Genomic DNA, 72089 nt, shown 5'->3' with positions numbered 1-72089 from the left:
CCTCTAGAATGTGCAGCAGCCGCCTTATCTGCAGGGGCACATCCCGGACCCCCAGGGGAGCCTGGGACCTGGACAGCACTGGACCCGATATACACTGTTTCCACCTATACATACACCTATGAAACGGTTTAATGCACACATTAGGCACAGTAAGAGATGAACAAGAACTAACTAGTAAAACAGAACAATTCTAAGGACATGCGTAATGTAAGTGAAGCAGATGTGTCCTTCTCCAGAACACTGTCCTCTGCCACACTCACCCGTCCTGTGATGACGTGAGTGACGAAGCACCTATGTGACGAGGTGGAGTGAAGGGCATCATAGAGCCATGGGGACAGACCGTCAGGCCACCACCGACCTTCTGACGGCACATCAGGGGGCGGAGCATCTGCTTCCAGAGGCGATGACCGCAGGTGACTGACACCAGGGAAAGTGGGACCTCAGAGAAGGGGCACAACCAGCTATTCATGGCAGGACCATCCCATCCCCGTTTGCCATACGAGGTAGATGAATCTAGGGAACTAATATTCAAATAACTCAGAGGTAGAGGTCGTGCCCACACTCACGAGGCTGGAAATGCAGGACTGTATGTCCTGTGTCGGAAGCACGGATACTGCCGGAGAATCTGGAGGCCCACACCTTTCTAGGTATGTGCGATTCCAGAAGCTCAGAGTCTGACTTTTAGAGCTCTTCCCCACTGAATGTCATGGGCTTGAATTTTATATACCCAAATTTTCTTTACTTTACAATTTTACAAGTAAAAAATACAGCATTTGCTGCCCTCCACGCCTTGGTTGTTATTTTCATTTAGAGATTCCAGCACTAGGGCTTGTGGGGAAGTGTGGAGATGTTGCATTTTGACTTAGAAACCAATGACCTTGAGCCAAAATGGAGTAGTTTCATTTGAAATAAAGAGAAGAGAAGGAGAGCGGCTATTTAAAAATTTTCCATAAGCCCATTTGCCAACATGAGAAGATATTACTCCTCGGGGTTATAAAATCCTTAAACGATCCTGATTTCTTTTTCTTGCAAAGAGTGTGCATACATTAAGAGTTTATGTGATTATTCTCCATCATTATTATATTTTACTAACCTCTAGGGATGTTCTCACCTTCAGCATTTGACTGTCAGCTTTTTTCGACCTGCTCATGCCTGACGTCTATGCTGATGATGGTCCAGACTAAAGTTAGATCAGCTCTACGTCTGGGAGTTAAGCACACGCGCCCTGCGGCAGTTTGCACGGATCCGAATTCCAACTCTGACTCAGCCATCTCTCTGCGCTTTATTTATGTGAGAGTACAAAATCTCTCTTTTTTGGTGGCTGTGAAAGTTAAATGCATCAGTAGTTGTGTTTGGCTCCGTGTCTGCCACGTTATCAGCATCACGCAAGCACGGACAGTTATTTTAAGCTCGCACTCGGGTCTGCTTCACTTATCTCACTGTGCGCTCCCATCCACGCCACCTCGTTTCACTCTCTACTCCTACTGCTCTGAACACCCTGAAGCAACTCTCTATCATCACTTATCAAGGTTTCTTAGTTACTCCTTGGAAATAAAATTTCACTTTATTCTCTACCCATCTTCCATTTCTAAACTTAATTTTTTCTTGTTTTTCTATCACCAACTCTAACAACCCAAATTTTTTGTGTGTCAAAGAACATCTTTCAAATACTGAACTTCTTATGATTAAAAAAACCCTACAAAATTCTAGGCATTATCTAACAGGAGAAGAGAAAACCCTCTGCCCAATGATACCACCGATTCACTGTCAGTCCACACACCCCAACACCATCCTTACACATCTACTTTTACTGAAATATAATCATATGATTCGTGTTTCTGTGAAGGAGGCCTTTTCATGTAATTCTATGTTTGTGTACTTTTATGTGAACTATGAATCTATATTATCATTTTAATTGTTGAATGCTATTTGGTTGTAAAGCGTACTAAGTTACCCTTTATAAACGATCCTGTATTACTGAGTCACAACTTTTTACACACACGTCTGTGTGCACACATCCACCAGTCGAGACTGACCATAGGGGTGTAATACATGCTCTGTCTTAGGTCCCTCTTCATCTTAGATTATTTCCTAAATATCAGTACCTAGAAGTGAGGTTACTGTGAAGGACATCATTAAGGTTTTCTATGTGTTATTCCATTTTTTCTGAAATAATATACTGGTTCATGATCTAATGACAGTACATATGAGAGGCTGTGTCATCACAGAGCACCAACATTCTACGCCAACCCTGAAAATTGTCACCTGAATTGAGCTGTAGCATTCTTTCCTCTCAAATAGCCTTGTTCATTGTCACCTTGTCTTCCCTCGCTATGCCTACTGAAATCTGAGGAGATGCTGAGGATCACCCCAGTTCATGGCACATGGGAAGTGACAGGCTAAGGAACGTGGTCTTTTACAAAATTGTACATTTCCTTTGAAGAGGTACCAAATGGAGGGGAAAAGAAAAACGTGATCTAACACCATTACTGTGTGTGAAAGAAAAGAATACGTCAAATGTTGCAAAAGATTTTGTTATTATGTATGTCAACATCCCTCTTAAAGTTTTAAGTCTAGAAGACATAAAAGCATTGAAATAAAATGTTTGTGATTTATAGCACTATAAATATCATGTGCTATTATTATCTTTGAGTAAAAATGTTACCAAAAAATTTTGTGTCTGATTTTTTTTTCACATCTCACTCATTAAAAAAAAAAAAATGTAAGTGTTTTTCTTTCATTTTCAAATCTCCTTCCAGGACAGTGGTTTAAAGAAGAATTTCCAAAAATGTAGTAAGATAATATATATTTCAGAGAGGAAGGCTGTGAATTTTAAGTGTCTGCTTCTTTTTGCCTTTCTGCAGATTCTTTTCCAAGATATCCCCCGACCCCCCAGCCCAAGAAACAGATTCTTGGAGTGATGTCAGCAAAATGCAGGCGAGGGAGGCACTAAGCTGTCTTTCTTCGGGTAGAAGCACCGAAAAAAGAAAGCAGGATCCCTGGTGCTGGAGGTCAGGAAACCATCAAGGGTTCTCAGGAAACAAGCAATATCCCAACGGATGGGGAAACAGACAACTTAAAATATTAGGAAAGATTCGTGGGACTCTGACTTGCCATGGAGGCCACACCTCGCCCGCACACCCGCAGCCCATCTGCCTGGTCCATCGCCTGAATCCCAGATGTTGATATTTGTGTGTGGGCCACCCAGCCTGTCTGACTGACACCCGAGGGGACCACGCAGCACCTGCCTGTCTCCACTAACAGACCTCAGGTAGGAGAGCAGCAGGCACCATTCATCTAAGCATAAAACATTCATTACAGACTTTAAATCAAACAAGGTTACAAGAAACAAAGAAAGACATTATATACCAATAAAGATTCAACACATCAGGCAGAAATAACAATGAGAAATATGCACATACCTATTAACAGACCCTGGTGTCATATAAAGCAAAAACTGACAGGATTAAAGAGAGAAATGGACAGTTGTGAATTGAGGGCTGGAGACTTCTGTTCCTCACTCTCAGGGATGGATGGAACTGGACCTGAAGATGAGTAAGGGGAAGAGGACTTGACCAACACAATGGGCCGGCTGTGTCTGAAACACACGCACAGAACTCTCCACCCAACAAGAGCAAAACCCATTCCCGAATGTGCAGAGCGCATTCTCCGGTCAGTATGCTGAGCATGTATTAGGCCACACAATAAGCTTTAATAGAGAGAAAAAGATTGAAATCATCCATACTATCTTGTCTGATCCCAATGGAATGAGATGAGAAATAAGTAGCAGAAGGGAGTCTGGGAAATTCAGTAATATGTACAAGTTCAACAACACACTCTTAACCAATGGGTCCAAGAAGAAATCCCACAGGGAATTAGAAAATAACTGAGACAAATGAAAATGAAAATACAACAGACCAGAACGTATGGGCTCCAGTGAGACAGAGGCACAGGGAAGGCCTGTGGGGATGAGGGGGGAGACCGGAGTTAACTTGCTACAGGGCAACACCCAGAGCCACCTCGGAAGCCGGGTGAGGCCGGAAGGACCCTCCCCTAGAGCCGTGGGGCAGCGGAGCCCCCTCACACCTCGGTTTCAGCCTTCTGGCCTCCAGAATGGTGAGAGAATAAATTTACATTGTTTTAAGCCTCCCGGTTTGTGGTGGTTTGTCCTCTCAGGTGCCACATTAAACCCCTTGAATGACAAGCAGATGGCATGTGTCAAAGATCTGGTGACTTTTGATTCCTCTATTGACTGCAACTTGTACCTTTCTTCTATCAAAATTGTGTCAGTTTAGCCACTCCTGGTTAATGACCCAAACATAAGCTCTGGTTCTGGAAATTTCAACATCATCATTAAGCCTTGGCATAAGATTTTAAGTGAGAATATGTTTTCTCTTGATCATATTTGAGGTCACATACCTCCGTATATGCAGGAAATAATAAAATAGGTACAGGCTTAATGCCATTGTCTTATATGATAAATTCACTGAAATAAAACATCAACAGTAATGATACCAATTCAACCAAATCCTTAATATTTGCATCTATCAGCCTCTTGAAATAGCTTCTTTTTAACATTTACAAAACAGGCATTTCCAGCTCTCTGGGTGGGTTCAAACTTTAGAATAAATAGAGGCTCAATGTTACCTACCACAATAGGTACTGTTAATAGAATATATCTCACTTTTTCTTCCCCAAACTTAAACTCTGGATTACCACTCTCCATTTGTTCTAATGAAATGAACAAAGATACAAAACTGCACATACACCTTGAGGTGGTCAGAGTTCAGCTGTGGAAAACAGATCTCACTCCAGTTACCATAAACAGAATTAGATCCACTACAAAATATTAAATGGTATCCGGAAGTTTGGGATGTACAGAAGGGACAGACGCCATGTTGTTTTCAGAAACAACTTTGAAGTCCGTCCCAGATACATGTCACTCACTGAGTGGCCTCTGCAGCTTCCAGCCCTATAAGCACACTACTGCTCCCTCAATTCATATCACAGCGCAATCCAGCTCTGAATTCAGAACCCCAAAACCACACTCATTCGGCAAAGATTGCACTGAAACAACGTGCAATCATGCCGTCTGCAAATAAATACAGTTTTATATCTTCCTTCCCAATCTGTGTGCCTTCTATTTCCCTTTCTCGCCTTATTGCAATGGCTGAAATTCCCAGCACAGTGTTGAGTTAGAGTGGTGAGAGCAGATGTCCTCCCCTAATTCCATCAGAGGGGGAAGTGTCCAGGCTTTCAAAATTCACATTTCTTTTCAAATTTCAAAATTAAGTATGATGTGTGTAGTGTGTTTTCTTGTGAATGCTCTGTGTCACCTGAGAAAGTTTCCCTCTATTCCTACTTTATCATGCACAGGTGTTGAATTTTGTCAAAGGCTAAAAAAGTGCATTCAAAGAAATTACAGATGAAGCCTTCCCCAATTTGGTGAACAGAAGCCTACAGATTAAAGCAGCTGAGCAAATTCTAACTAAGTTATAAACAAAGAAATCCATACCAAGCCACACACCATAGCCAAACTTTGCAAAACTAAAGGGAATGATTATTTTGCTCTCCAAACTCAATTAGCATATCATCTTCTCTAGAAATGTCCCTAAATCCCTGCTTCCCTCACAAACTAAGGACAAGATTCCTCTAGGCTTCCCTGTGACCTTGACCACGCCTCAATACAACCCTCCCATCCATCAGAAATGAGTCAAGTTCTAAAAGGCAGACTATATGACAGTGACTTGCTGAAACAATAATGGCCTTTTTTGTCCTTATAAAAGCAGAGAAGTACGCTGTTTCAGCATGGATGTGAGTCTCCATAATGCACTGATCTTGGATGTTGCAAGACACGTTCTGTAGTTGTGGTTCTTACATCTCTAGATGGTAATCTCAGACTTCAGGAAGGAAGGGACCAAGAAAGGGGAATTTACTTTCACCAGAGAGCAAAGCACTTTCTGCAGCAGTTTTTAGTCAGGTTTTGGCCGATACTCATGTAGCTCCCAGTGGGCTGTCAAACAAGCATTTATGTTTTTCCTTTGCTTTATTGAGAGGGTGACAGAAGACACCTTGGAGCATGGCTTATGGATGGGCAGCAACGAGTCAACCACAATCCTAATGACGCTGCATCTGTATTTTTATTTAGCCATTTATCTTCTACATCAAACTTTCTTGAAGATACGTAGCACGTACTGAGTATGTGGTTCTTGAATGAATTTACAAAGAGAATCTGAACAATACAATACTTCTACTGTTTGTATAATGATTATGGACCAGATGATATTCGACCTACAGGACTGAAACGCAAGAGTCACTTATCCTTGGGTGGCATGAATGATCATTTTCATTTTCGTGACAGACTGAGTGAAGTTTGTTAACTGGTCCAAGGTAAAACGTACATTCGTGGAGATGACATTCTTTGAACCCAGCTCTGTTTCCAGAGGCATTTTTACTCTATACGGTTCGTTTGTCCCCCAGAGCAGCTCTCAGCCCCTGCAGCAGGTTAAGCCTTTATGGAATGATGACTACACGCCGGCGGGGTAAATGTCAGTCATCCATTTGGGGGAAAGCCCACGTACAGAAGGAATATCAAAGACTGACCCTGACCTCCTCTGGAAGGGAATGAGATCCCACTCACATATTGGTACTTTTAGAATCATTAGATATATCTTCAACAAACAAAAATTATTTTTAATTTAACATTTATATGAAATGTACATGTGCATTTACACGCGCAGCACGGCCATCCTAAGGAAATCATAAAACCTCCTGCAAAACCACCTGTAACCAAAATTACTGAGGCATCATTTTGCCCTCATTACCCAAAAATAAATGTATAACTTCACTGAAAAACATAATTTTCTCTCCCTTGTGACCAGTGATCCTGTTTCGCTCCACCTCACATGTGCGCAGCATTTTCCCAGGACTCTGGGGAGCTGCACAGGCCCACCAGGCCCACGCTGGCATTTCAGTGCCAGTCCTTCCAGGCCCAGCTGCCTGTCCCGACCAAGGCCGAACAACCCCTCCCCCTGGGCCCGTCTCTCCTGACATTTCTTTACTGTTTTCAGTTAGTGCCAGAGCAACCGCATTTTTCTTGCTTATACATTTTCTCTTTGTTGTAATCACGGCTCATTGTTTTATTCACTGGTTAATTTTTAAACCGCTGATGTTCACTGTAGGCAGCGATGTTTCCAGGGAAGGCCTGGCAGAGCTCGCCTGGAGCCCAGCACACCTGCCTGGGGCTCTGCATGCACCTGAAGGCCTCCCGCGGCTCCTCCAGCTGCGGCCGCCCCCAGTGTGCCTCTGAGCAGCCATGCTGTATGGGGCCCTTTCCCCATCCCCCACTTTCTCCCCCTCACTAGTCACACCACCCCTCCAGCTCTGCCCCAGGGGCCACCAGCCTCTGTCATCTGCTCCGGCTCCTTTCCTTCCTGTTACATCTCTCCTTCCCTCTCATTTGTTTTAGACTGAGTGAAGCCAGACGCGGCTTGCTAAATGCTCAAAGGGCCCTAATGATCAATTCTTTAGCAGAGTCAAGATAAAACTACATCAAGTAAAATAATGCACTCCAGAAAACCAGCATTATCCACCTTTTACTTTATAAACCAAAATGTTTAACTAATAAAATAACTCCGGTGTAAGCTGGGCATACTTGACTTTAAATTGCCAACCACTGAATTCAGCAAGAAAAATAAGACCGCACAGTGCAACTGCAGTGTTAGAACTGTGATGACTTTGAAATAAAACCTGGAATATTATCAGCGTTTGACCAAGAAAGAAAGCATTCTGTAATGACACTGGATTCTAACCAGTGAGATCAGGCACTTGTCAGCACCTTGGCGGTGCCACCTTGAAACTGTAAAGCTTTTCTGGGGGCCAAACAAACCATAGAGTACAGATGCCCCTGGAATGTCATATTTCCAAAATGAATTAAATAATTTATTTAACCTCAGGATATTTATTTTAAAAACAGAGGTTCTAAGAGATAACCTCCCCTGTCCTTTTTAAACTATCAGGAATTAAACTTCTTATAATTCGCAGTCCCTCAAAGGAGCATGTCTTTTTAGAGTATGGGTTTTTAAAATATGTGTGTGAGTGTGAGGGTGTGCATGCCTTGGCACGCATGTGTGTCTCCCGCTTCCTCCTGTGTGATGGGCACTCACCTGGCAAAGCCCTTACTCTTGCTCAAGGGTAGCCCCCAGGATGGGGAGATCATGAGGTGTTAATGAGATTAAATACAAGGTGGAGACCCGACCTGACAATTCCCTGTGTAGACAAAATTCATTTAGCTTATTCTGCAAAACAACTGAAATTGAACTTGGGCTGCTTCTTGTAAATGCCTCTGATAATCACAAAAGAGACTCAAGCCATCTCCCTGAGAACAGTGTAAGACAGTCAGTCACTTAAAAGCAATCCTCTAAACCCCCACTGGAATAGCCAGTCATCATCCTATAGGTTAAATGACTGCCCTGTTTTCTCTCCATAATCCATCCCGTGACGTCATGACCCCGGGCTTCATATCAGGTTTTGAATTTGAATACTCCCAGTTCTTGAACCATTCTTACACGCTCAAAACTCTTACTAATACTAAAAAATAGCAACAACATCACTATTTCATTGCAAACATGTATGTGCATACATATGTGTGTGTATATATATACAGATCTATGTCTTCAATAATTTGAGATCATCATTCTAAAATCAGAAAACATTTACGTTTGCATCAACACATTAAAAAGACCATTGAAAGTATGCACTCTAATAAAAACAACTTGACAGAATTAAGATTCATTCCATTCCACTTTGGAACCCTGAAGTGCACACCTCTGTCTAGAAGGCTGCAGCAGCGAGGGAGCCTCCTCTGGGACGGGCACCAGCCTATTCTGTTGGGTCTGAACGGCCCTGACTGCCCATCAGAAGTGCCTTAGCAACTCCAAGTTTGCAGCAGCTCATTTCAACTCTATTGCAAATGACAGATTTCAGACGGAAATATAACAACAGTGTAATAAGGAAAAACTAATCTAACGGAAAGAAGAAAAACATTTATAAGCAAGCAAAGTGTGGCTGATAGTAAGCTGACAATTTATTCACAAAGTCTTGCCTCATATGTTTGCATATTAAACATTCTAAACACCGCCACTGGGAGACATTCATGCCTATTTCCATTAGAGAATCTGTTTTTAATAATACACACAGGAGATGACTGCTTATTGCTTGGTTTATTCACCATAGTTTGCATGGCCATCTGACGGCCTCCTGTGCTACCTGACCCTACCCAGCTTACTGAGAGGATGCTCAAAGCTCAGGAGAGACGCACCTATCCTTACAAGGATGTGTAAGTGTTGTTCACAGAAAGCATTGTTATAATCTAAATCGGAGGGAACATGTTCGATGCATATGCCTCATTTCTCAAATGGTGAACATAATTTATCTTTAAAAACTGTTCATGGATTTTTAAAAGTAGATCACATTATTTTTTCATTTTTAAACCTTCTGATTTTTTTTCTTAACTGAGAGACATTAATCTTTCCATTGCCATACACAAGTCCAACATAAATTACATGACAGGTATATCAGAATTCAATTTGGCTCTGACAAAAATAACTCTTGTGCAAACTATGTATTGCTTAAATTACTTTATAATAGGCCCATGGCTTAAATAATAAATAATTGCACCTTAGCAGAGTAACAATCTATTAATGATGTCATCTGTCTCCTTCAAAAAGTACGTGTGATGAGACCCAGAAGGGGCACCACCTGGAGGATTTGGAAACTGATCTTCAGGCATAAGCACTTTGTCATTCACTGTGATTATGACAGTGACTCAATTTGAATTTTTTTCAATAGAAATTCTGCTTTTGGTTAATTTTCAAGTGTAAAGTACAGTGAAATGGCTAAATGTTCCTCACTGGAAGATGCCCCAGTTGTAAAGCGAAGGAAGACAAACACCAACTTTAAAGTCATATTTCCAAAGTTAAGGTCCCTTCTCCATTGTGCTTTTCAACTAACCTTATAAAATCAGTTTCCTCATCTATTAAAGACTGATAATTTGTATTATTTTAAAGACCAAATTCATCCTTTATGTAGAAGTAATCAACTATGAGGAATGCTGCAGATATGAGAGGTCCGACAGATGAAAAGCTTCATTCATCAGCTTTTTGCAACAGCATCAGGAGCTAATGATTTGCCCGAATTTGGAGAGACAGAGGGGCCGGAACGACGGCACCTTGATGGAGATGCCCTGGGTCAGACGTGGTACTGCCAAGATGAGCTGGTAAGATTATAAGTTAAAGCCAGACCAGAAATGATGCAACAGGGATTCTCAGTATCTTCAAGGACCCCCTACTCATGGATTCCCTGTGTTAGTCACAGATTATTTATTGTACATTTAGGGTCCCCATACAGTGAGAGCAGCAGCCCGAGATCTGGAAGAGCAGAGAGGCTGACGAGGCAGAAACGATCCCCACAGCCCCCGGGGAGACTGAACATCTCAAAACACACACACAACAAATACCGGATTGCTTCTGTCTCTTTTTACTTGTCCTCATTTTTCCTGCACCCAAATGTCATGGGTTTAATTGGCATATTAAAAATACATCCAAGAGAAAAGATGAGAACTTGCTCAGAGCCATGAGAGAAATAACAAACATGTGGGAAGTCTACCAAGCTCACGCTTACTGAGCGGCTTTGTACGCTGTCGACGTGTGTCCAGCAGGGCTTCTCGCCATGTCCCCCCTACAGCCCTGAGACAGAGGGAGGCTCGTCCACGAACCCTGTTTCCCGATGAGGAGAATGGACCTGTGGTCACGCACTCACGGCAGAACTGGACACCAACTGCCCTGACTCTAGGTCGGGGGTCCCTGAAAGGCGCCGAGAAGGATGCGCTCCTGGCGAGCTTGCGTTTACTTGTAAAGTACTCAGTGGTGGGCACCAACCGGGCTGCTTGTGTGGATTTCCTGAGCAGCGTGTTTCCTCTCGCCGGGTCCCTGTTCCTTCACCATGAGCATCCTCACAGACTGCAGTGCTGTCCTCCAAGGTCCACCTGTTCACTCGGGGAAGGGGCATTTATGAGTATTTCAGGATCATAATTCGCTCATAGAGAAGAGAGCCCGCAGAAGGATTACTGGCCTTCTTATCGCTTTAAGTATCAATAGAGTGATACATGGGTTGGAGAAGCATTCAGAATTCTTGTGTGGAATCCCATGACCGTGATTTTAATGCACAGGGAAGAATAGATGAGCGTTCAGGGCTCGAGATGGGTTCTGAAGCTACTTAGGTCTCTTTCTGTCCTTACTTGCTGCCACTCTGATTCTTTCACTCATCAGGTGTTATTTTAATTGTTTAAGAAGCAACTGCTGCTTGGACCTTCAGGCGGTTTAGGAATCCTTCCCTCGCACCAGCTTAGCTGTTCTCTCTCTAACATTTCTATCTCATTGCCTGGTATGTGAAGAAATTCCACGAGGTTAGCGATTCTTAACTCATGCCTGTTTCTTGCATTACGTCTTAATATCTTGTACAAGGTTTGTTCTGGGCAAATCCCAGAATTTCTCTGAGCCTCATTTCATTATTTCTTTAAACTTATTGTTTTGAGATGATTGTAGCTTCCCGTGCCATTGGAAGAAATGATTCAGAGAGATCCTGTGGATCCTTTTCCCCACAAACTTAACATCTCGCAGAACTACAGCACAACACCAACGCCAGAATACGATGTCGGCACCAGCTAGACAGGGCATTTCCATCACAGTATCTGGCAAGCTGCCCTTCGACAGCCTCCCTCCAGGCCTGCCTCTTCTTGAAAACTGCTGGCAACTGCTAGTGTGTTCTCCCTATCTGCAATTTTGTTATTTCTAGAACGTTATGTGTTTGGCTTCTTAGTCCGACAGCATGAAATTCTTTTGGAGATGGACCCACGTATATTATTGCTGGCTTGTATGCCCTGATATCGAAGGACCACAGTGTATTTAACCATTTATTTGTTGAAAGAAATCTGGCTGGTGTCCAGTTATTAGTTATTATAAATAAAGCGGCTATAAACATTAGTCTACAGGCTTTTGTTGTGAGCATACATCCTCCTTTGTCCAGGGAAAAGTACCCAGGATGCAACCGGCGGGGTCATGGTCATTGAATGTACAGTATTTTTAAGAAATGAACAAAGAGCTTTTTAATTATGGATTCAATTTTCTCAGTAGTTACAGGGCCATTCAGATTGTCTGTACTGCCTCAGTTGACTTTGGGTAGTTTGTGTTTTTTTTTTTAGAATTGGTCTGTTTCCCGTGTTAAATTCATGAACACAGGGTTGCTCTGCAAACCCCTCAGGAACTTGCGTTGGCTGCAGGTGTGCACACATCCCTCCTGTTTCATTCCTGGTTTTGCCTTTCTGGAGGCCGGTCAATTTTATTGATTTTACTGACTTTTTAGTACAACCAGCCTTTTTGTTTTAATTATTTTCTGTTTCCAGTTCCATTGAATTCCACTCTTATCTTTTTCACTTCTTCTACTTGTTTTGAGCATTATCTTAACCTTTTTGGTTTATTTACATGTGTCTTGTGTCATCTCCAAGATTTGGGGGATTTCCCCATTATCTCTCTGCTGTGGATTTCTGGTTTGGTTCCCTTGTGACTAGAAAACATTTTCTGAATGATGTAAGTCTTTATGTTTCTGAGCTTAGTTTTGGAGTCATCTCTGCTGTGCTGGTGGGGCTGTCTGCATCTGCAGTTCAGTCACGCCACCCGGCATGGCCATCCGGTCACTCTGCGCCCGAGCCGACTGTGATCAGTTACTAAGATACATGCATTGAAGCCTCAAATCTAAGTGTGGGTCTCCCACTTCCCCTGTGAGCTCTACCACTTTCTGCATGTCTTTTGAATATCTTCCCCCTTGGTGAGGAAGACCTGTTCAGGATCGTTATGTCTTCCTGTGGGTTCATCCTTTGTCATCGCTGTATCTAGTGATTTTCTTTCAAGTCTACTTTATCTCCTATCAACATAACCACTCCTGCTTTTTTTATTGTTTTATGTACTTTTTAACCGTTTTATGTTTAAACTACCTATGCCGCATTTGGAATTAATTTCTTATAACACCGTCTAGTGGGTCTTTTTTTTAACCTACATTATTTATTATTTTTAATGCTTTAATAAAATTATATGTATTTAAGATATATAACATGCTTGGATATATACATATATATTGTGAAATAAGATGACAGTGGAGCTAATTAATGCATCCGCCACCTCACATAGTTACCATTTGTGAGTGAGTGTGTGTCAACACTTAACATCTACTCTCTTACCAAATTTCAAGTATATGCTATGGCATTATTAACTAGAGCCACCAAGCTGTACCTTAGCATGATTTCACGTGTATAGGGTGTATCCAATAGCTGCATTCACAGCAGCAGAGAACAGAATGGTGGTTACGAGGGCTGGGGGCAGGGAAGGAAATGGGGGGACACTGGTCAAACAGTACTGAGTTTCAGTAATGTAGGATGAGGGCATTTTAGAGATCTAAAGGGTCTTTTTTAAAATTTATGCTAAAAATCTCTGTCTTTCACTTGATACATTTAGATCATTTATTCTTATGCTGATTGTTGATATGTTAGAGCTTAAGTACATCATTTTACATTTTATTATATTTTTATTATTATTGCCATGTAGGTGATTATTTTTAGATTATTTTTTCCAATTTTCTAATTTTCAGTTTTTCCCTTTTTTAATTCTTTTGTCCAACTTCTTTCAGTTTATTCAAGTATTTCTGTACCATCTTCAGATGAGCTCTAAGGTCCTTATTATTTACTTATCTTCTGTTTTGACATTAGAAAGCTTTAATTTTCATCTGATTTCATTCTGGCTAAGACCCATCCGTTATGTTTTCTTATATTCCCCCTCCTGTGACACTGGCTGCAGTTTTGAATTCTCCAAGGAAGTGATTTAAGAGTGTTTCCCATGCCCAAGCAGATTTATTTCTGGCCTTGCTAGATTGCATACAGGGAGAGGACCCTATAAAACTCCACAGTTTAAGATATTCTTCGTAGCCATGACTAAATGTTCCATGAAAAGCCGGAACACATTGCCCCTGTTTGGAAATGTGACGATCTCCCTACTGCTGACCAGGCAGGACTGTGGGAGGCACTCATTTTTGTCTCTGGGTCACTGCTGCTCAAAGTATGATCCAAACACCAGGGCCCACATGCGGGCAGTGTGTTTCCAATCCATGATGGGCATGCACAGAATGCACACTTGGCACTGAGAAACGTCCTAGAGCAATCAGATAGAGCAATGTCATTTCCATTTCACCTCATGTTAAAGATTATTTCAATTTTCTAACAATTTTTTTTCTCTACTTAAAAATTGTTAGCCCATGACTGGGGGTAGGGGAGAACAGAAACAACCCCGTTCCCAACACAGGGAAACTGAGAAGCCCTCTCGTATCTCTGATTGTGAAAACGGGATTGTGAAATAATTTAATAACATTGCATACCTCCCAGGTTTCCCTTTTTTGGTTAAATGATAGTTTTTGTTTCTTAGTTTCAAAACACATTTTTCCTATCAAATAGCTATCATGCTCTTTGACACTTTCATTTTTATGAATGCTGTATAACCATCAGAAATTTGCATCTTAATTACTATGTAATCTTTCCCTTTTGTAGTTTTAATCTTAAATTTTACCTTTCCTGAAAATAATGTCTTCCCTATTTCGTCTTATCTGGTATTGATTTTTCCATCCCTTTATTGTAACATTAAAAAGAAAAACACTTACTTCCCATTTTTAAAATATACTCATTGTCCATTAACCAAATTTTTAAAAATCAGAGCAGAAATGTTGCCTATTCTAATGTAATCTGAAATCCATCTCTTAAAAGAATTCACCTCAGAGTATAACAATTACTATATTTGTTTTTATTCTTCCTGTTTTGATTTATGTTAATCATTTATTTTGTTTCCTTTCTCATTTCCCTAATGTTGCTGTTCTTACAGGTGATATTCATTCATTTCTTTTCTCTTTATTTAAAAATTCGATTTCAGTTTTCTACTCTATAAATAGCTGTCTTACCATTTTCTCCATCAAAGAAAAATCTCTCTGCCACTAAATGAAAACACAAAAGCAGCTGTTTCTCTACTAATGTTTTCTGTCTGTCTTACAGCTTGTCCACCTCAGCTTGCACAGGTGAGGGCTCTTGGGCATGTCAGGGTCCTCGCGCCACCATTTATCACCCTCTCATCTTTGAAATGAGTGATGTATTGCCTGCCATGTCCCTCTCCCCATGATGTGCTGTTTTGACACAGTTTAATTTTGATCAAGTTATTTGAATCATAGTTTGCATGTTTAATTGTTTGGAATTACACATAATTGTTTGGAATTTCAAATAATTACTAACTTCTGGTCACTTTATCATTCATTATACATTTACTTGTACAATAAACACAAACAGTATTGAGTATGACTATAGCATAGTGGATGTTGCAAGAACTTCACAAATATGAAGTGAAGTAATATATTAAGCATATAAACAGTGTAAGTACTATTACGTCTAATTTACAGATGGGGAAACTGAGTCATAGACAATGTCACATGCTTTAAGATAAACACAGCTGGCCAGGGGTGCAGCCAGAATTTAAGCTCAGGACATGTGCCTCCAAGGTCTTGTTCTTACTCACTAAGTCACCATGCTGTTCGTCATATTTAAATATCTTCCTGTGTGTATGTGTGTGTCCACACAAGGTTCACTGCATCTTAACAAATTCTTCCAATTATATATTCTTTCTGGATTCCTATGTTCTGCTAACTTCACATTGGTTTACTATCCCTCAGCATAGCTGGGTCGTATAGTCTCTGAATGCTTGCACAGGAACAAAGCGCTGTATGTCACCCTTGGAGGAGACTGTCTTGGCTGAGATGAGATTTTCCGAATGGCTGTGGTCTGGTAGCTTAGAACTCTCTAGTTCCTTCCGTGGTCTTCTGGATTTCAAGGAAGAGAGGGGATGTTCAGTGATGCTGTCATCACTATCCTTATCATTAATACCTGGAGTTATCTTCAAGTTTCTACTTTTCTTCTTCTCAAGGAAGTTCTTTCTATTGCCGGTTTATTGGCCCAATATTTCCTACTGGATTATCCATATTTTAGGTGTTGACTTTCTGGATATAATGCCCCAGGACCTTTAAATCTCCCAACATATTTTGTGTGTCCTTATATTGTATTCTTGGCTACCACTTTACATCACAAATGTGACTGACTTGGCCTCCACTGCATTTATCAATTTCATTAGTTCCAGGGAATCTTCATTGTTTGGTTCTTGAATGTCCTTAAAATTCTTATTGCAAATCTGTTATTATTCAAGTTTTCATCTTTCTTTTCTAGGAGCTCTATGTCAAGAAGAGTATATTCTCAGCAAACAATTTTTCATTGTTCTTGTTATTAACACTGTTTTCCTGTCCAGATGTTAGGTCCTCTTTGTTACTGTTTCAGTTATTTTTGTTACTGCTCTCCTCTTGGTCAGATCTTTGGGGCTCAGGTGCCAATGCTGGGTACCGTAGGGGGGACAGTCCTCACCCCAGAGCCGGCTGGAGGGCGAGCATGCCGCACCTTCTGCCCACCTGCAGCAGCCCCTGGAGATGAGTGACTGAGGAGATGGACATGGTCTTGGTTTGGATGTGAACGTGGGGAACATTAAAGTAACTTTCAGGTCACAATCTTCCCAACATCTCTGAACTGAATCTGCTCTACTTTCATTGAAACACACATTCATTTTTAAAACAGGAATGTCCCTCAGAATTGATATCTATTTTTATCCACATGTTCAGTATCTCTGAGGTGCATGGCCCTCAGACACATGCTGGAGAAACGATTATGAGCCCACGCTGCCTTGTTCACAAGGAACTTCAGGCTAGTGGAAGCTACAGTGGAGAAGCGTGGGGCAAGGGTACAGTATGACCCACGCTATGGCAACGAGCCTAACACAGGAGGACAGAGGGGAGGAAGCCGGGCTCGGCACGGCGGAGTAGGTAGGCATTTCCAAAGGAAATCGTTGCTGAGCTCTGCCTGCAGCACAGGGAACAGCTCAAAGCTCAAAGCCAGAGAGCAGAAGCCATCCAGCGGAAACTAGATCTGTGACTCAACACGAGGATACGTGAATAAAAAACATCAAGAGAGAAAACTGGGCAAACTTAGGCAAAGACATAAAAATGTGAGTGCTCAGAACCCAGGTGACCACAGTGGGCTGAACTGTCCCCCAAGTTCCCGTGGAAGCCCTGACCCCTCAGCACCACGGAATGCGACCGTGTTTGGACAATGGGACTTTAAAGGGGTGACTGAGTTAAAGGGAGGCCATCACAGTGGCCCTACTCAGAAATGATCGGTGTCCTAATAGGAGGACATTTGGACACACTGTCAGACACCAGGGATGCGGTGCAGAGAGGGACAGCCATTCAGGCCACAGTGAGAAGACCACTCGCGGCAGGCCAGGGACAGAGGCCTAGGAAGGTCTGAGCCTGCCGGCACCTCAGTCTAGAACGTCTAGTCTCCAGAACCAGGAGCGGATGGACATCTGCTACGTAGGCCCCTTAGTCTGTGGTACTTGGTTACAGCAGAGCTACCAAATTAACAGAGTGACCATGCCATTTGTTTAGTGAAGTTCAGCACATCTACGAGATGGCACCTGGAGCTAAGTGTCCTGGGCCAGGAGCCTAAAAAGGTGCTGTCCCTGGACCCCGCATGTATAAGGAAGGGTGTGCCTGACACACAGCCCGACCGTCCCTTCCTAGCGGAACCTCACCCCCAGCTGGTGGACCTGCCGGCTGCTGATGTCCCACAATGTGTCCTTCCCCAGAAACAGCTCTCAAGCCAATGGAAGCTGACCTCACAAGGTGATATTTGCTCCCAGGATGCAACAATGACTGGCCCAAGCCAGTGACACAAACACCCAGACCTCTTGCTTTATTCTTGGACAATCCCAGAGGGCCATGTCAGGTCCAGGACACCCTGTGGGACTCACTGGGCACTGTCACAGTGCAGCACAGACAATTCAACTTCCCCCTCCCCCGCAGGGCCGCCTCCCTCCTTCACAGGCACTGTTTCTGAGATTACTCCCTGGGAAATGTGATAACACTGCCGACTGAAGTGACTGAAGTTTGTGACGCAGATTTCAGAGTCTCAGCATGCGTTTCCTAGACAACGCCACCTAAGATCTACAGTCGTTCTGCCAATCACGGGTGGCCTTCAGCCTGGATGAGAAACTTTAGGGTTTTAAGAAGATACTACCAGGATCATGTCTGAACTTTAGAATGGTCACTCTGAACTGATGTGAGGAATTGATCTGGTAAATTCTGAATTTCAGACAAGGAGACTATTGAGGAGGCTATTCAATAAATTAAAGAATAGGGAGTGATCACCCATGTTTGCACAGCGGCCATGCATGTAACTTGTAAGGGACAGATTTGTGAGCAACTGGGATTAGCATCCATAGGACTCAGTGATTCATTATGAGACTGAAATGGAATCTAGATCAACACCTGACTGTATGACGGTGCCACGTACTGGAATAAAAGGGTCTAGATGGTAAAGATGGCGATTCCTTTTGTCCAGGTGTAATTTTAAGTCACTAGGCGTCACACAAGAGATGTCCACAGTGCATCTAGATACATCAATGCGAAGCTCAAAGGAGGGACCCAGACTGGACGTGTCTGCCACATGATGGTCATTAGAGAGCTGAGATGATCTGAGGGGAACCGCAGAGGGAGGGGCAGGGCCCTAAGGCAGAATCACAGGGAGAAGTCATATTTAACTCACAGGCAGGGGAGGGAGAGCTGATGGGCAAAAGTGAGGCGGAAAAGTCAGGGCAAACTGAAATTAAGCAGATTGTGGAATTGAGAAAATCAAGTGAAAATACCGCAAGACAGAGGCACTGAGCTTGAACACGCAGGCAGGTGAAGTGTTTTAGGGTACAGGTTACACTGAATCTCATGGCAGGGACATCAAAGGGGGGTCTGGAGTACAGTGGCAATGGGGCGAGGTAAACGGGACTGAGTGGGGAGGGAGCAGGAGAGCCTCCAGACGGTGCTGCCAGCCGGACAATGTGCAGGGTGATGGCTGGAGCAGCAGCAGCCACTGTGGCCACTGGAGGCCCTGGAGCCCGAGGGCCCCTGAGGATTCCCCACCTCACGGGACTGAGCCTGATGAGGTCCCAGCCACACGTGAGCCCTCACAGCCCTGGAAGCCTTGAAACTGGGTCCAACTGGGTCCATCACAGGTGCAGCCAGTTGGGTTCCCAGTGTGAGCAGCATCCTCACAGCACCCTGCACTGGGATGAAGGCTCTGCAGACGCAGACCAGGGACTGAGCCTACAGAGAGGTGACGTGTGGCAGGGGACACGTGCAGAGCTGGCCTGGGGCAAGATGAGCAAGAGTCTTGCTCTGGCATCATTACTTTTTTGGAGAAGAAGTGTTATACAAACGTTATATTTCATTACTTGCACAAATAATATGCATGAGTTTTGTTGGCATTTAACAGATGGGAGTCTATATGCAAGACAAGGATTTTTTTCTCCTTTGGGCCTAAGACAAATTGCTTTAAAATATAATCTTTATTGAACACTTACTATAGTCCAGACCTTACACTTGATTCAAATGAATTCTATGACTTAAGAGTCAGTTATTTCTTACCTGGAAATAATTAGCTTTGCAATGGCTTTTGAGTATTTTACATAATCACTATAGTCTAAAATAAAATTTGCCTTTACAGGATCAGCTCCACATTTAAAAGAAATGATGTATCTCAGGCCATTTTGTAAGTTAGCATATTGTAAGTTAAGTACAACATGTGGATTTAGATGGGCCAGTTTTTTCAATATGACGGAGCTTTACTTAGGGGGCATGTTCTTTTAGCTACTTTGAGGCTTCAAGGATTTAGGACTAAATGTTTGTAATCTATCAAGGCTGTTGGGTTTAAGGGCGGTTGCTTCAGAATCAATGGTCTGAAAGAATGCATAAAATTTCCTACGATGATTCCATTCTTCTCACGCCATTAAAGTGTAACGTTAGGACCAAACACCGTCACCACGAGGAGGTGCCTTTCGGGTGTTCAACCCACCCAGGTGCACTTCAAGTCTGCTTAATGATTTGAATTCTTTGCCTCACAAAGTAAGTGCTTGTATTTTTAGGCAAATAAAATGTTTGGCCATGATTTCAGATTCTGCTAGTAGGTGAATAGGAAACGACATCAGTATAGACTAGAATTCGTTGAGCATTTTTTAAAAATAAACAAGCAAAAAAGTGAGTGATCCTTACATAAGCTGTGCTGCTTTTCAAAAATCAGCATCTCAAAATTTCTTGATTAGGGAATGTACTTAATTTACAGAAAATTTTGTCATTTTATGTATGAAAATCTTGCCTGCATTAAGAGCATAAAATTCTTCTTTTGATTTCATGAAATTCACGCAGATGGAATATTATAAAATGTCATGTACTTCATGCATTTATGCATCTACATGAGACTATTTTGCAACACAGATTGAAAGTAAATGAAAACTCAACAAAAGCAGTAAGGCCCAAACTCTGCATTTTTGGAGTTTACTATCACTAGTGACTTCGGCTCATTTCAGCTATTTGATAGATATTGTTAATTTTATGAACAGTTGAATGAATTAAGGAAATCTGGAGTTCTTTTTATTATGTGTTAGGATATGAGAAAGCCTGAAGCCTAATTTATTTCACCTACTTGGAGACTACTGAAGGAGAATTTATTGCATATTTTGACTCCAGAAATATTAATGTAAGAGGAAGTGTTCTGGGTCTAAAGATTTTGTAAGCACAGAGCGGACAGGTACGATTTGGTCTAAGACACAAGGGTCCAGGCTCTTCCTTATTATCCACTAGAGCTGAGGACACTGAACTGTGATGTTTGCAGTTCAAGAGGGAGTTGCATACAGGTGTACACTGTACGGTGTGTTCATTATTTGCTAGCAAAATTACCATGATTCTCTTAAATCAGATTATCCTATTGCTCACTCTCATGCAGGGAGGCAATTCAGCCTGAATTTTGTTAGACAAAAATATGACCCACAGTAAACTGTGCTAACCTCTGGGTTTGGTATCAATAGAAACACGCTTGAGGACATGCTACTTACATCACCACAATCTGACATTCAACATACACACATCAAACCCATCACACGCTCGGCTGACCCTACAGCAAAGCTAGCTAGTGACAGTGATAGAATGGAAATTCACTGAGGAACTAACAGTGTCCTTATTATTGCTATTATTAAAAAACCAGACACATTCTAGAGAGGGTTAGGCAGGTTGACTCAGTGCTTAAAAAATATGTATGCATTCTAAACACAGATTACAGGAGATAATCTGATTTGCCAGACTAATGCAGCACTGTGTCACACAGCATACGGGCCACTGTAAACCCGCCGTTAAGAGCAGCAGCTCTTGGATTCCCATGGTCTGCAGCGTGGAGCCTGCATTTTCACTCTGTGTCTGCTGATATTACAGCAGGCCTTAGGCTGTGGTCCAGAGGACATTCTAACGATCTTTCTATGACAAGATGAAAGATGAGAAAAATCAATTTCGATGTCCTGAAGATGTAACTATTAGTCCTGGATTTCACGAGGCCTCAGTAACTTCGTAGGAACTCTAGTAGGAACCCGAAACTATTAAGAGGGCATGGGGTTTACTGTCGAGGTACCCAATATTCTGTATTTTGAAAACTGGAAAAAATAAAATGAAACACACAAAGTGTACATAAAGGGAAGAACTGAAAAGAACTCAAAAAAGAAGAAATATTTTGCTCTACTTTTTGTGCAAGATTTGCGGATCTCCAGTCTAAGTACACTTTCACCCTCTAAAGCAGGTATCCCTGGACTTCTGTCATTACACCTTTGTGCATTTTTTCTGGATTGCTTTTTTAAAAATCTTAAAATTCTCAAGTAGCCATTGAGAATCTACGGACAGTGCTTCATGTTACAAGACAAAGAGGCTAACATTTATTAAAGATTTAAAACATGTCACCTTCTTGGGAAACCTGGCCATATTTAATTTTGTATTTGATTAATACCCCTATGAAAAAGATACTATGATCCCAGACTGAGGATTCTGATTCTCCCCAAGTTCTCAGGCTGGCAGCTGATGGCACTAGACTTTATCCTACAGCTTCTAATGCCAAGTGTAATACTTTATTATGTTTCGTATCTTCTCAGAAACCATATGTAAATGGATCATTTCCTTGTTTTCTTTTTTCTCTCTCTCCTGTTTATTCCCACAGATAAAATCTGATCTAATCCAGTGCCCACTTCAAAGTATGTATACTGAGTGTACATATACTGGAATATATATATATATGCAGAGATGGTCTGGGTCTGTTCTCACCTCACAGCTTCAGAGACATGGATATTACTGCTCCCTGTGCTTGCAAACATTTCTCAAGACCGAGAGGGGTAAGTTATGGAGCGCTGGAGCTTTTAACACTGGGAAAGCACTAATGGGTCATGTAAAATATGCAATATATTGTGATATTTATAGAACTCAAATCCCCTCTAAGTAGACAGAAGCATATATATACCCTGTTCTGACTGTACCAGCCGCTAAAGTGTAAAAGCTCTTATTCCATTTAGCACTTTACACTTTCAAAATCCTTTTTAATCACTTTATTATTTATATCACATCAGGACAAAGCATATTAAGAACTAGCAGTCTAGAGATTTTGTGTTTTAATCCACTACAGCCTATGTCTATAAAAGAGAATGCTGTAGATAGCATTAATGGAAATCAAAAATTAACTCATTTAGCAGCATATACCTGGTCCAAGGGCAAACTTTCCCTTTAACAATTAAGCATGATTCTGCTTGGGGTGCATTTTCCCTCCCTGAGCCCCAGAGAAGTGTCTGTAGGTATGGGTGTGGGATCCGGTGAATTCTACCAGAGACCCGGAATGAGCAGCCGACTGTCCTGGGAAGAGGCTCTGGCCTCGCACACCTGCGTGGATGGAACGAACAATGCAAAAAACCTGCTCTCTTGGGATGTGAATAATTAGGATTTAGAAAAACTCATTGAAAAAGAAAACCCATTCAAAATCACTCAACTGCACAGGCATGATCAATATTTAGCTCTTAGTGAATCCAATGTTGTATAATGTTACAGGAAATTTTCTAGAGTGTTCTTATTCCTGGAGGCTAGTGACTTCTAAGAAGCTTCCAATCATTTTAAGTTAGATTTAGAACCATCTGGATTTCCCCCCACAGAATATCTCATTATTTCGGTGGGGGGAGGGTTCTCTGAACAACAATTAGGGCATAAATTTGGAAAACAGCATCTCTATTTCTACTCTACCCACATTTTCAGGTACATTCTTCTCCATTCTATTCCTATGAGCAGTTGAACAAATAAAGTACTTTTTAATATAGGATCAGGGAGTGCCTATAACAGCCTAAGTACAGAATGCCTGAGGGTGTTTACATAAAAAAAAAGTCAAGAACAAAAAACTGTAAATATTTATAATATTGTTTTCATAATTCAGTGCTGCTGGTCAGTTCATGTCAACATGGCTAGCCTATGGTGCCCAGGTTTTGGGTCAAATACTAGATATTGCTGAGAAGATGTTTTTTTTAGATGTGATTAAAAGATCAGACAGCTTGAAAGAGCATGTTAGCCCCCAAAGTGGGGGGGGGGGGGTTTCCATCCAATCAGCTGGGGGCCATGCGAAATGAGACTGAGATGCCCCATGAGGAAGGACTTCTCCCTCCCGGGTCCTCTGGGCTCAAGACTGAAACAGCAACTGTGCTGGGAACCCCACCCCGCCAGCCGACCTTGCGCATTTCACACAATCACAGAAGACAATCCCTTCAGTTCTCTCTTTCTCTCTCACTGGTTCGACTTGCCTGGAGAGCCCTGACTGGTACACCATATAAATCTTGAAATGAAAATCACATGCTAACTTCATGGCTATGTCCTCACTCACTAATACCCAGGCCACTGAAATGCACACCAGCATCTCAGTTCTTGCAGAGAGTAAATGACTTACCTTTTCACTGTACAGCAGTGACCTCAGATTGTAATGTCTCTGCTTCAGGTTCAATTGAAACAAAGAATACAACAGAAATAACAGAGAATACACTATATCCAAGTCCAAATGTCAGGAGGTACATGTATGTATCTCAAAATTAGGGAAAATTCTTCTAAATATACTGCAGATTGACCCACCTGAAGAAATGCTCTCATATCACACTGAGGGTTGTTTTCCTGAGAACTCATCCCAGGTATGGCCGAAAAGGCGGCAGGTCCCGGCAGATGCCTACTAACATGCTCTACTTTGGAGGAAGGATAATAAGCTACATATACAGGGGAACCGTTTGTTGCTGAAATGGCTTTGCCCCCAGGGATCCAGAGCCTTCATAAGCTCATACCTGTCGGGCTGGGGGCACAGACAGCTGGAAAGTAACCGAGGCTGGGGGTGTTTGGGTCTTACTAGATTCGGTGGCAGCAGTACTGGAAGAAGCCTTGGGGGAGGCGGCGCTGGGGAATGAGGGCAGGGTGGGAGCCAGAGGACCTGGGGACTGGAGCCCATGGGGGTGCAGCTCTGAGCAGAGGCCCCAGGAGGAGAGAAGGCAGCGGCTGGGCTGGACAACTGGGTGGATGACACTGCCCTCACGGACATACATAAAGCAGGAAGAGGGCAGGGAAGACACAAGTGTCGTTTTGTGTTTGCTGAACCCTGGATACATCAGAGAGTAGATAGAAATTAAGCAGTTGGATATAATGTTCTAGATCATAGAGAAAATGAGGGCCTGAGACACCCATCCTGGAGGCATTTATGCCAGGAAGTGATGGGTCTGGGTGATGCTTCTTAGGACGAGCCAACGGACCGAGAAGAACGACCTTGAGCGGAACTCTGAGAGGACGCAGTATTCAGACACGTACGCCGTACACAGCGAGGAGTGACCCGGAAAGGAGAGAAGACGGGAGACCCAGGCCGAACTTGCCAGAAAGAAGAGAAATCAATGTTGCAAAAAGTTGGGAGGGATTCAAGTGGACAGCAATTGTCCATGGTCGCCCTGCCCGGCAGCATTGTCACCACAGAGAATGTCAGCCAGGGCTGTTTGCCTGGAATGCACACACACAGCGCCCAGTCAGGACGGGCCAAGGAAGTGGATGGAACGTGTGTAAAGAGCCCTTCCATGAAATTTCCCTGTCGTTGGTGAGAGATGAAAGAGTGTGTGTGCATATGTGTGTATGTGCATGGAGAAGGGCACAGAAATACGTTTTGGCAGAATGTGGGATGGTTGAATATTAAAATCAATATTGAAGTAGAGCCAAATATTTCTATTATTAAAAGGAAATCCTGGAAGACAAAGATTAATACAAGTAATATAAATATAGTAATTCATTTTTTATGGAGGTTTTTCATTCAAGTGAAAAAATTTTGATAACACCTAACATAGGGATGACCCATCTCAGCACTAAGAACCAGTCAATTGTCCCTGTGGTTGTTAGGCAGCACATGTTCACTTTTTAATATGCATCATGTTAATGTGAATTTTAAGTTAAATATTATGTGTATGTGTATATATGTGTACCTCTAGAAGTGACAGAGACAACAAAATGCAACTCTCATAAAATATAACTCTTGATAGCTTTTTGCGATGTGAACACAACTATACAACATCATAAAGAATGAAACTAAAATACCAGGAGCCCCGCTGTCACTGTATGACACCCCAAGGGTTTGCACACACACCCCCTGTCAGCAGACCATACGTGTCTGTCATTACGTATTCCACACACCATGTACTCTTTTGTATCTAAGCTGCTTTCATTCGACACCATGGTGCTGAGACCAGTTTATGTGGCTGCACGTAACTGTAATTTATTCACTCTCATTGCTATTCAACATCCCACCGGATGAATACACCAAATATTCTTATCCTGTCCTCTGTTTGATGGGTATTTGAGTTATGTGCATAATTCAAACATTCCAAATAGTGCTATGATCATTACTCAACTTTTTGGTTAAATATATGCATGTACATTAAGCAGAGGAGTCTCTGGGACATGGAGTATGTGATAGTCAGTTTTTACAGAGTGTCTATTGTTGCAGAAAAACATGCCTGAACTGGTAGTATCAACTGGTCGGCATCCTCACCACCACAATCTGTTGTCAGTCTTTTGTCCTCAGCTCTTCTGGAGTGCGGGTATCGGCATCCCCATGTGGGGTTCTCATCATTACAGTGAGTAAATAAACATCAACAAAATGGAACACAGACCTAGTGTGTTTAAAATTTAAAAACAAGCAAATAAAGGATTTATGAAGCATTTGAGAGCATTTTTCAAGAAATTTATATTAAAATGAATTTGAGACAATCGGATATTTACTCTCACAAACTGAAAATAGTACACAGGTTATCCAACAATAAAAGAAAAATGAAATGACAAAATAGCAGACTGGGATAACAAGGGACCTGACTTAGAGAAAAGAACAAGCAGATGCCAACAGGGACCGTGCAATGCGGAGGTAGAACGGCACTGGACGCAGCAAATCACACTCAAGCTAGTGAAAGGGGACAAACTGGCAAGTTTTCAAAATTTTACCTCAAACCGACCAAGAGCTAGAATTGAATAAGGAGACATATTATGTCAGGAATGCCATGAATGAAAAGATTCAGTATCCAGAGTGATGAACTGTTTTCCTGAAAGTGAAGGCTGTGGCATATTTCTGAATATTTGGGTCAGATCTTTGTAGCCTTGGACGTAATTAATGCCACAACTAATATGATTACACTGCTCTTCCCATTAAGCAGAAAGCTTCCTAGATCCACAGGACAGCATTAGCCCATGTCCAACATCTTCCTCTCACCCGCCCACGGGCAACGCATAATCAGTGCGGAAAAGAACACTAAGTTGTGGCCACTGCAGTCCAGGAGGTCCCACCGACACTCGGCACTGCAGAGGAATACGAGCAGGAAATCGTGGAGCTTTAATTAACCGCGAGAGCACTGCTACTGAAGGTCACGCACGCGGGTGGGGGCACGGGCTCCACCAACCCGATTCCCATCAGCAACTCTGGGTCAGTCTGGACAATGACTCCAGCCTCCGAAACGCTCCGCGCTTTGCAGAAGCGCCAGGGAGACTCAGTGCAGCCGCGGTTCACAAGGTGGGTGAGCTCCCTGAAGCCACGCCTGTCCCAAGTCGGGGTAATGTCCCTGTGTCTCCCGGACCAGGCAAGGCTGTTCCTGAATGAACATGATCCCTGTGCCGCAGGCTCAGTCTGGCGTGCACGGCTGCCTCTCCAGAGATCCAGGTTGGCCAAAGCAGCAAAAGTAAAACTGCCTTCTTTTGTTAAAGTTTACTCCCTCATTGGAACTAAGTATCTGGAGTAACCTACACGGTGCCCTCGGACACACCCTCCCCTGTAATGTGAGCAAAGGAACAAGTGTCCCCTGACCAGGAAGTAAGAGCAGCAGCTCCGGGCCCCCAACGTGCAAACCTGAGTCACCGAAGCAGGCGCTTTGGGAATCAGAGCATTGTTTCCTGTTGTTTTTTTTCTTAATGGTAATTAAAACAGCATTTCTTCAAAAATAGCTCGAACGTGGTGTCATAAAAAGGATCAAACTGACACCGAGAGAAGCTTTCTAAAAGTGAAAAATATTGCTGGCATACTCAAAAAATAAAAGTCAGTGGGAATATTGGTAACAGTTCTAAGACTTACAACTGAAATAGGGAAGTACAAGACAGAAATAGGAACATACCAGCCAATCAGAAAGTAGAGAATTGAAGGAATGACACATGGAGGTAGACAGAACGAGACATGAGAGAGACACAGATAGGGAGGGAGGGAGGGATAAGAGAGCAGGACCACGTGGGGATGATGCAAGGGTGGAGGTCATGGCAACACCTGGGGAATCTGGCTGAGGTCACACGGAACCTACGTGTACTCTGTACTGCATTTACAAAGTATATACTATATTTGTATGTACTATTTTGACAAGATTTGTACTGTATTTGCAATGTTCTTTTTACTGACTATATTCCCCCCAAAAACATTAAGCAAATGAACATGGAATGAAAGAATCTGGCCACTGTTTGATTTCATGGCATTTCTATATTTACCTGGTTGCCATAAACCCTATGCATTCAAAACTGGTTTTTTTTTCTTAATGTTGGCATAAGCAGTACATTAGAAGAAATTTGTTTCCAGGTATAAAAAGTATATTTCCAAATCTGTATATTATGCTATTTAACCCTGCATTTTATGAAATTGTACCACCAGCTCCCATTTTGTGAATGAAAGTTTCCTGCTATGCACAGACTGTATGAACTAGAAAAGGCAATTTAATGAGGATTATATATGGAACACAGGAAAATATTATGACTCATATCTTTCAGTGTTTTGTGTGCACATTTTTGACACTTTAATACTCTATATTGCATACATTTAAAATCCTCTCTTAAATTTACATCACTATAAATGGCCATGATAGGGAATTGCAGCCTCCTCTATAATTTATTTGGTATGATTAGATGAAATATGATGCAGTTAGGACGGGAATTAGTGCAAACAGCATATACAGAGGGATTTTTAATAAAATCATAGAAACTATTTGATATTAACAATTATGTGCAGCATCAATGATCCTCTAGTTAATTCATAAAGAGAGGATGACTAAAGGATAAAAATGTGCATCTCCACCACCTGATAATGCATTATCCTAATGCACTCAAACATACATTTAGTTCAGATTTCATCAAATAATAATTGTCAGCTCTCAGTTTCAAACACTTGTTCCCTGGAGAAAGAACATCCATTAAAGGAAGATGAAAATGCCTCAAAGTAAAATAGCTCATGGATTCAAGAGCAACACTAGAGATTATCAGGTAATTTCATTTACTTTTTCTAAACCAATAATAGTGCTGAATTTGCCTACCAAAGTATTATTTTTTGAGTATAGCTGATATACAGTATTATATTGGTTTCAATTGTACAACACAGTGATTTGACAGTTACCTACATTAGTAAATCCTCACCCCAACTAGAGTAGTTATTGTCAACACAGAAAGATGCCACGTAACTACTGACTATATTCTCTATGCTGTACTTCCATCCCCATGACTGATTATATTGTGACTGAGATTATGTGCCCCTTTAAATCAATTTTCAAAGCTGATTCAGATAAGATATCTCACTTGAAACATCCATGAAAACGCTCTGAAAGTTCAATAAAATCCTGTGATTTGGGCAGGATTATTATCCCGATATTGATGAGGCAACATATGAGAACAGAGACAAGGGGTATTCTCCAATCAACACAGCGGAGCAAAGGGCAGATACAAGTCCCAAGATAGGAGGAGAAACATCAACCTTGTTCACGGCATCAAGATCTTTAAATGATCTAATGTAAACTAACCATCAGTTAGATAAAATAGTTATGTAGGTACATATAGATGTGGGCACGGATATCGATATGCAGATGTAGATTTGGACATAGATATAGAGCAATGGCAAACTTTATATAGAGGATCAATTTCCCTATGTGTATCCAGGTGTATGAAAAAAATCTTCCTGGTAGAACATAATTCAAAAACCTGCTGAATTTTAAAAATATAGACAATACTGTGAAGTAAGGACAGATGAAAGGAATGGAAGATAACTTTTCTGATGGTGAAATTAAAAGGAAACGACTCCACAGGGATAAGCAAGCTCTGGCTATACCTGGGCTGGCCCTTTTGCTTCTGAGTGAACCCCAAAATGACATGGCTCCTTAGGAATTTATAATCACAAAACCAGATTTACACTGTTGGAAGCCTAGAATCAAAATACCCATGGAATGTAGTAAACGACAAACTGAGAAGAAGCCAGGCAGCATTGACACGGGGCCTGCGTAATCCCTCATCTACAGGGAGCCGGGACCATCCGGGCACTGCAGGAGGGACCCCCCTCCCCAAGGAGTGACAACCCGAAATGTCTCCACACGTTGCCAAATGTCCCTGCAGGGTCGGGGGAGATGCCTCCACGTGGAAACCACCAGAATAAAATAAATGGTAGGACGGTAAATTGGCACAGTATTTTAAAGGGCTTTTTTCTTTCTTTTTTTTTTTTTGTAGTGTTCACCAAAATGTCAACTGGGTATCTATTTTACATGAGGAATTCAACATTTATAACTGAATCAGAAATAGCACTTATACTCATGGAAAAATACACAGGGGCATAAATGTAGAGGCTGATGCCTTTGAATACACTAAAAATTAGAAATCTAAATAGTTATTAATAAAATAATTGTTGGGTTACAGGAAGAACTGTGAACCCGACCTCATACAAATGTTTCTTTCCTATTTCTTTGCCTAGGTTTTTCATGGATTTTTTTCTACTCCAATAGCTTAAGTGACTATTTCTGTGCTTCTGGGTACAGATCTCACTGTGTCATGACACAGCTGAAAATTAAATCTACAGTCCCAACCTTGGTTTACAAATCCCTACACGATGTCTCTCTTTGGGACTCCCCCAGCCCCATTTCTGGCCACTCGTGAGCTTGCTGTCTTTGTGCATGGATACTAAGAGTCATCTTTCAGTTCTGGGAGGCCCCATCCTCTCTGGAACCTGAGGTCCCTTTAACAGGCTGTTCTCCAGCCAAGCCCCTGGAGAGAGACCCAAACCTAATTGCCACTTCAAGTGTCAGTTGAGGCCGTCTTTCCCTGCGGCCTTTGCTGGCCCTTCAGACTTCGCGAGATCCGTTTAGTTCTTACTTTGCTAATACTGCATATTTCTCCTATTGCAACCACGTCAGACTTGCTCAGATTTCCCCTACTGGACCACAGGCCATGCGAACATAGACTAAGACTTTGTAACCTTTCCTGGATCGCCGTCAGACTAAGAAGAAAGCACACACCTATGAAGGAGCCTCAAGGTTATGGAGCTCTAATAATACATTTTAGTTTTTATAAAGAAAGAGCAATTTAAGTCTGAAATTATAAAGTTTTCAGGTCAGGAAATATAAAAGGTTTAATTTAAAATATATTTTAATGACAAGTAAAGGTGTGTTAAAATATGGTAAGATGGGATTATATTAATATCAAATTGAGACAGTGATTACATTAGGCTATTACTAAAGTAATAGTAGTAATTGGAAAGAATGTGGATATATAGATATTTCCTACTTAATTTACTTAAAATATGTTAACTACTGAGAGGTTAATTTTGCATCGATACCTTCTGAAGAATTTAACATTGGAAAAAGGACATTTTTCTTAGTATCCATTTCATTTGAAAAGTATTATTTTCCTGCATATGTAAATAGTTTTCCAATAACTTCATTGCTGAAAAATTCACGTGCATTGATCTATACTCTGAAAAATTTTATCTTAGTTACAAATTGCACCCATACCTATCCTTAAAATAACATTTATCTGATTTTTTCCCCATTAGCTTCACTTCTTGCTGCTTTTAAATTGTGTCCTTTTCAAGAGCACATTAAAAGTTTTTTGCTATGTGCTGTGTTTTTATGGCAGGTTTTAAAAACCAAACCTGGGTTCCCTTGCTTCCTCTCTTCTACATACTTTTATTTTAAAAGTAGACTATTAATTGCTCTGTGTCTAGATAGCTTTGTTAATTTGATTTTATGTCTGGACTATGTCACTTGACTTGAGAGATTTCACACTTCTTTACACTTAAGACTAAGATTTTAGATAAAATTTTAGCCACAGATTCCTCTGATATTAAATAAGAAAGAATCCTTGTTTTATTTTGAGATATAAAATGATGTATTTCATATGAATAAAATATTAACTCATATTAATTACATATGTACTACATAAAGAACATATACTATTTAAACATTCTAGTGTCACTGATGTATTTGAAGTAGGAAAAAACATACTCTTTTTGTGACTTTAAACAAGTATGTTTGTTTTGTTTGATGACATTTGATATGCGAACTAAGAAATATTTAAAAGCAGATGTAAAGTTGTGATAAATTTAAAATGACTTATTTAAATATTTAATGACATATTATGAAAATATAATTTGACTATTAATAAGATTTTAAAATTTGGAAAATGCTTCTGAAATATATGACTTTACCTTAAATCAGAAATACAATTTCATTGTTAATTATGCATATTTTTAAATTATAGCAATTTCAGTTTAAAATATAGAGAGATTTTTAGTGTGCTGAACTGGAGTACCATTTTTCCATATTCAGTGTGTCACTTGATATTATTTTTATAACATTTTACTTAAAACAAGACTTCTGAACAATGCCGTAACTGGTAATTAGAAAAATTATCATGTGGTCTTTTTCTCCCCAGACTGTGCTTTTCTCCCCTTGTCAAGGTCCTTGGGTCCATCCCATCGGCGGGTCAGGTTCTCTGCCATGCGTGATGCCCTCACAGCCATCCTTCCTTCTTCCTGAAGGGCTTTATATGATTGAAGTGGGTAGTTCTATCAGCCTATAAAATTTCTGTGTGTCCAATAGGCTTATTTCATTCTGTCCCCTCTGCCCCCTTCAGTACAAACTGGCCATGTTTCTGCTGAAATAAAACCATCAAGGCCTTGTGGGTCTCCTGTGTATCTCACAGAGAGTTACTCTGCTAGATCAGAGATTCCTTCTTTCCTAGATGCTCACATCTCCATTTTGGCTGCTGCTGAAAATACTGAGGTGTCCCTGAAACAAATGCTGCAGCTATTCAAAAGGTCTTTGTGTGGCTGGATGCTTCAGCCTTCAGATCTTTCTGAAGAATTAGCAGAGTACGGTTCATCCACACTGTCAGCTTTTTCTCTAGAGTGGTTTCCCGGCGTGGAATCCCTTAGTTTTCAATGATGCGGCTATATCGAAAGGACACAGGATCCAAATGGAAAAGCTCCCAGTGAGCAAAGGTGGAATAATTTAAGCAAGAAAATAAATAGAATAGTATTGGTTTATAGCCTGAAGTAAAAAAAAAAATCATGACTCCATTAATATATATATCAGTAACTGAATAAATTAAAAAATGAGGGAGAAAGGACCATGTGCATAGAGTAGATGCCAAACAATTCCTACTCTCTCTCAAAGAGATCAGCATACCTTCTCACTCCTTGAGTGCGGGCTGCACATTGTGACTTTCAAGGAGTGCAGCACAGAAACAGGCAAGAGGATGGAGAAGCCTGACAAACACTATCTTAGCGGGTGATCAAGGTCAACATCCATAGTGATAAGTCATGACAGCATGCACTCAATGTGGCATTATGAAATAACACTTTACTTCTGTGCTCTTTCTCCCAAAAATGCTAACTCCAGTTTAATCATGAGAAAAAAAACCCCAGACCAATCCCAACTGAGTCACCTTCAACAAAACACCTGACCGGATTTCACAACTGTCAAGGTCATCATAAAAAACAAGTTAAGTTTAAGAAACTGTCACAGCCAAGAGGTACCCAAGAAATCAACAGTTAATTAAATGTGGCATTTTGAATGAAATCCTGGAGTAGAAAATGGCATTATATAAAACAAAGGTAATATGAAAAGGCATGTATTTTAATTAAAAACAGTTATCAATACCGTTTCATTAATTGTAACAAATGTGCCACCTTGATGCATTATGCTAATAATAGAGGCAATCGGATGTGGCGTATGTAGAAACTGTATGATCACTGCAATATTTATATAAATCTAATACTGCTCTAAAAAATAACATTTTAGTTATATTTAAATAACAAAAAACAGTGTCTAATGAATGTCTGACACCATAGCCATCATCAGGAGAGCCAGTCCAGAACTCACGTTTGCTTCCAACACTGTTTACAATTTCAGTGAAAGTAGCCTTCACAAGTTTCATGCCAGATAGTAAACTTAAATTAAAAAATACAATTTTGAAGACATGTTTCTATGAAAAGGGTCTCTCCAGTGCTCTATACAATTGAAGGCTATAAGGCTAAGTAGGCAGAATTTTTCTTTAATATAGATAGTTACTATTTTCTTCTCTTATTATCTTTGTCAACTGTAATAAATTGTCTTTGGTTTCTCTTAAAAGAATAGAGTAGAATTTTTACTATTCTTTTAGGAGCATGTAAAAAACAAAATGTCAGACCGAGGATTTAATCTCCTGGGTTGAGAAGGGTGTTCATTCCCTCAAAATGCCAGGAGATCATGATTAGCACATTCCTTGATTTCTTCAAAATTATACACTTTCATGCTATTTAAGTTGTTACAAATCTTAAAAGAATATGATCCTATCTGCAATAAAGTGAAATAAGTGTAACTCGCACAAAAATAAGAGTGATGGGGAAAATGAAGACATTTAAGAATATATCTGACCTATTAGGTACAAAATTCTAGGAAATTAATATTAGATAGAATTCAGTATATTTAATAATGACCTTCATAAATTAAAAAATAGTTCAGGATTTGGAAAGGTATCGGGCTAACTCAAAGAGCTCCTTTACGTTTCTCTCTCCAGTGTTATTTCTAATCTTCCTGGGACCACAGTGTGCTCCAGATTCTTGCTTTTAGTATTTTGATATATAAGACTTCTTGCAGTTTTCCCCACATTTTCCCCTGTTGCAAAATTTCTCCAGATTGGAAGGCCCAGCTCTCCACATCAACCAATAATTGAAATGGAGAAAGGATGAGTCTCAAGACAGCATAAAATACTACAAACAAAAGCAAAAACCATAAAAGCTGCACCTTAGGGGAGAGACCTCTTCAGAGACCTGTACCTGGAACCCACTGTGCTTAGAATCCCTAGGAATCATCACATCCTCTGGAACTGGAGAAGCTCTGAGACACTCAGAAATGATGAGATTTTACATGGTATCCATCAGATTTACTCTAATACTGCAGAATAACATGAATGAAAATAATGTGAGGAAAGACTTTAGGAAAGGGGGAGCCAAAGAGCCCCTGTAGTGTGGATTTCCACAAATGCACTCTGTGGGAGCATCAGTCACCCACCACCGGAAATGCGATACCACTTGCTTAATAAAAATGGAACTTATTTAGAAAAAGTTCCGTTTAGCACTGCAACATACATGTTTGCCCACAAAGCCTCACGGGACGGCGTGTGCAGGATCTAAAGGATAAAAATCTTGCAAAAAGGAAACTACTGATGATCTCATTCAGCTTTTATGGTCAACTGTTATAAAGATATGCACCCCTGTAGAAGCCACAGGGCATAAATCTGCAAAGAAGTAAAAAGCTAACCTTTTCAAACAATATGGCTTCTCTCTCACTTACCATCTTTACATCTCCCTGTATGGCCCCGGAAGATGACTGGTTAGCCAGAGACGGGTAAGACTCCTCAAGGGAGGAACAACCCAAGACAGGCCCAGTCGCAGGGGGGCCATCAGGTGAGAATTTGGGGATCAACAGAGGTGAGGCTCAGAACCTCACCCCCCCTGCTTTGAGAGAAATCTTCTGCATCCGTGGATGTCTTGCTGCCCTTGTCTAGCCTGGATTAATACTTAGTCCATAGGCACACACCTGATCATCTGATCATCTACATTTGCCCTCTTACAGCACTAAACTATGTTTTCTACCTTTATCTTGCATCTACCTACCACTTCAGCATTTTATTAAAAATAAAAATAATAATAATAATAGAGGGAGAAATGTGGGATCAACATATAAATCAAGTACAAAAATCAAATGAATATTCATATTTGACCTGATTGTTTATAGGTCATAATGCGTGATCAAAACCGAAAGTTTCTGTGATGAATGCCCTTGTACTGTTCACCATGTAAGAATTTATTCACTATGTAAGAATTCGTTCACCATGTAAGAACTTGTTCGTTATGCTTCAGAAGATTGGAGACTGATGAGAATTAGGCTTGAGATGGATTAATGATTGTACATTGAGCATTGACCCCCCTTTATTGAATTTTATTGTTGTTAACAACCATTTGATCAATAAATATGAGAGATGCCCTCTTAAAAAAAAAAGATATGCACCCCTGAAAAATACTGAAAACATTCAGAATAGGTAAACTGAAATGGTAAGCAAAATAATATGATCTCAATTCAGTGCGCTGTACTTTTGAAGGCTAAGGAAGGTGAAAACAAATCCAGAGAATATTCACTTTGGTCAAAATGACTTGACTATTGATATATAAAGTCTCAATACATAAAGTTTTAAGAAAAACAATTGTGCCTACAGTTTTATCATTAAATTAGCTTCACAAAATCTTAATCTTAACATGTGAGAAATGGTTTAAGTAGATGTTAGTGTGTAATAATTCATAATATAAACTTTGTGGAAAAAAATCTCTAATGCAGCATAACCTCTGAGAATAAGTAGAATAAATATATATTCTAGGGAACCAGCTGTATGAATTAGTTTTCTTTCAAATTAGTTATAGGGAGTAGCAATGCTGAATTATCATCTACCTGCATATAAAAACTAAATATAATTTTGTAGTATTTACAAACTGGTTGAACCAAATAGGAAATATACTCAAAGATCACTTTAAGTATTTAAAGTTCAACTCCCTGAGGTTTACTACAAGAATTAAAATTCTCTTTTTATCCTTTTTATCTGTAATCTATTAACAGGTATGAAACTGTACATACATAATTAGGAAGCCTTAAAATACAAAGGAATCAGTGTGGTAGACAAAATTAAATGAGGCAACCATGAACATTTTGCTATTTCTAGAATATTAAACTACTTAAACTCCTAGGACATAGATAACTTATCTTGGTCACTAGATCTGATTTTTCCTAATTAATGTTTCAGATTCATCAGGGGATTTTTAATGTAACAAGATATATCTGCTTAAAATGGACAAATCATTTGTGTCTCAAAGTGATGCTCTGTGAAACTCTTTAAAGTATTTTGTAAAATTAAAATACCATTCCACAGACACTCATCAATGCAATGGCGAATCGCACTATTTTATCTTCAATCAGTATCACTATTAAATAATAAACCTAGTTATCTAAACTACTTTCAAGCTTAAAGTTAATAGAGAAAAAAATCATTGTCTTATCTATTGTGTTGTAGTTACTGTACAGCTAGTTTTCAGCTTTTTCTCAGAGGGACTTGTTCTATACACAGATATACATTTGGTGTGTCCTGGTGATGAGATGACTTCCGGATCTTCCCATCCTACTAGTTTAAACTGCACCCTCTCAAGTCTAATCTTCTATGTCCCTCAAATTCCAGGATTATTTTTGCCTATAGCATAAATGAACATATCTGAGCTAATTTTTAAAATCCACTTACTTAGTTTTGACAAGATATAAATAAACTGATAAATAATAAATAAATAACTTACAAGACAACATAGGAAAGAAAAAGGGAATTAAGGTTACGGTTTAGAGAAATCATAACTACCCAAATTCCAATTAAGGCAGTGAGGGTAAGACCCAGGGCAGTCTTGAGAAATCCTTAATAGCTGAGAAAGCCACCCTGTGGACCAGTTTCTGGGGGTGGCATTTTTTCCCCTCTGCTTCTATAGAGGTAGCAGGTCTGGGCAAGCACTTTCTATTGTGAGGACTGTCACACACTGACTCACTTTCCTTCAGGGTCATCTGATCTGACATCTATCAGAGTGAACATAGTAATTTTAAATGCATGTATTCTGCCTTCTGACTTTCACTGTAGCAGAATATAGGCAACAGTGAGGTGTCTGCGAGACAGTTAGGGACAAGAACGGAGAGTAGACAATTTTCCATCAATGCAGATGGAACAGAAAGGAGTTAGAGAGGCTAACACATGTGCTAAAAATAGAACACAGCCACATAATATTTATGAAAGTCATATGAAATGACTCCATGCCAACTTTGTCTGCAGACATCATTTTGCATTTAATTTAATAAACTTGAACTCTTATGTAAGCTCCTTTAAATTATTCCCACGCATGTTTAGACATTAAAATGTCCTAAAATATTTTAAATAATTCTGTAAGTTTTAATTGTTATAACAGGAGTGATGTCAGTTTGATTTGTTATATATTTTTTAAGATTTTCCACAACTATATTTGAATTTGCAGAAGTGCATTTATTAATTTATTAAAAATAAAAGTACCCTCCAATTCTAGACAGTGTTCTAAAGTTAATAAGTTTATATAAAGACAGACCTGTTAGAAATGAAAATATCAAATTGGGCAACATCTTAAAATAGCAAATATATTGTGGCTTATTTTAAAAAACATCAGTTTTTATCAAGTAGAGATGGTCACAGAGAAAAATTTGTTTAAAAATGGACACTCATGACTGGCAAGACATGGAAAACATAAAACCGTGCCAAAGCTAGAAATAATAATAGATGTATTTATTTGAAAATGTCAGTTTTTATCTAGATGAGCTGTTCACGCAAAGAAAATTATAATCTCCTGAGTAGGTTATGCATTAAAAACAATGTAGTGATCTTTTAATCTGTCCCAAGTTAAACAATGAAAAGTTGAGTATCTCCTCTTTAGCACAATTATCCATCACTCCTTAGAGCAGCTAACTAGATCTTTAGATAAACGAAGATTTGATCCCAAACTGTGCAATCTAAAACAAATTAGCAAACAAAGAAAATCCATCAGATTTTCTGGCTACCACTGAATGGTCAAAACACCAATGGAAATAGCCCACGAAATTTTAAAAATCATAGTAGTTATAAAACAACAGTTCGCTTGTTATTTCAAAACTCTGTCTTAAACTTGTGGTACCATGTCTTGATAGTCAAGATTGGTTCTGAAACTGTAAATTTAAATAAGTCCAACTTTTATTTATAGGGAAAACAGAAGACCTTCCCTGCATGGAAGTCAAAAGAAAGCGCCTCTGTGCTCTTAATGTGTGATATCCACCCTTTCTCTGAGACAGTCTATGGTGTAAGAGCACTTTCTGAAATGGAAAATGATAGTTAGTATACTATTTTATTTTTATTTTTTGGTTGAGAGGAAAGGCAACTATGTTATTTGTATTTGTGATCAATTAAAATATTTACCATTTACATCTGACTCATGAAGTCAGAAAATAGAGTGTAGGTGAATGAAATTTCTAACACCATTGTTAAAAGAAATGGTTGTAACACATTTCTAGCAATATAAAAGTAAGAACAGTTAGGAGGCTTAATTCTTGAAATATGAGTTTAATCAACAAATGTGCTTTTAAATAAAGAATTAAGTTTGAAATAAAAATTTTAAAAAATCTCTATGGTTTAAACATGAAAAGGAAACTGGCCATCTGAGTTAGCTAGATCTAACTAGAAAACAGTAATATGTGTGGTAGATATTAATGGAGCTACATCAGTCATCACCATGCATATGAATGGTCTGAATGCCAATTAAAAGACTGATTGTCAGAGTGGATTAAAAATCAAGACCAGGTATATGTGGTCTAGAAGAAAGCCTCTTTAGATATTAAGACACACATATATTTTAAAAATGAATGTTGAAAAATATATGATAATAATGCTCATCAAAAGAAAGCAAAATTAGCTACATTAATTTTAAACAGGGCACACTTCAAAGCAAGGAAAATGAGTGATGGAAGAGGGATTACACAATGATAAAGTGGCCGATCTCAGGAAGGCATAACAATCCTTAATGCGCAGGTGCCTACCAGCAGATCATCAAGTTATGCGAGGCAAAAACTAATAGAATTACAAAGAGAAATAGAAGACTCCATTATCAGAGTTGGAGGCTTCAACACCCATCTATCAGAAATTGACAGATCTGGCAAGCAGAAAATCAGTGAGGGCAGAGATGAACTGAACAAGCCATCAATCAACTGGATATAATTGGTACCTATAGACTAGCTCGTCCAGAACAACAGAATACACATTTTTCTCAAGCTCACATGGAACATTCATTAAGACAAACCACCTTCTGTGTAATAAAATACATCTTAACAAATCTAAAAATATAGATATTATACAATAGCTGCTCTTGGAACACAGTGAAACTTAACTAGAAATCAGTATAAGAAAAATAACTGGAACATTTCAAAATACATGGAGATTAGACAACAAACACCTAAAAAACGCATGGGTTAAAGGAGAAATCTTAAGTAAAATTACACAATATGTTGAAATAAATGAAAATGAAGACACAACTTATCAAAATTGGTAGGCTGCAGCGAGAGCAGTGCTTAGTGAGAAATTGATTGCATTTCAAATGCTTTTCAAAAGTTGGCCTTATGCCACTTCACTTTTACAAGAGGTCTACCCTAGTACCTGTTTTCACCACTTGAAAGTAAGAGGATTTTTTTTTCTTTTACAAAAACAGGGGAAAAGAGAAAATGGCATTCATCATTTCACAGCAAGCTGTTAGAGGAAGAGCGCACCCCAAGCAGCAAGAGTGGCCCCACCGACCTCCTTCCTTCGAACCACCACCAGCATTTCAGCATCAAGACGCCACAGCTTTGAACTGTGTCTGTGAGCATCTGCACACTATTTTGATTTATTTTGTGCATCTGTTAGCAAGATGTGTCCTGAGATATTAGAGAAGTCTATGAAGGGTTGTTTCTGGGGTCTGGGGATAGTAAAAATGTTGTCATACAAATTACTGGGAATCACTTCTTCATTTGATGTCATTGTGGCATACAAAAGGTTTCAGAGGACTGCTCTACTTTTGCATTGCAAGGGAAACCTGTATTAGAAAAAAGATATAACATCAATAATTTAAATTTCCACCTTATGAAACTAGGAAAAGAAAAGCAAGTTAATCCGAAGGAAGAAGAAAATAATAAAAATTAAAGCAGAAATCAATGGCATTGCCAACACAAAATCAACAGAGAAAATCACTGAAATCAAAAGCTGTTTTTTTTAAAGATCAATAAAATTAAATCAATAAAAGCCTCTACCCAGGCTATCTAAGGAAAAAAGAGAGAGAGGGCACAAATCACTAATACCAGAAATGAAATATGGGACACCACTATAGATGCCATGCACATTAAAATGATAACACGTAAAAGAATACTATGAACAACACTTGTGACCACAAATTTGATAACCTAGATGAAATGCACCACTTCCTCAAAAAATACAATCTGCCATAACATACAAAAGATGAAACAGACAATATGAATAGGTCAATGTCAATTTAAAAACTGAATCAGTAATAAATGACCTTTCACAACAGAAAGTACCAGGTCCAGATGGGTTCACTGGTGAATTCTACCAAACATTTAGGGAAGAATTAATGGCAATTCTATACAACCTCTTTCAGGGGATAGAAGCAGAGGGAATACTTCCTAACTCATCCTATGTGACCATCAGCACCCTAATACCAAAAACAGGCAAAGACATTATAAAAAAAGAAAATAAAAGATCAATATCACTTATGAAGATAAATGTAAAATCCTTTAAAAAATGTTTGAAAATTGAGTCTAACAATGTATATAAGGAATTATACACACTATAACCATGTAGAATTTATCTGGGTAGGCAAGGCTGGTTCAATATTAAAAAATCAATTAATGTAATCTATCACATAAATAGGCTATAATAAAAAATAATATGAGCACATCAACAGATGCTAAAAAACCATTTAACAAAATCTAACTTGTTCATGATAAAAATTCTTAATAAAGTAGCATTCAAAGGTAAACTGAGGTACATTAAAATGTTTCAAGAGTTTATTTGAGAGTACATTGATTCAAATTGGACAATGCCAAATCAAAGGCAGGAGTGCTCCAATGACAGGAGCTAGGGACAAGGTTTTTATAGAGAAGACACTAAAACAGAGCAAAAATATTTTTTTGACTTGTTAAATGATTTGATTGCTTACGTGATTGCCTTATTTGGCAAAGCCATTGGCTGTTTGCAATTGATCATTCTTAAATTTCATTTTCTTAGATTTTAGCATGTTGACCCTGGCTTATGTTTTGTCTTGTTCTCCTAGGCTACCAAGACATTAGAGCCAACCAGTCTAATGACTTCCTAGTTAAAATACTTTAACACTCAGAGTAGGGGGGGAATGCTCTCAATTTGATAGTTTATTACAAAATCTGATAGAGCTAACATCATAGTCTATAGGCACAAAGCAAGGATGTCTCCTTACAACATTCCTTTTCAACACTGTTTTGGAAGTACTAGCTAATGTAATAAGACAAGAACAGAAAATGAATATAGAATGGGAAGGAAGAAATAAAACTTTTAATTCATAGATGACATGATCACATATGAAGAAAATCTGAATCAACAAAAAAACTTCTGGAACTAATAAGTTACTACTGCAAGATTACAGGATACAAGGTTAATATAAAAAAACTAATCTTATTCCAATATACTAGAAATGAGTAGGTGGAATTTGATTATTAGAAACTTAATACATTTGCATTAGTATCAAAAATTTGAAACTCTTAGATATAAATGTAACCATACAAGCTCTGAGGAAAGCCACAAAACTTTGATGACAAAATCAGTCAGAAACAATAAATGGGGAGATACTCCATGTTCATGGATAGGAAGATTCAATTCATCAAGATGTCAGTTCTTACCAAATTGGTTTTTGGATTCAACACAATCCAAATCAAAATAATAATAATCTCAACATATTGATGGATTGATAACAATACTGATAAACTGATTCTAAAGATTACATAAAGAGGCAAAAGACCCAGCATAACTTGGCTTGCATTGACTCTGTAAACATGACAGTATAACCAGATGCCCCCAAAACTGCATTTTTGCATTGACCAAAATATCAAAGGATAAAAAGTAGATGATTTCCAGTATATAACTACAAGACTTAATAAAAAATTACAGTAATCAAGACAGTGTGTTATTGAGGAAAGAATAGACAGATAAAAGAAACACTAAAGAGACCCCAGAAATAGACCCCTGTAAAAATAACCAACTGTGATAAAAGAGCAAAGGCAAAGACAGTATTTACAATAAACGGGGCAGGAACAACTGCACATTCACATCCCCCACAAAAAATGTAGGCACAAACCCAAACCCACAGCCTTCACCAAACTTAATTTGAATTTAACCAGAGCCATAATGTAAATACAAAACTATAAAATTCTTACAAGATGACAAGAAAACCAAGACAGAACCTTGCATATAGTGATGACCTTTAGATATAACATCAAAGGCATGATCCATGAAACAAATAATTGATCAGCTAAGCTTCATGACAATTAAAACTTCTGCTCTGAGAAAGTCAATATGAAGAAAATGAGACTAGTCAGAGCCTGGAAGAAAGGATATACAAAAGACACATCTGATAAAAGACTGTTTTCCAAAATATACAAAGAATTTTCAAAACTGAACAATAAGAAATCACCTCAATTTAAAAAGTTGGGCCAGTGACTTTAACAAAAACCTTACCAAGGAAGAGATAAAGAAGGTAAATAAGCACATGAAGAGATATTCCACAACATGTCATCAAGAAAATCTAAATTAAAACAATGAAATACCACTATAAACTTATTATCATGGCCAAAATCTGGAACACTGACAACACCAAATGCGGGCTAGGAATTAGAGCAACAGGAACTCTCATTTATTGCTGGTGGGATGCAAATTGGCACAGACAGTTTGGAAGATAACTTGGCTGTTTTTCTTTAAGAGGTACACCTACTCTCACCATATGATCCATCAATCATGTTTGTTGGTTTTTACTTACAGCAAAACTTCCATCCACACAGAAACCTGCACATGCAGGTTTACAGCAGTTTTAGTCATCATTGCCAAAACTTGCAAGCAACCAACACTTACATCAGTAGGTGAATGTGATGATAAACTGTGGGACTTTATTCAGCACTAAGAAGAAATAGGCTCTGTATCTATGAAAAGACATAGAGGAACCTTAAATGCATGTTATTAAGTGAAAGAAGCCCATCTGAAAAGACTACAAACTGTATGATTCTGACTGTGTAACATTCTGGAACACCAGGTATGATGGGGGGGGGGCTTCCAAAGACAAAGTCTAGGCCTTGAGAAATACAGTGATTCTAGTTAGAGTCCCCACCTGTGGCTGGGACTGTAAATGTTACATAATGGTAAACCCGGAGTAAACTACATACAAAGGAGAAACCAGAAAAATGTTGAACTTGCTGGGTTGTGAAGCAATAACTGTTTTCCCCTGAGAATTTGTGCTCACAGGACTATCTCATACGGGTTTTCAGACAAAACACATACTACCAGAGGAAAAGGAAAACCTGAGGCTATGAATTTAACTGGTCCTCACTGGAGCAAATATAAATCCTCTCGGCAGAATATACCTGCAATCCTGGATTCATAGAATTGCACAAATGAAGCTCATACAAATGTTAGTGCCCAGAGAGAGTGTGTGTGCATCCCCACACACACAGCACCAGAGATAGGAATAAAGGTACACATAGAATATAACTAGATGCCCAAAAAAGTTTTCAAATGATGGGTGATATGCATAATTTATACAACAACTCTCCTAAGGTATATGTCTTAAAAATCAAATAATTGAAAAACATGAACAGGAGAATGTAATTTTGAAAAATTTTGAAATAAAAAAGGTAATGCTGGAGGTGGAGCCAAGATGGTGGCATGAGTAGAACAGCAGAAATCTCCTCCCAAAACCAAATATATCTATGAAAATATAACAAAGACAACTCTTCCTAAAATAGACACCAAGGACACAGGACAACATCCAGACCACATCCACACCTGTGAGAACCCAGCGCCTCATGAAGGGGCAGCCGGAGCCAGGCCACGCCCACAGCAACAGCGGAGATAAACTCCATAGTAGCTGGGCAGGAAGCAGAAGCCCTGTCTGTGCACAGCTGCCCAGCACAAGCCACTAGAGGTCGCTATTCTCCCATGAGAGGAAGGCCACAAACCAACAAGAAGGGAAGCTCTTCCAGCGGTCACTTGTACCAGCTCTGCAAACTATCTCTATCACCATGAAAAGACAAAACTACAGGCAGACAAAGATCACAGAGTCAACACCTTAGAAGGAGACAGACCTAACCAGTCTTCCTGAAAAAGAATTCAAAATAAAAATCATGAACATGCTGATGGAGATGCAGAGAAAAATGCAAGAGCAATGGGATGAGATGCAGAGAAAAATGCAAGAGCAGTGGGATGAGATGCAGAGAAGAATGCAAGAGCAATGGGATGAAGTCCGGAGGGAGATCACAGATGTCAGGAAGGAGATCACAGAAGTGAAACAAACCCTGGAAGGATTTATAAGCAGAATGGATAAGATGCAAGAGGCCATTGAAGGAATAGAAACCAGAGAACAGGAACGTATAGAAGCTGACATAGAGATAAAAGGATATCCAGGAATGAAACAACACTAAGAGAACTATGTGACCAAACCAAAAGGAACAATATCCGTATTATAGGGGTACCAGAAGAAGAAGAGAGAGGAAAAGGGATAGAAAGTATCTTTAAAGAAATAATTACTGAAAATTTCCCAAAACTGGGGGAGGAAATAATCGAACAGACCATGGAATTACACAGAACCCCCAACAGAAAGGATCCAAGGAGGACAACACCAAGACACATAGTAATTAAAATGGCAAGGATCAAGGACAAGGAAAGAGTTTTAAAGGCAGCTAGAGAGAAAAAGGTCACCTATAAAGGAAAACCCATCAGGCTATCATGAGACTTCTCGACAGAAACCCTACAGGCCAGAAGAGAATGGCATGATATATTTAATACAATGAAACAGAAGGGCCTTGAACCAAGGATGCTGTATCCAGCACGACTATCATTTAAATATGATGGCGGGATTACACAATTCCCAGACAAGCAAAAGCTGAGGGAATTTGCTTCCCACAAACCACCTCTACAGGGCATCCTACAGGGACTGCTCTAGATGGGAGCACTCCTAAAAAGAGCACAGAACAAAACACACAACATATGAAGAATGGAGGAGGAGGAATAAGAAGGGAGAGAAGAAAAGAATCTCCAGACAGTGTATATAACAGCTCAATAAGCGAGCTAAGTTAGGCAGTAAGATACTAAAGAAGCTAACCTTGAACCTTTGGTAACCACGAATCTAAAGCCTGCAACGGCAATAAGTACATATCTCTCAATAGTCACCCTAAATGTAAATGGACTTAATGCACCAATCAAAAGACACAGAGTAATAGAATGGATAAAAAAGCAAGACCCATCCATATGCTGCTTACAAGAAACTCACCTCAAACCCAAAGACATGCACAGACTAAAAGTCAAGGGATGGAAAAACATATTTCAGGCAAACAACAGCGAGAAGAAAGCAGGGGTTGCAGTACTAATATCAGACAAAATAGACTTCAAAACAAAGAAAGTAACAAGCGATAAAGAAGGACACTACATAATGATAAAGGGCTCAGTCCAACAAGAGGATATAACCATTCTAAATATATATGCACCCAACACAGGAGCACCAGCATTTGTGAAACAAATACTAACAGAACTAAAGAGGGAAATAGACTGCAATGCATTCATTTTAGGAGACTTCAACACACCACTCACCCCAAAGGATAGATCCACTGGGCAGAAAATAAGTAAGGACACAGAGGCACTGAACAACACACTAGAACAGATGGACCTAATAGACATCTACAGAACTCTACATCCAAAGGCAACAGGATATACATTCTTCTCAAGTGCACATGGAACATTCTCCGGAATAGACCACATACTAGCTCACAAAAAGAACCTCAGTAAATTCCAAAATACTGAAATTCTACCAACCAATTTTTCAGACCACAAAGGTATAAAACTAGAAATACATTCTACAAAGAAAACAAAAAGGCTCACAAACACATGGAGGCTTAATAACATGCTTCTAAATAATCAATGGACCTAGGAACAAATTAAAATAGAGATCAAGGAATATATAGAAACAAATGACAACAACAACACAAAGCCCCAACTTCTGCGGAACGCAGCGAAATCAGTCTTAAGAGGAAAGTATATAGTGATCTAGGCACACTTGAAGAAGAACAATCCCAAATGAATAGTCTAACATCACAATTATCGAAACTGGAAAAAGAAGAACAAATGAGGCCTAAAGTCAGCAGAAGGAGGGACATAATAAAGATCAGAGAAAAAATAAACAAAATTGAGAAGAATAAAACAATAGCAAAAATCAACGAAACCAAGAGCTGGTTCTTTGAGAAAATAAACAAAATAGATAAGCCTCTAGCCCAACTTATTAAGAGAAAAAGAGAATCAACACAAATCAACAGAATCAGAAATGAGAATGGAAAAATCACGACAGACTCCACAGAAATACAAAGAATTATTACAGACTACTATGAAAACCTATATGCCAACAAGCTGGAAAACCTAGAAGAAATGGACAACTTCCTAGAAAAATACAACCTCTCAAGACTGACCAAGGAAGAAACACAAAAGTTAAACAAACCAATTACGAGCAAAGAAATTGAAACGGTAAGCAAAAAACTACCCAAGAACAAAACCCCAGGGCCGGACGGATTTACCTTGGAATTTTATCAGACACACAGAGAAGACATAATACCCATTCTTCTTAAAGTGTTCCAAAAAATAGAAGAGGAGGGAATACTCCCAAACTCATTCTATGAAGCCAACATCACCCTAATACCCAAAACAGGCAAAGACCCCACCAAAAAAGAAAATTACAGACCAATATCCCTGATGAATGTAGATGCAAAAATACTCAATAAAATATTAGCAAACAGAATTCAACAGCATATGAAAAGGATCATACACCATGACCAAGTGGGATTCATCTCAGGGATGCAAGGATGGTACAACATTCGAAAATCCATCAACATCATCCACCACATCAACAAAAAGAAGGACAAAAACCACATGATCATCTCCATAGATGCTGAAAAAGCATTTGACAAAATTCAACATCCATTCATGATAAAAACTCTCAGCAAAATGGGAATAGAGAGCAAGTACCTCAACATAATAAAGGCCATATATCATAAACCCACAGCCAACATTATACTGAACAGCGAGAAGCTGAAAGCACTTCCTCTGAGATCGGGAACTAGACAGGGATGCCCACTCTCCCCACTGTTATTTAACATAGTACTGGAGGCCCTAGCCACGGCAATCAGACAAAACAAAGAAATACAAGGAATCCAGATTGGTAAAGAAGAAGTTAAACTGTCACTATTTGCAGATGATATGATATTGTACATAAAAAACTCTAAAGACTGCACTCCAAAACTACTAGAACTGATATCAGAATACAGCAAAGTTGCAGGATACAAAATTAACACACAGAAATCTGTAGCTTTCCTATACACTAACAATGAACCAATAGAAAGAGAAATCAGGAAAACAATTCCATTCACAATTGCATCAAAAAGAATAAAATACCTAGGAATAAACCTAACCAAAGAAGTGAAAGACCTATACCCTGAAAACTATGTTACTCTTAAGAGAAATTAAAGGGGACACTAACAAATGGAAACTCATCCCATGCTCATGGCTAGGAAGAATTAATATCATCAAAATGGCCATCCTGCCCAAAGCAATATACAGATTTGATGCAATCCCTATCAAATTACCAGCAACATTCTTCAATGAACCAGAACAAATAATTCAAAAATTCATATGGAAACACCAAAGACCCCGAATAGCCACCGCAATCCTGAAAAAGAAGAATAAAGTAGGGGGGATCTCGCTCTCCAACTTCAAGCTCTACTACAAAGCCATAGTAATCAAGACAATTTGGTACTGGCACAAGAACAGAGCCACAGACAAGTGGAACAGAATAGAGACTCCAGCCATTAACCCAAACATATATGGTCAATTAATATTTGATAAAGGAGCCATGGACATACGATGGCAAAATGACAGTCTCTTCAACAGATGGTGCTGGCAAAACTGGACAGCTACATGTAGGAGAATGAAACTGGACCATTGTTTAACCCCATATACAAAGGTAAACTCAAAATGGATCAAAGACCTGAATGTAAGCCATGAAACCATTAAACTCGTGGAAAAAAACATAGGCAAAAACCTCTTAGACACAAACATGAGTGACCTCTTCTTGAACATATCTCCCCGGGCAAGGGAAACAAAGGCAAAAATGAACAAGTGGGACTATATCTAGCTAAAAAGCTTCTGTATGGCAAAGGACACCATCAATAGAACAAAAAGGTATCCTACAGTATGGGAGAATATATTTGTAAATGACAGATCGATAAAGGCTTGACGTCCAGAATATATAAAGAGCTCACATGCCTCAACAAACAAAAAACAAATAATCCAATTAAAAAATGGGCAGAGGAACTGAACAGACAGTTCTCCAAAAAAGAAAGACAGATGGCCAACAGACACATGAAAAGATGCTCCACATCGCTAATTATCAAAGAAATGCAAATTAAAACTACAATGAGGTAGCACCTCACACCAGTAAGGATGGCTGCCATCCAAAAGACAAACAACAACAAATGTTGGCGAGGCTGTGGAGAAAGGGGAACCCTCCTACACTGCTGGTGGGAATGTAAATTAGTTCAACCATTGTGGAAAGCAGTATGGAGGTTCATCAAAATGGCTCAAAACAGACCTACCATTTGACCCAGGAATTCCACTCCTAGGAATTTACCCTAAGAACGCAGAAATCAAGTTTGAGAAAGACAGATGCACCCCTATGTTTATTGCAGCACTATTTACAATAGCCAAGAATTGGAAGCAACCTAAATGTCCATCGGTCGATGAATGGATAAAGAAGATGCGGTACATATACACAATGGAATACTACTCAGCCATAACAAGAGGGCAAATCCTACCATTTGCAGCAACATGGATGGAGCTGGAGGGTATTATGCTCAGTGAAATAAGCCAAGCAGAGAAAGAGAAATACCAAATGATTTCACTCATCTGTTGAGTATAAAAACAAAGGAAAAACTGAAGAAACAAAACAGCAGCGGAATCACAGAACCCAAGAATGGACTAACAGTTACCAAAGGGAAAGGAACTGGGGAGGATGGGTGGGCAGGGAGGGATAAGGGGGGGGGACTAGAAGAGGGGTATTAAAATTAGCATGCATGGGGGGGAAGGAGAAAGGGGAGGGAGGGCTGGACAACACAGAGAGGACAAGTAGTGACTCTACAACATTTTGCTAAGCTGATGGACAGTGACTGTAAAGTGGTTTATAGGGGGGACGTGGTATAGGGGAGAGCCTAGTAAACATAATATTCTCCATGTAAGTGTAGATTAAAGATAACATAAAAAAAAGAAAGAAAGAGAAGGGAGATTCCTCCCTGATAGGATAAAACTAACTGTAAATCAACGACTAATGCATGCTTTAAATATCCTTAATTTTGATCACTAAAAGGGTGTCAGATGATCGGCTATGGAGGTACACTTTTGTGATAATATTCCTTTCTCAAAAAAAATATGGCAATGCTACCTCTGTAAATGAACATATTTCTAGTCTATCATATTAGATACAAAGGGATATATTTTCTCTTCTGCATGCTAATGAGACCCTAACAAACTGGTTCTCCTGCAAATAACCGCTGTTAAGCATTGGGCATAAACAACAACAATAACAAAAACCTAAGGGTGTTAGACGTTGAAAAAGGCAGGCATATTTTAAGAGTCAGAATGTGGAAAATGAAGGCAGCGTGGAGTGAGTGCCTTCTTTCTGATCACTCTTCAAAGACAGGGTAAAGAGGTGACAAATGAGTGGAGAAAAAAACACCTCTCATGTTTACAGCAGAAGAAAGCCCAAAGCAAGAAGAAAAATGTTCCAAAAAAATGGATATAAATAAATCTCTAAACTTACAACACAAAATGAGAGGGTAATTTTAAATATTTTTGCCCATACAAGGACATACACTTCCATGCGATATTTTGCACACACATACACACAACCCTAAAATACTGTAAATATAAATGCACTACATGTTCCAGTTTAAAGCCATTTATACATAGGTTAGAAAAATGGTTGGTTACAGAGACATATCTAAAACCTAAGGACTAGAAAGTTTGAAAAGTCAGGATGGTAAAAAATTTGCCAAATACTCACTAAAGTGCTTTTTGTGTAACTATGGCAATATTGAGAAACAGATATGCTAAAACAAATATTTACCAAAGTATCAGAGGGCATTTGCTGGTGAAAACAGATTGACCCCCATCCTATATTTTGGTGGGAACGGGGGACAGGCAATGAGTACTTTGTGCCAAGCTCTCTCTGTGGCTTGCTCCATTCCCCCCCACCCAGACTTCACTCAATGTCACCTTGTCATAATGCTTTCACTGGCCACACTTGAACCTCACACCACCCTGACGTACTCCATTCCTGGCCTATTTTTCCCATAGTTCTCATTACCAGGTAATATTCTATGCACTTGATTATTTATCCTGTGTCAATTAGTCCTCTTCCCCAAGACTGACAGCTCCAATGCGGGCGGGATTCATTTCTGCTTCCTGCACTCTTACATCTACTACCTGACATTGTACCTGCTACATGGTAGTTTCACAGTAAATAATTTTAAATGGATAAATAAGTAGATTAATTAATCAGGAGGAAAATAATCCTCATTGTGTAGGGTCAGTCAGATTGACAATGATCACACTAGCTAACTCATACCTACCGCTTACCATGCATTCTTAATGTGGTAGCACATACGCTTTCCATTTTGCAGATAAGAAAACTAAGGTGAAATAACTCTCTGAAGCCTGCATGTCTTAGAGAGAGGGGTGGGCTGCAAAGCCATGAAGGATGGCTCTAGTCTATGAACTTCACCAAGCCCCAGGATGTAGTAATAACTCACACTTCTCCATGTGGTCAGTCAATTGTCCAGAAACACTGACCATCCTCTCCACAGTGATTGGAAAGCACGCCTCTGTTTTCGAATATGCACAGATTTATTCTTGGTCTCAGACTCTTTGTCCTCAGCACTGGATCTGAGGGTACCTGAGTTCTAGAATCCGGTACAGTAAGTTTCCCAATTTATTTTTATTCAAAGCTATCTTTGGTATTATTAATCCTTCAGTGTCTAATTGGGATTTTAGGATCAAAATTTGAGATACGAAAGGAAAAAAGTTTACAAATTCCGGTTGAGATTTGTGTTTGCAATAACACCCAACATGCACATCAGGTTGTGTTATCACAGGAATACATGTGCATGTTTATTCCTGTGCACTTGAGCATATCGGTCAGCACTGCAAATGAAACCATCTTAAAATTAATTTCAATTGGCTTCACCGGGACGAAGAATGGCGATTCCCCCACATGCTAAGGTCTGAGTTAATCATACTTCCGAATTCACTGCACGTTACATTTATCCACACCGGGTACCTCTCTTAGGTCATTTCTTTATTTGCCTTTTTCCACACTCTGCAGTGTAATTCCTCTCTCTCCCATCACAGACACTGTATCAGCAGTGTCCAGAGAAACAGAATCAGTAAGATGAGATATATATGCACGTATACGAGGCTTGTTACAAGGAACTGCTCGTGTAATTACAGAGGCTGCCGTCTGAAAGCTGGAGACACCCCGAGAGCTGTCTGTGCAGCCCTGTCCAAGTCCAACGCCTGGGGCCAGGGGCCTCTCCCAGCCCAGCTGCGGGCGGGAAGAGTTCCTCTTTCCTCTGCTTTTCGTCCTGTTCAGGCCCCCAACGGCGCCAATGATGCTCCTTCCTGAGTCCTCGGACTCACTGCTCATCCCACCCGGGAGACCCTCCGACACACCCGGACACGTGTCACCAGGGCGCCTGTGGCCAGGCAGGCTGACAACCTAACCACCACAGCTACCACACTCACGAGAGCAGGGTGTATTCTCCCTCTGCCCAGCGATGGGTCCCGGCCCCCCAGGACCCACCCGTGATTCTGCCATGGGCACTCGGGCAGTGTCTCTCACGGACCCCGTGGGATGGAGATCTCAGGACAGGTCATTCAAGCAGCAGGCGAGCAGGCGCCCTGCCCACTGCCGACAGCCACATGGATGGCTCGGCACCTCTGAATCCTCTCCAGTACTTGACACTCTCCAGCTTTGTGCTTTCTGCCAATTCAGGAGATGCAGTATGATAGTAACTTTATTCCACCTTCATCTCATAACAAATGATTTTGAATTTCATTAACAGGTTTTTTGGGTCACAACTTGTGCCAACTGATTGTTAACAGCCTTTCCCACCGCCCCATATACTTCCCCTTTTTGTTCATGTGCACATCATTTACATATATTATTTTGTACATGTATTAGCCACGTGTCAGTTTTAGCTAATGAAAACACCTCCCATTACTGCAGCGCCATTATTGCGTCATACATCACTGCACGTGGGAGGTCCCCCTAAGCTGTGCTAATACAGTAAGGAAGTCACACATGACACTACATGCCAGATATTCATTGTGTCACTGCATTAAAGTGACATCAAAGGATGAACATTAATTGTATCTGGTTGGATTCCATTCAACTCAAATCAGGACACCAATTTAACTATTTACATTTCTGTTCAGACATGTGAAATGGCTCATTCTCTCACCCAGGTACATATAACTGAGAATTATCTAACACATTTCAAAAAAATGTGTTTTTCTTCCTGGCTTTCAGAAATAATGACCAATTTATCACAGAACACTTGTCAAACATGACAATATCCACGTCTAGCAGTGTGACATTGGGCACTGGCTGATTCTCAGTTCCTTAATCTGCAAAATGAAAATAATCACCTTAAAGGGTTCTGGAGATTGTGAAATCATGTAACAATATATGCGAACTGCCTACTGCTGTGTGGGGCACAAAATTACTCCTTAAAAATGCTGCATCCATTTTCCCCTCCCAAGTACATACTAAGTGAACTATCGCCCCTGAGCCTGGCTTCTGGGTGTCTGAACTTAACTGAAAAGAAAGGGAGTGGTTTCTGTAGGATCCCAAATCTCGCCGTCGAAGCTGAGGGTGTTCACAGCTTTGCGGTCCGATACAAAAAGATGGAGCCACGATCCGTGGAGGTTTCTTACTCGGTTATTTAAACTGCGCGCGGTTTCTTAGAATCTCAGGTTTAGGATCCTGGGAAAAGTTTTTCCACCTGATAACCCCTTCTTTAACATCACATACATCTCAGTGGCAGTGGGAAATTCATCACAAGCAAGGTGCAGAGATTTAACGAGCAAATCTCCAGTGGGACACACACACTCAAAAACCCGTCAGCAGGGTGACGGGCACCAGTGGTGCAGAGTGAATGTATGTAGCCACCATTCCCAGTTATGGCTGGGAAACTGCATATACAAAGCACACATTTCCTTTCATTAGCTGGATCTTGAGCTTGGCATTTCTCAGCAATTAACTGCTCCTTCCTGTGGGGCCCAGCTACAGATAACGGTTGAGGATTTTATCTGGGTCCTGATACTGTCTCTATTTGGACAGCTGTGTGACTTCCGCAAAATCATTTCAGTTCTCCAATAGTTCTGAGAGTTTTGTGAGCCGAGTAAAACCATGCAGCCAGCTTGCAGGGGGGCATTCAAGATGTGGCAGCATAAGTTGGCAGCTTGGACACATGCAGAATACATGTGCAGTACCTAATAGCTTCTAGAACACATACATACCCATGCAGCTCTTTAAGGTGGCTGTTATTTTAGAGAACCATTTTAGAGCTCTGGAATCTGACTCAGAAATGAAATAACAGGTCCCAGGTAATATGAGCAGCTAGAGGGTGATAGGTAGTGGCCCTGGGTTAATATTCAACCCCAGCCCTGCTCTGTTAGCGTCAGTCACTGAGTCACCACTCAGGACAGCCTCATCTCTGTGGATTCCTTCAGCAGTAAAAACCCTCACTACATACACCACAGTCCTCTTTGTGTGACTCCATGTGGCTCAGGACGCCTGGAGAGACCATAAGGGCCTGCCTGGACTTACACCCCCACGCTTCACTTGGAGTCTCTGAATCGCTACCGTCTTCTGTTCCATGTGGGGTCCAGCACAGCGGAGATCATTCTTGCCCCAATCTCTACTCCATGCTTGCTATACCAAGACTCTTTTTAAAAAAGACTATTATTTTATAGAAGTTTAGGTTAACAGCAAAAGTGAGGGGATATTTTTCACATATTACCCGCTGCACACACACACTGCCTCACCCATTATCAATGTCCCCGATCAGATGGGACATTTGTTACAACTTATGAAGCTACATGGACACCTTATCGTCAGCCAGACACCACAGTTTATATTAGGGTCACTCTTAGCGCTGCGTGTTCTATGGGTTTGGACGAATGTGTAATGATGTGTGTCCATCATTATGGCATCACACAGAGCATTTCACCACCTAAAGTCTCTGTTCTCCACCTATTTATCCTTCTTTTCTCCTTAATCTCTGACAACCACTGATCTGTCTCTGCCTTCCTGCCTGTCCCAGAGTGTCACACAGTCACAGTCACACAGCATGCAGCCTTCTCAGAGTGTTTCTCTCGCTGAGTACATGCCACCGGGTTCCTCTCTAACTGCACAGCCTGATGGCTCATGACTTTTCAGGGCTGGGCACTATTTCATTATCTGCATGTAACACGGCTTGTTTACCTGTCCCCTACTGAAGGACATCTTGGAAGAGTCCAGGCTTTGAAAATTATGAATGAAGCTGCACTGAATATCCACATACACAATTCTGTGTGGACACAAATTTCCCCTCCCTCAGATAAAAGCCAAGGACAATGACTGCAGAAGCCTACGGTACAAGTGGGCTCAGTTTTGTAAGAAACCAGCCAACTGCCTTCCAAAGTGGCTGCTCCATCCGCACCCCACCAGCAGTGAGCGAGAGTCCCTGTGGCTCCACCAGGCTGCGGGGTGCCGGTGTCTGGATTTTGGCCATCCTAGCAAGTGTATAGGGTATCTCGTTATTTTACGAAGACCCTTTGAGGCCTTACTGGTGGACTGTGCGTCTTCTGATCTCTCCGGACTGGAGTGGGCACCCATCTCTTGGGCACACACATGCCCCTTCTGCAGGAGACTATGCTGGGCTCTCCCCAGAGCTCTCTAATACTTGCTACCATGGGAATGGTGCCAGGTGGGAAGCGTGGGTGTCATCTGCATGACAAGGCTCCTGAGAAGATCCCAGTCACCACAGCAGATGCCCAACCCCACCGAGGAGTCTCTTTGGCCCTCGAGTTTGTATGGTGGGCGCATCTTTCCAAAGAACAGGGCACACCTCACCAGATGGTTCTCTCTCACCTCTCTGCTACCATCTCCTTACACATCGGGAAGGGACAGGAATGGTGGCTGTTTGGCCACCTCATAGCTATTCCTCAGGGAATGGTTTCGCAGTTTGCAGATTTTTCCTTTAGGAAATGGATATTTTAAATTCTTGTTGCTTTTAGTTTTAGGGTCTTAGAGTCAACACCAGAAAGACAGGAAAACCCATTTAACATACCTACATTTACATAAGCTTATATATATGGGGGATGTGTGTATATATATATATATAGAGAGAGAGAGAGAGAGAGAACGAGAGAGAGATGTGTGTGTATATCTATATATAGATAGAACTTTATAGTTTGTGTGTATGTTTTGTATTAATATAGCAATTCTGTAACAGAAAAAAAAAAAATATATATATATATATATATATCCTAGTCTTCTCTCCAGCTCCTAGCCTAGGGCTAAACAAAGCATGGCCTATTGCACCATTAAATTGCAAAATGTAAACTAGCATATTTTATCTATCCCTTATCTAGCCTATTATATCTGCCATCTCATTCAGTCTTTATATTAACCCTGAGAGAGGAATTATTTCTCCAAAGAATGTGCGTGAAGGAAGTCCAAATTGTTTTCCTCTGAACTGCCTTTTATTCATCACACTTCTCAAGCCCATCAAGTTGCAGAGAATAAAATGAGGTTGCAAGAGATTGAGGAGGCTACTGAGTCAGCACTGCCGCACCCTAATGGGAACTGATTAAGAAAAGAGGAGGACGGGTGTGCGAAGCATCCCTCATGGCTGAAAAACCATCTCTGCTCCCCTTTATTTACTGCTTCAGCTAGCCAGTAATAAACACAGCCGAAAGTGGGTGCAACAGGCACTCCTGCACTGGAGAGGGTGTCTCAGTCTTCTGAACACTGTACCCGGGCTAGCTCATCAAAATTCCACCCACAAAAAGCCGAAGGAAAAAACTGTATGCAAACGGCTGTTTGTGACACCAGGTTCATGGGAGTGATTCTGGAATTCTGCGCATCACAGGGGACCGGTGCAGGCACACTCCATCCTTAAAAGAGAAGTCCTTTCTTTTCTTATCAGAGGCTCTGGTCTCACGTGAGGCATCTACGGTTAAGTCTTTCACTTCTCTGTCTTTGGGCTTTTAAAAATAGTCATCTATGCCAAGACGTGAGTGGCACCTGTACCGGTGGCATCTTGAGGACTGTTTTAACATCAGAAAATAACAAGAAATGAGAAAACGATTCCTGATACAGTAATGGCTGTGCTCAACTGCAATTACAGCAGCTTCTAGCCACGGCCTGTCCCTAGCTGCCCTTCACGGTGAAGGCTTGAAATGCATTTACGTTAAGACATTCCATGTATTTAATTCTCCTTTACTGAGAGCCTTCAGGAAGTCTACACACTTATACATGTGTGCACACAAATACACACGCCACATATAGGTACACACATTTGTGTGTGGAATACATGTATATGACAGTGTGTGTGTGTAGTATGTCATCCCAGGATATTGTTAAATGGAAAAGCAAAGAGAAAGGAAGGAAAAGCTTATCACTCAGGGTCCTATTAGGAAACAGAAGACGTCCCCGATTAGCATTTTAAAGAGTATTTCATGAAGAGGCAGCTTGCAGAGGTGGGCGTGGTAAAGGGAATCAGTACAGGTTGTTGGTTTAGGTTCCCAGGCACCAGCCGCAGTGGGACCACAGTACTGCCCTATGTCACAGGGTCCAGTGGGCTGGACAGCTGTACTGAGGCCCACAGCCACCTGGGAGGCTGGAAGGGGAGAGTGCAGAGTGAAGGCAGTAATCGAGGAAAGAGAGAGGACAGGAATGCTCCCAACTCCCCTCTTCCTGACTCTCTGACTTCCTGGTATTGCTTCCCACTGGCTGATGTCACCAGACTATCTGACAGCAACGGAGCCGAGCAATGCAGATCATGTGACCCAGCCTCCTCCCCCGAATCAGGGGCCCAGGGCAGGACAGCAGAGAGCAGAGGAAGCTCGGAAGGCGAAAATGGCAAGTAACCAGATCAACTACTGCAGGTGGGTGCTTCGGTACAGTTAACCAATGTGACCCCTTTTCTCCCAAATCAGATGGCGCTATTGGTATCTGCTTCACAGAGGAGCTACGCGGCAATTGACACCCATACGTACATGAGCACTCTGCTAAAGTAAAGTGACTTAATTGAAATTTCACCTGCCATCCAGCACAGAAGATTCATAATTGGCTGTTTAAGTTTAACCAAGTTAACTGGGAGTTAACATATATATTAGTACATCAAAGAAACATATAACATAATTAAAAGTCTTTATAATATACCATTCATAATATGAAGAATACAATCCAAAATTACACAACACAGGAATTAGTAGGAAAATCTCATCTATATTCAGACCAACCCCAAGATAGTTCAGACACCGGAATAAGCAGAAAAGGAGTTTTGAGTAGCTATTATTACTTTAATCATAAATATAAAGAAAAACACGCTCATAATGTAAAAACAAATTTTTGATGCAGTTTTAAATGGGACTTTTTCTTAATTTCTCTTTCTGATTTCTCATTATTAGTGTACAAAATGTAAATGATCCTGTATGTTAACTTCATACTCTGCAAATTTACTGAAAGTACTTATGAGTTCAAGTAGCTTTTTAGTGCGGCCTTTAGGGTTTATCTATATATAGTATCAGGTCATCGGCAAATAGTGACCATTTTCCTTTCCAATTTGGATGCCTTTTCTTTCTTTTTCTTGCCTGATTGCTCAGGCTAGGACTTTCCAGTACTATATTGAATAAAAGTGGTAGAAGTAGGCATCCTTGTCTTGTGCCTGACCTTAGAGGAAAAAAGTTCTCAGCTTTTCACTATACAGTACAATGTTAGCTGTGTTTGTTAAATATGGCCTCTATTATTTTGCAGTACATTACTTCTATACACACTTTGTTGAGAGTTTTTAATCATAAATGGATATTGAATTTTGTCACATATTTTCCTGCATTTATTGAGATAATAATATGATTTTACGCTTTCTTTTGTCAATGCATTGTATCACATTGATTTGCAGATATTGAACCACCCTTGCATTCCTGGAATAATTCCCCCTTGATCATGGTGATTGGTACCTTTAATGGATTGTTGAATTTGCTTTGCTAACATTATGTTGAGGATTTCTGCATCAATTTTCATCAGATATACCACCTTGTAATTTTTCTCTTTGTGCTGTCTTTGTCTAGTTTTGGTATCAGGTTAATACTGGCCTCATAAAATGAGTTTGGAAATAGTCCTTCTTCAAATTTTTGGAATAATTTGAGAAAAATAGGAAAATAACTATTCTTTAAATATTTTATAGAAGTCACCAGTAAGCCCATTAATATCCAAAATATATAAATAACTCACATAATTTAATATTAAAAGAAACTTGACTTAAAAAAATGGACAGATGACTTGAATAGACATTTTTTCCAGAGAAGGACTATGCATGACCAACAGGCACATGAAAAGATGCTCCACATCACTAATCATCACAGAAATGGAAATCAAAACCACGGTGAGATATCATCTCACAGCAGTGAGACCAGCTGTTGGGAAGGATGTAGAGAAAAGGGAACCCTGTGCACTGTTGGTGGGAATGTAAACTGCTGCAGCCACAATGAAAAACAGTATGGAGATTCCTCAAAAAATTAAAAATAGAACTATCATATGACCCAGGAATTCCATGTCTGGACATTTATCTAAGAAAATCAAATATTACCAACTATAACTCAAATTAGCAAAGTGGGTCCATAACCAATGAATAGTAGAGACATACGGAGCATGAGATGCGCTCAGGACAGCTTCCCGTGGGGGCCAAAAGGCAGGTGCCTCAAAATAGCCAACGGTGGTTGGCGCTCTGCACTGACAAATAGTGGAGACTGGGTTTTTCGGGTTTGGGGGGACCCATTAAGAACAGCTATGAATGAGTAGAGACAGCTTTGCAGGAAAGTGAAGCCGTTCCTGGGTTAAACCACAAGGTTTAACTGCACCAGTGTACAGAGGCCTTAAAAGCCACTGTCAGAAAGCTGGACTTTATCAGGAAATGAAAGGTGTTTTTTAGCAAAAGTCACATATCTAAACAATGCTCTGAATGATTAATGGAACACCGGTAGTGGTAATAAATTTTATATGGAAGAGAATGGAGCCTGGAAGATTAGTAGTGTTCAGTCTAGTTGATCAAACATTTATCTAGAAAATTTAGCTGGGGTGGAGGGTGGAGCAGGGGGGAGGGACGAAAGGAGGCATGGGCCCCATGTGTCCAGGAGCACTGGGGCCCCGTGTGACAGGGCGTGGAGGCCTCCCAGAGGACTGGGGGAAATCACATCGCACGTAGCAATGTAGGTCAATTTCACCCACTTCTAGGGACTGTATTTTTTTAAAGCCTTAAGGAGGGAGTTGCCCTGTCATATCTGTACTTTAGTCAGGCGTTACACAGAATAAAAGAAGGACATAATTCAGAGATGTCAGCTGTGGTGGTGGTGGGGGCTTGTGTGATACTTGGTCACAAGTAATAAAAACCGGAACTTTTTTTCCTTTTTTTGTTTTTGTTTTCGAGGAAACAAATGTTGACAACATGGCTGAGAGATATGGGGAGACTCTGATAATGGACACAGCAACACAGAAGCGAGAGAGAAGAAATACCACTGGGCCATAATGTCTGTAGGACACACATGCTCACTGCTAGGGCTGCCCATGATGAATAGCTCTCCGATCCGGATTCTGAGGTCTCATGCCTCCTCCAAGATCAATAAAACTCAGGCAGACTAAGTCGCTACCTTCTCAGAATGCTAAAATATCAGACTCCACATAGTCCCAGAGTTGTAGAGACTTTGATTTTCTTCACTATTCATCACTTAAAAATATTAGATCATCTTTATTATTAAAAAGAAAGGTCATCTTAAGATCTTGTTTCTTGGAGTAATGCACGGGCACAAAGAAGGGCTCTCTGCCCTTCATGAGCCTAAGTGTACCAGGAGGCATCCTTTCTAATGCACAAAGGTTTCAGATCGTATGTAACCATATAGAAGTACTTACATGGTGCCATACCGTGTTCTATGGTGCTGCCTATTAATCTGGCATCGCACCTAACCAGTGCCACCTGCTGTGACGGCTAGCTGGTGGTGGGATGGGGCTTTGAGGGAAGCTGGATATGTATCTAAAGATGGAATAAGGAAGACATCGAGAAATAGAAGGACTCCAGGAAAACATGGGTATTAGAGTGACTCTCACATGCCTACAGATGTGAAGGAAATTGGGCAACTGAGGTAGGGAGCACTTTTAGGGGAGCAATGACAAAGTAAGTGACACAGCTCAATTCAAGATTGTGGCCCCAAAAGCTATTTACAGGAATTTCCCTCAATCTAACTAAAATACTGTATTTTTAAAGATTATTATGAAAAAAACACATTAGCAGGATTGAGACGTGTGACTGTAGATGGCTAAATAGTCAACCTAAAATTGGGAACTATGGTATTTCATATCCTACGTCTTCCATGCAGAACCAACCAGTAAAGACTTCTCTGATTTTTCAGCCAGTTTGTGTGAAATTAGAGACCTTTTATCATATTATAATTAATTGTTTAACTTGCCTGCCCAGAGAAGGGCGACCTTCATTCGCTGGCACCTTCTGCTATTCCTCTTTGATCACTCATAAAAGGCATTACTGTTTCTGGCATGTTCTGGGCATCTGATAGATTCTTATATGTTAATACATAATTAAACAAGGTCAGGCCATAGTTTGTCCCTTTTCAATGTTTATGTGAGGGTTAGTCTGGACAGTTTGTCCTCAAGGTCCCTGAATTTCAGCAAAACAGAGAAATTACTCTTAGGTAAGAACTCATTTGAGGCCTTATGGAAAGCCATATACTTCTGATTCTGAATGCCTATTCATTGTCCCAAATATTCCATATTTTAAAAATATTTTTACAGAAAAATACCATTTTTTAAATGGCAACATTTAAAAAAAGAGAGAGAGAAAATATTTATATAACTTGAGTATTCACGTGCCCCGGTGCTTCTGACAAGACCAGTGATGAACGGAAGGGGCACCTACGCGCAGTGGACGGGACATCTGTGCACGGGCAGAAGAATCAGTCTAGCTGATCAGGCACTGAAATGATTACTGGATACAATTATCAGGAATGTCTGTGCAGATAACAGCAGCCTACGGAAAACAAAGTAATGGCAGACACAACACCCTCTTTGTACAATGGAGATAAGAGAGAGGAATTGAAAGAACAGAGGACAGCTGGGTAGCTGGGAGTCTGTGTAAAGGATAAAGACTCCGAAGAATTCAGAATTGATTTTGAAATGAAATTTATGAGGGAACCGAAGAATAGCTTGCTCAAAAGCATTTTAGATCTGCCTAACAGAAAAACAAACAATCACACAAAATGTGTCACTTTAGAAGAATTTGAAAGGATTAGGTAGGAATGGTTCAGTCCTCTTCCACAAATTTCTCTAGAACGTAGAAGACGAGCAATCACTTTCAGCTACTTTTATGAGACCAGCTTAAGCCTGTTGCCAAATTCTAATAATCATGGAAATGGAAATTATCGGCCAAGTCTCCTGCTGCACGTAGGTGTGAAAGGCATACACAAAATATTACCAAACATTTCAGCCACGTATAAGAAAGGGCTCACTTCCACCAGGTGGTTTCCAGTACGGAAGACACAACTGAGAAAACGAAAAGGCAGCTGACTAGAAGGTTCCTGCGACACACATCAGGAGACAGTGTCAGAATGTGCCCAGTGCTCTTGCAAAACCGGAATAGCCGAACTAATAGGAAAATGGGTGAAGACTTACACAGATATCACACGTATGCATCTGTGGACACACACACACACACGTGATATTTAAATGATCAAGATGTGAAAAACTATTTAAAATAATTAGTCATCTGGGGCATGTAATTAAAATCCAAATTAAGATATCACTATAAACTCACCAGGATTGTGAACTTTTAAAAACGAGGACACCAAATTTTGGTAATGATCTGCAGCCTCAGGAGAAGTCACACAAATGTCAGGCGGTGTCTCCTCATTCGGCTGAAGGATATGGACACACACACCCAAAAGCGTTCACGTTATGTTCGTGACGGCTCGTTCAAGTGACCATAAACTATAAGCAAATCAAATGTTCATCACACTGGAAATGGAATTGTGACATATCCACCTAAAAATGTGATGGCTCTCTCAAATATACCGTTAGAAACAGCCAGAATTAAAAAAGAAACACACACACACACATTAAAAAACAAATGGATGCTGTTTGAAGTCAATTCTGTGGTGATCCTTTGTGAATGACGGCAGGGAGGAGATAGAACTGGTATTGCAGGCAAGGATTTGGTCATTTATTTCACGATCTGGGTGCTAGCTGTATGAATGTGCTCATTCCATGAAGTCATTAAACATACACTTACAATGTATGAACTTCTCCCTATATACTGCATTTCCACAGATATATACATTTCACATGTGTGGGTATAGGTATGTGCGTGCACATGTGTGTGTGTGTGTGTGTATTTAATTATATGTCATTAACAAGTACAGGAGCACAAAGCAGGAAGAAGCCAAAAACCTTCTTTGTCCCTTTTTATCTACATAAAGAAACATTCTTTTAACAATGTGGTCTACAAAACACATTTTCACTCTTTATATGAACGCCCAGACATATTTCCCCTAAATGCATCCTTTCTTTATAATGTTAAGGTAAAATTTATGAGGACAAATGTGATAATATATTGTTGATGCACACATAAAATTTTACACCAAACAGATGACCTATGTTCCTAATTACCATAGTTTAATTGATGCTTGTGAATGAATAATTTATTACTTAAATGGGCTATAACTTTGAATAATATTTTAACAAATATGTATGTCTATAAATAGATATACAAGTCTGTGTGCCTATACAAAAGTATCAAATAATCTTTGTTTGGTGGCAAAGAAGAGTATGGTGGCTGTTGCTCTCTTACCCTATGGCTTTCTCCCAAAAGGTTTAAAACTTTAAGAGGCATCTCATTTTGAAAACAGCTGGATGTTTGTATATGAATGTTTTATTTTCTTCTGCAGTGACTAGATTTCTTAAAAACTGTAAACAGAGGAAAATTTCCCACCACCTACAATCTGCATAAATGAGGAAAACAGCTGATGGGGAGGAATACCTAAGTTTGACACTGCAGCCTAGAAATGCAGGCGGCCAGTGAGGAGAGATGCAGGCGCCCGCGCATCTATTCGGGTACCGCTATGGAGCCACAGAGCAGTGTCCAGCCCCCGCCGCTACTGACGCAGTCCGGCGCACCTGTCCACACAGCCCCGAACAGTCAGGGAGCACAGACATAAGGAAAAGGCGACACTGCATGGTTAATACGCTCGCGTGTCGGATGGCTGAACCTTGATGATCGTGAGCGCTCCGTACCAAATTAGCTCTAATCATTGTTAGGGGTGTGTGTGTGTGTGTGTGCGTGCGCGTGTGTGTGTGTGTGTGTGTGTGTGTGTGAGTGTGTGTGAGTGTGTGTGCGTGCGCGTGTGTGTGTGAGCATGTGTGTGTGTGTGTGAGTGTGTGTGTGTGTGTGCGCGCGCGCGCGCGTGTGTGTGAGCATGTGTGTGTGTGTGTGTGTGAGTGTGTGTGTGTGTGTGTGTGTGAGTGTGTGTGTGTGTGTGAGTGTGTGTGTGTGAGTGTGTGTGTGTGTGAGTGTGTGAGTGTGTGTGTGTGTGAGAGTGTGTGTGTGTGTGCGTGCGTGCGTGTGTGAGCGTGTGTGTGTGTGTGTGAGTGTGTGTGTGTGAGTGTGTGTGTGTGTGTGTGTGTATTTTCAAGGACATGAGCAAATCTCAGTAAAGACAAGAGAAGATACTCAAAACAACCTACTAAAATTGTCTAATGTACAATTTGTCTAAAATTTTAAGTTTTCTAAAACAAATTTCATCAGATTTATCAGTGCTTACAACATGACAAACCTGCTATGTAGCATACTTTACTTTTTTAATATGACAAAATGTGTCATTATTCCTATAGTGAAGAGAACACTGGGACCCAGAATTATTAAATATGTAGCCTAAGGTTACATATTTACTAAGAAATGGTAAAAGCAGGTTCACACAGGATAATTTCAGAGCCATATCTTCCACTAGAGTCCATTAACTTTCAGGTTTGTGACTGACCTACTGACTCCCTGAATGAGTGAATGAGGCATGGGAGAGGTCATGGCCTTGTAGTAAGTATACGACAGCTTCAAAATTTTAGCACTTATCATTTTGTGCCATTATAAGTTATGCTTAAACATAATTTTATCCTTATCTTTCTCCTTGTTCTGTATGTTGGACATACCTCAGATTTCACAGCATCTGCAAGAATTACCAGGTGGAGTGTCTCTCTCTAAACAGAACGGAGGCTAGAGCAAAGTTGGCACTAGGGGCACCTCCCCAGCAGGAAGCAGACGGATGCCCAGGCCCGAGTGTGGAGGCACGTGGCTCCACTGTGACAACTGCTTCCTGGTCACTTGTTTTTTAAAACAAGGTGACAGGGAGGAGGTTCTTGACTAAATGTATTTCTTGAGTCACTGTGAGGGTTGGCGAGAAACAACTGATTTTCCTGGGAAGCACATTCACATATCACAACACAGAGAGAGACAGAAATATTTCACTCATTTGTCAGGAATACGAGATCTGACAGATCTCCTCCCACAGCATTTCGAGGACTGGATTATTCATAAAGAATAACACGAAGCAATCTGTTAGCAAATCAGATCTGAATGTGGGGTTTGGCCTCTTCAAATGTTTAAAACAGAATATGAATAAATACTCTCAGAACAATACAACAAAATTCCTTTCAGTATGCTTTTGTTGTTTGTAAACGAAGTGTTTTCAAAACTGCGATGGATCAAAACTTGTGTTTGGTCCAACATATTTCTACTAAACTGTAGAACAATACAAAACTGGCAAATTAGGAAGCTTGGGGGTGCTGACTTCCTTATGAATAATTTCTTTTTTCTTTAAAGGAGTAACAAAAAGATCATTAGGTTCCATTTTAATGTTAAATATAAATATGTGTACCTGTTATTATGTGTAAAGATCTTTGTTAAACCTTATAGTGAATTTCAAGATATATATGAAACACGTTACTTTTTTAATAAATAAAAACAAGCTCATGAAACAAAGAAAATTATTTTAGAAGGAAAATAATACATTTTCATCATCATATGACAAAAGTTAAAAGTTACTTCTTTTAACCTTCAAAATTTCACATTTTTAATAATATCCTTCGTAAACTGTGGACATATCAAACTGTCAAGAAAACAAGAAGTTACATTTATCCACTATTTGGGGCACTTTCCTTCCGACCATACATGTTACGCATGCATGTGTAATACTGCCCTCTGTGCTACGTCTCTAAGTCCCTAACTCACTGCGAGTGCGCGTACGCAGGACAGTACGGACCTGTTCCAAGAACACAGAGATAAAAGGGCCTGAGACCTATAGAGAAGTGGCAGGGGAGGCTGAATTCTAAAACCGTTGATTTCCGAGCACTATGAGAAGGAAGGGCCTCAGGGCCCGCAGCTGGCAGGCCCACTGAGGCAGGAGCAGAGGGCGGCAATGAGATGAGGTGCTGCTGAAGGAGCTGGCACAAACCTCCCCTTTCATGGGAACCCCTCTAATATGTCTACCATCAAAACTCCATTTGGAACATAACCTCCACTCTGTGCACTATAATCGATAGCTTAACTGGTCAGAAGAAATGAGAAAATGCCTGAGAGGGTTTATAAGGGGAAAAAGATTAGGGGACTGGGGCTGGTTTTCAGCAAAAACCAATGTGATGAACTATGGAGAGTGCCAGCTGGACACAGCAAAGGCCACACAAATCAAACGCCTGGAGACCTTCTGGAGGAAACAGCGACGGGATCATCAAACTCCACAGCGTGGCTGTTCTAGAGAGAGACACACGCTGGGGTCAGCCTGGCACCTCGGTCATTCCCTAGTTTCATAACATGGCTCAAGCCCCTTCTGTGTTAATTCCCTACTTGAAAAGCGGAGATTAACGGCCTGAACAGTCTCTTAAAACATTACGTTTTTCACACTTAATATGAGGTCAGGAGGTATCAGAGAAGCACAATTAGAATGTGTAACAGCCACACGAATGCTGGAATATTTATAGTTAAAGCAGGTAGTTTGGAATGTGAGTTATCTTACTTAGCCAATTAGAAACTATAGTTGGAAAAACGAAGGCAGACAGAGAGACAGAAGCAGACAGAAATGGGTTAATCACAGTAAGGACACAGTTTGTCTCACTGTGGCTGCATGTGCGTGGCCAGAAGAGAGACGGGATGAATGTGCTACGGCGCCATGAAGAAACCACACTCACAGGGTTACCCACAGAAATGCATTTGATAGGGAGAGAATCTTGTGGGGAGACCACCCGTTTGGAAGCATTCTAGAGACTATAGACCACTTCAAGGTAAAACAGAAATACTTCAAGATTAGAAATGCACACACACAAATAAATCATGCAGCAATTGGAGAGGGCCTGCTTGCACCCGCCGAGACTTGTGAATGAATTTACTGTTCAAATATTTCAGCAACTGTGAACAGTCAGACCGAGCGAGGGGAAGCACGGTGTCGCCAGCACACTGACATGTACACACAACTCCCGCCTTCAGGGGGGCCGCCTCTACCTGGAGAGGCAAGACACATGTGCGAAAGGAGTGAAAACAAATACTAGGGAAGATGTCATGGGGCCTCTGCGTAGATTTCTTGAACTTTACGGTGTCTTCTGGAGGGAAGGAGCATGGCTATCGTGCGGCAGACGTGGAGGGGGCCTTTGCGGGACACTAACCCAGGCTGCTGGATTCGGCCTCCTGCACACAGGCGAGCGGAGGAGCCAGGAGTCTCTGCCGCCCCCTGGTGGCCTTTGAGGTGCAGATGCAGAGGGGCGAGTACTGTGCTTTCCTTCCTAACGGTCAGGACAGCGGGGAGGTGCCTGCCCCGCCAGCAGAGGCCTTGCTGGGACTGCGCTGAGCGGGCCCCACGCACCATGGGTGAGGCGTTGTTTTGGCAATCCTCTCCTCCCTGGCCCATGGGGTCCCCACTGGTCTTTCCTGGGAATCCTTCCTAATAACTCACTTGCACAGAATCTCTGTGTCAACGTTTCCTCCTGGGGACCCACACCTACAGTGCCTTCCAAATTCCCATGTTTGTGGGGAGACGGAAGGGCAGGAACATACACAACTGGAGAGCCAAACTGTGCAGGGTCTGCACGCTGGCTGCGGCCATGTGGCCCTGTTCCAGCGAAAGCCACATAAGAGGAGCCCACTGGGGATCTGGCCCGTCCTCCGTGGAGCATCCTTCCTCCCACCAGGAGTGTGTGGGTGCACTGGAGGGGGCAGCCAGCAGGTGGCGGTGAAGACCCAAGGAGCCCCCAGGGGCACAGGGCAGGAGAAAAGGGGCCCGGGCCACCGCCTCAGACCCTCCAGGCAAGTGATGAGACTGCACAAAGAACTCTCTCTAAAAAGAGTGTGGACAGCTCTATTTCCATGCAGCTGAACACAGTCTTTAACTGATACTATTTACCAATATTTCCCTAAACACAGCTCTTGTTTGCACGTTATCATGCAGCTTTCCAACAGTCCATGGCTCATAAAGCAAGCGGGCTGAGGATCGGCATTTGCATCGGAGATCTTACCCTGCAGGATTCACACTAAAAGTTTGGGCTAAATTATGAAGACAAAAGGACTTCCCATTTGCATTTTCCAGTAGCTGTCCCCAAGGGGGTGGTGAAATGTTTTGGGCCACTTTCTCTTTGGGGAGGAAGCTGGTTGGTGAATTTTGATCCAGGAGCCATGACAGATGATGGCAACAGATCACATATACCGCATCTGGGGGGATCATGCCCTTCTCGCTGCCATCTAGCCTGGGGGGGGTTCCTTAAGAGGCACATCTTCCCCCTGAAATAGGGGCAGAGGGAAGGCGGAGGGCCGCGGGAAAACTCCACTCCCCCCACCTGCTGACCCCGAGCCGCCACACGCACAGGCGCACAAGGGGACAGCGCGGAGGGCTGGAGAAAATGACACGTACAGCACCTGGCTGCTCAGCTCGGGGCCTGCGCCTACTGTCAGCTCCATAAACCTACAAAGTAATAGGCATTTACAGTCCTTACATGGTATGAATGTCACGCTGGGTCAAAATGGCCCAAACAGCGGAAAAACATGAACTGCAGAAATGCGAAGGAAGGTGTCTGAAGGATGTGACAAGGGAGAGTCGTGATGGGAACCCCTCGACCGGCGGGCAGTGAGCCTGCAGTGCCATCGCCCAGGGAGAAGCCCTGCCATGGGCTCTGGGCCTGGGTGGCATCCCGAGGGCACTGGGCACCAGGACCAGGCTGTGGCCTCTCTCAGGGTGCCTGGCCAGCCCAGTGGGGGGAAGAGCAGGACCCGCCAGCATGGGCAGGTCTGGACCAAGTCCCGGGGAACTGACGTGACCCCCCTTGAGGCACCTGACACCTGATGTCTGCGTCCGGATGGCACACAAGCCCTGCAGTGACACTCAGTAGAGGTGGCACTGCAGCAGGTCCCTGATCACTGCTGCCCTCCTAGAGACGGGCCACCTCTCCCGGGAGCGGCAGTGAGCATCAATAGGGCAATTCCAGCCAAGGACCCGACACACTGCGTGCCTCCTGGAAGACACGCAGCTAGTGCCACTCACGCCCATGCTGCCCCCTGCCCCCTGCTGGGGAGAGGCCTCGGGGATGGGCCGCGGACACCTGAACAGCCCAGGGCACGACGACACCAAGCAGAGGTGAGGGAAGGACAGGGCTTTGTGACCAACTGTGTTCCCTGGCAGGTGGGCACCGCCAAAGCGGAGGGAGCTTACAGTCAGTCATGAGTGCGAGTGCGCGTGTGTGAAGAGAGTGGACGGACGCATACAAGGTACGGAAATTTTCTAGTTGAACCTTCTCTGGGCTTAGTACCTTTGGATTCTTAGGAAATCAGGAAAGTTTAAAATGGCAAATGCCAGCTTCAAATTTCAAGAACGCCCATCCCACTTCAGGACACAGTGAGTGCAGTATTTCGGCACATGTCTTTTTTCAGGCATGTAATCGCTTTCACTTAGCCTTAGTTTTAAAAGCTCACGTTAAAATGGATGCCACGGACCCGGCACATGGCCAGTGACAGTCCTGTGGAACTGCTTTACAGGACAATAATCTGGCTTTCTGGTGGTGAACACCAGCCATCCACCTCAGAGCTCATTCACTAGGGAGGTGTATTATTGCTCCATAAAATCTCACTGCAGTATCATTATGAGTAAACACTGGGGAAAGATTTTTGGTATTTCAATTGTGATTTACCAAATACAGATATTTAAACAATATCTGACACCATGCCAAACATACTTTTTTTTTTTTTCTCTAGTGGGTTTAAAATACTGAAACCCCAAATAGAGCTGTAGCTTGTGCCTCCAGGAAAAGGTAATTAAGTTGTAAATGTTGATCTTGCTAATGCTAATGAGCGGTTTACTAGAAATAAATTGCACTTAACTTGCATTAGAATGCAATCCACACAATCAGAAATGACTGGCAAATTAACACCAGTCAAAGCTATCAGCATACAGTAAGGATGGCAAGTGAAAAAAGAAAATAAAAGTCCTGTTGAATTCATGCACGAGTGTATGGAAAGATCAGATCTTAGAATCTCAAGTGCTACAATGCATCTCATCATTCACGACACACCCCAGCTTTCATATAAACCGTGCAGTTTATTAGCGCTCTTAGCAATGCAGCGTGCTGGCTGGGTCTGGACAGAAGAATGTTCTTTTTCCCGTCTCATCTAAATTTCCCCTGCAGCCATTCAAGCCAATCTCCGCCTTGCCGTCTCTGAGCAGACATGAATGCCAGCCCTCCACCTCCACACCCGCAGCCCCTCTCGGTCGTTACCCTGCAACTCCCCTTCCCAGCCTCCCTCAGTGCCACCGTGAATGACAGAGAATCACAGGCTCTACACTGCATGACACAGAAAGGGCAGAGGTGACAGGAACGTCCACAAAGAGCTCTCATTTTCTCCTTTGCCCGCATTCCTTTGAAGTCTAACACTTACTGCTGAATTTTTAAAACAACATGCTTCTGCAGTAGCATGTGAGACATCACATAAGTGGTTTTGCTTTACTTCATTGCTTATTAAGAGCAAATCATTTTGTTTTAATTTTGCAAATCCTACCCTTAAAGTGCATAGCCGGAAATGTGGAAATGTACCGACAAAGGCAGATGTGCCATTTTCTGCAGCTGTGAAACAGAAGATGTGCCCCCGTGTATGTGTGAGGAGGGAAGTGGGGAAAAGCAGCAGAAAAGAGGATTTCCATCTACTTCGGAAACACTGGCTGATATTTCAGATGTACACAGAGCATTTCTGAAATTAACTACAATGAAGTAATATATTTTTCTGTAGCATTGGAACATGTAATTATTGAAACCTCATCATTTTCTATTTATTAAAATTGAGGTAATGGTGAAGTTAAACTTACCGATCAATCATGAGTGTCTCGTGAGCTCACATTCAGGAAAAACGTGTGCAGTGGCTTCTGGGTGCCACATGCTGCCCAGGGACCCTGTTGCAATGGCACTCTTCTGGACAATCTCACCAACTGTTACTCCTTCTTAGGATGAAATGAATTCTGAAATTTTTTTCTTGTATCTTGTGTGTGTGTGTACTTATGTTTAACATCTTTTTTTCAGGTATAATTTGTGATAAAATTATCTTGCTTGCCATGACAGTTCAGAGATTTTTAGTGGATTTACAGAGCTGCAGGACCATCCCCATGATCTGACTTTAGAACACTTCCATCACTCCAGAGATACATGCTTTATATTGCCCATAGTCTGTTTTGTATGGTCCATTTTGTAAAAGCACTTTTTTTTGTGTGTGGTATCATTAATGTACAATTACATGAGCAATATTATGTTTACTAGATTCCCCCCATCATCAAGTCCCCACCACACGCCCCATTACAGTCACTGTCCATCAGCATAGTAAGATGCTATAGAATCACTACTTGTCTTCTCTGTGCTGCACAGCCCTCCCCGTGCCCCCCCCACTACACATGCTAATCAT

The 72089-nt window shown here is 41.0% G+C and overlaps 1 long non-coding RNA gene across 1 annotated transcript; it reads left to right on the top strand.

Moving 5' to 3' along the window:
* The first annotated feature begins 67941 nt into the window (after positions 1–67941).
* On the top strand, positions 67942–71370 carry LOC140845074 (uncharacterized). Its single transcript, XR_012123713.1, has 3 exons — positions 67942–68027; positions 69829–69914; positions 71207–71370. It is a non-coding gene; the product is annotated as an uncharacterized lncRNA (long non-coding RNA).
* Positions 71371–72089: the final 719 nt, after the last annotated feature.

The sequence above is a fragment of the Manis javanica genome, chromosome 12 (assembly GCF_040802235.1).
Source record: "Manis javanica isolate MJ-LG chromosome 12, MJ_LKY, whole genome shotgun sequence".
NCBI classification, from domain to species: Eukaryota; Metazoa; Chordata; class Mammalia; order Pholidota; family Manidae; genus Manis; species Manis javanica.
This window is presented reverse-complemented; position numbering and strand designations above follow the sequence as displayed.